Consider the following 72,089-nt stretch of genomic DNA (forward strand, 5'->3'; position numbering starts at 1 on the left):
TTGTCCAACACCTTCTGCAGTTATTTTGCTTCCATCTGCAAGATAAATGGCTTCCTTCTTATTTAAATTAAGTTCAGTAAAGAAATTTTTATTATTTGCTCCTGAGTCAATAAACCAACCCAATGATGATTTCTTATCAGTCACTTTAAATGTGCCATTCCAATTATTTTCACATGAATCAGAAATTGTGTTTTTCACCTTCTGTGTATTCTCTTTATGATGTAATTTCTGTTGTTCTGCTTTCCATATAGTACAGTCTTTCTTTAAATGTCCTTTTTTCTTACATCTGAAACATTCTCTTGTCTCTTTATTATAGGGTCTTTTTTGATTCTGTAGCTTTAAGAGCATTTCCATTATCTTTTTCAGTAGAAGAATCATTTGTTTGTTCTTTCCTTCTTTGATACTCATCTATGAGTCTGGTCTTCACAAACTCTAATGTAATGTCTGTTTCAGGTCTGGTCTCTAGTGCATTTATCAAAGCAGTATATAAACTGCACAATAATATAGCTGCTACATGGCTTTCCTTAATATCTTCACCAATTGATCTCAGCTGTGATATCACTTCCATAATAGAGAATATACGCTTCTGCATGTCATTGTCTGAACTTAGTCTCATACTGTAAAGCTTTCTTAGCAGAAATAACTTGTGATTTAAGCTGGGTCTTTCATGTAGCTTTCTTAGTGCTTCCCACATTCCCTTTGCTGTATCCTCATTCCTTATGTGGATTAATTGAGCATCATCCACTAATAGGCTGAGGGTAGCTCTTGCTTGTCTATTTTTTTATCCCATGTCTGATTATTCTCATCAGGTCTATCTGTAGTGATTACTTCCCAAAAATCATCTTTAGACAATAACATTTCTACTTTGAACTTCCATAACTGATAATTCTCATTATTCAGCTTAGCTACTCTGAGTTTTAGCTTTGTGCTACTTGTCATCTTTAACTTGTCTTACTTGTTTGGAGAGAATTGTATTGAAGAATTCTTCTGCATTCACCAGGGTCTTGTTGAGAGTTCCGGTGTCCTGGGTGTCTGGGGTCCTTGGTGCCTGGGCCCATAACCTGTTGCACAGCTTCTGGATACCCACAGTTGCGGTAGAAACTTCACAGAGCAGATTACATGGGATAACAAGCTTTTACTTCTCAGAACATGAGGTAAAGGAAAAAACGCAGTCACTCAGTACTGCACCAGGAAGTAAGAGCAAAACAGAAAGTACAAGAGAGACTTTTTTTCTTTTACAATACAGTAAACAAGGAAACTTTACACAACATCGCCATCTACTGTCAGATCTGCATAAAGTCCTCCTTCACAAAAACAAAGAAGGCCACAACTGTTGCATATACCAACACCTTTCACCTAAAAAACTTGTTGTTTTTGCATGAATAAAAAAAAAAAAAAAACGCTGACTGAACATACTCTAGGAGTTTTTCTTTTCCTGAAAAGGTTTTGAACAAGAGTGTTATCCCTGAAGTGTTCTTTGCTGCCTTTTGATTGGATAGCGCCCAGTTTGGAGAGGTTTCCTTAGCATCCTCTTCACAAAAGTGATTTGCACTTTATGTTTCGGAACTGGAAGAGTTTTCCAAAAGATTTTGATGAGGATCTTGGAGAGGCTCTGCTCTAAACAAGCTAAAACTCAGGGTGTGTACACTGCATCTTTTTCATGTGTAAATGTAGCAAGGGCTTAAAAATACTATTTATTTATTAGAACACTCTAAAATTCAGAACACCCAAAAGTGCATAGTGCATACAAAACAAAAACACACCTAAAAAAATACACAGGCGTGTATGCCATGTATTGGGGTATAGCAAGCAACCCCCAAGTTTAGGTTTAGTTCCGAAATAGGTTACTCAATCTAATAAGACCTGTATGTCCTATATAATGTGTCCTAGAATCATGTATATAGTGGCATACCATAACATATCACTAATACTGTCACCTACCTAACGCAGAGTTCACTATAGGGACAAAGGAGTATCCAATATCTATATACTTTCCCCTCACCCACACCTTGTCTTTCCCACATTCTATGTGCACTAGTGTCACTATCTGTGTTGCGGACCTGTGAGCTCGGGTCCCCCCTACTATCACATCCACCATTTCTATTAAACAATATGGTACATTATAGGTCCTCTCTTTGGCTATATGAATGATTCAGACAGTTGTTTTTAAGCTATCACTGTGACTAGGTGACTGTACATAACTCAGTGGTATATGTATAGCTGGGACCTTTGGCCCCTTTTTGATTTTGGGCTGTCTCAGGTTTATACATTGTGGATCAGATTTGCTCAATTATCTAATGTTTGCACCTCTCCCTCTATCCATGTGGATACTATCTTTGGCGATCACATTGCATATGATCTTGGCATGTTTTGCCAGGTTTTGGAAAGCGCGCATAGCGCCTTTGCGCATGAGCCCTGCGTTCCACCTTGCGGTGCATAGACCGGATGTTGGCACATATCCGGCCTTCGATGCACCTTGCACCGGAAATACGTCACACCCGGACCGGAAGTGTACCGTGCGCCGACACTGGCGTGCTGCACACATATAAAAATACGGCAGTCACAAGCAGTGACCATACAAGCCTCTCTTTACACTGCAATGGTACAGGAGTGGGAAGTTTTTGGCGATAAACTTCCCTGATGAATTAAGGGAAACGCGTCTGGAGTCTGCCTATATAGGAACACTGCCACCAATAAGGGGGAAAAGCTATGTAGTGACTATTCCCTAGTGTATGATGTTGATGTTCTTTTTCCTTTTACCTATGTTCATCATGTGGTTAATTTAATGGCTGAAAAGCATTACTCATGAAGGCATATGTTTTTTTCCTCATGCCTGAAATGGTTTTGTTCAGGTGATGTATTGCATTCCGCATGTATAATAGGACCTTGGTGATTCTAAGTAATTTCTTATGGAATCAAGTTGGTCCGCGCTGTATGAATATCCCCTTCCCAGGGTTGAATAATAGAAGTTTGCTTATGTGGATAATCCTGTGTTCCCTTGTTCTGTAAACCTAGACACATAAGGCGGCACAGTGGCGCAGTGGTTAGCACTGCAGCCTCGCAGAGCTGGGGTCTTGGGTTCAAATCCCACCAAGGACAACATCTGCAAGGAGTTTGTATGTTCTCCCTGTGTTTGCATGGGTTTCCTCCGGGTTCTCTGGGTTCCTCCCACACTCCAAAGACATACTGATAGGGAATCTAGATTGTGAGCCCCGATGGGGACAGCTATGATAATGTATGTAAAGCGCTGCGGAATATGTTAGCGCTATATAAAAAAATAAAGATTATTATTATTATAAGGTGGTTGGATACCTAAATGGATTAATTCATACTGGATAAGTTATGTTACGTCACTATATACATGATTCTAGGACACATTTGTATACTCAGGATTGAGATGTACTCCTATTTTTAGAAGGTACTTGTGTCTTTATACACAGGTGCATCTCACTAAATTAGAATATCATCAAAAAGTTAATTTATTTCAGTTCTTCAATACAAAAAGTGAAACTCATATATTATATGGAGTCATTACACACAGAGTGATCTATTTCAATTGTTTATTTCTGTTAATGTTGATGATTGTGGCTTACAGCCAATGAAAACACAAAAGTCATTATCTCAGTAAATTAGAATACTTTATAACAACAGCTTGTAAAATGTTTTTAAAATCCGAAATGTTGGCCTACTGAAATGTATGTTCAATAAATGTATGTTCACTCAATACTTGGTCGGGGCTCCTTTTGCATCAATTACTGCATTAATGCGGCGTGGCATGGAGGCGATCAGCCTGTGGCACTGCTGAGGTGTTATGGAAGCCCAGGTTGCTTTGATAGCAGCCTTCAGCTCATCTGCATTGTTGGGTCTGGTGTCTCTCATCTTCCTCTTGACAATACCCCATAGATTCTCTATGGGGTTAAGGTCAGGCGAGTTTGCTGGCCAATTAAGCACTGTGATACTGTTGTTTTTAAACCAGGTATTGGTACTTTTGACAGTGTGGACAGGTGCCAAGTCCTGCTGGAGAATGAAATATCCATCTCCAAAAAGCTTGTCGGCAGAGGGAAGCATGAAGTGCTTTAAAATTTCCTGGTAGACGGCTGCGCTGACTTTGGTCTTGATAAAACACAGTGAGCCTACCCAGCAGATGACATGGCTCCCCAAGCAGCTTGGATTGTGCCTCTCCACTCTTCCTCCAGACTCTGGGACCTTGATTTCCAAATTAAAATCGGATCTCTGGGACCTTGTGGAGTGTGACAATGACTGCCTTCTGGACATCTGTCAAGTCAGCAGTCTTCCCCATGATTGTGGAGCCTACTGAAACAGACTAATGGACCTTTTTAAACGCTTAGGAAGCCTTTGCAGGTGTTTTTTGTTAATTATTTTAATTTACTGAGATAATGACTTTTGTGTTTTCATTGGCTGTCATAATCATCAACATTAACAGAAATAAACACTTGAAATAGATCACTCTGTTTGTAATGACTCTATATAATATATGAGTTTCACTTTTTGTATTGAAGAATTGAAATAAATTAACTTTTTGATGATATTCTAATTTAATGAGATGCACCTGTAGGTCATACAGGTCTTATTAGATTAAGTAACTTATTATGGAACTTAACCTAAACTTGGGGGAGTTATGGTAAACATTTATACTTTGTTTTATTATTTAGACAATTCATATATCTTTGATAATTTTGTATATTAATATTAGCTTTATAAGTGTTATTTGTAAAAGAAAATAACATAAGGCATATCTAATATAGAGCTGTCTTTGTATGAAAGCTTTCCTTTGTTTCTGAAAGTATAGTAAACTAGATATAGCCAGTCTCTAAATAATTTAGCAGAATACATAATTTATGACTTTGTTATTCCCAACTTAGATATCTTCCTCTTTAGGTAATGAAAGGTATTAAGCCATTCCCATTTTCCTTATCTCTGTGGTTGTAATAAAAACTTGTGACCAGGCATCTGAGAGCAGACAAGTCTGGGACACAGACAGAATTGGTTGTGTTCTCTTGTCTCCAATCGATCGACTCCCCGATTTGATCAAAACTGGCAAACGTGTGAAACCTTTTGAATCTCCCCTAAAACTTTCCATATAGGTTTCTCCATCATTACATGGTGCTGAAAGGCGGGATTGTCAGAACTGGACCTCCTTTGGACCCGACTGCAAGGATATCTCTCTTGGAAAACAGAATTATCCGTGGTAAGTAACCCATTGTGTTACTAAAAATCCAGTACTACCTAGCGGGCTCCAAAACAGGTCATTGGTGGTCCGAACAAGACTATCACTGTTGAATCTTTGCTGGTATTTGAATTTTGTATGTATCATTTGTGGTCTGTCTCTGACAATTTCTATGTTTCAATGTGTCTTCAAATGTATAACTGATGATTGAATGACGCTTGAATGAACATTGAATGAAGTGACAAGTAGCCAACCTTTCCGAACGATTCTGGTCAGGTGCCTTTGCAATTCTGCCTGTATATTTCAGGAGTCAGAAGATTGTTATGTGTTGTCCTCATTGTCTATGTGATTTTAAAATCTGGAGTGACATTGTTGTAAACTATGAGGATCCTTGAATGTGGGACTGAATGATTTTTGAGTGAGCAATAAGGGACTACGGTCTCTGATTGATAAGGAATCCTGTTAGGTGTGTTCCTTCACATGTGGTGAAGAGAAAAATTGGTCCTTAACAGGATCAGGGAAGTGTGACTGTTCATAACAGAAGAATCCTTCACGGTAAGGTAGTGCTCTGAGGGTATTAATTGTCCCCTGTAAATTGATAAGGGCACTCTCTTGAAAGAGGTGCTGAATGCCGCCTTAGCCTGAATACAGCAGGAGGATTTTATACCAGCGATTGTGGAGTGTGGATTTAGTGACTGATGTATTGTAAAATTGAGTTGATGAATCAGAATCGTTGTCCTCAGTGCCTGTGCTCTGTTTTATGTGAACTAGTTCTGATGAATCATCATCCTTGGTGTCCGTGCTGTGTGAACTCAAGAAAGAAAATGCAATAATAGGAGTTGTAGTCAATCCAGCCAGTATATCCAGAGAGGGGAGACGTAACACAGACTTCACTGTCAAGCTGTGCCCCCTGCAGAATGTTGAAGGGAACTCCTTGTTCGGAGTACTTAAAACCTGCCATTATGCTTTGATCTAGGTAACCCCTCGTCTTTTGAACTAGATGTAATCTGTCTAACTCATAGGTGGTGGACAAAGGTTTTGTAGAAAAATAACTTATTTTCTCATGACATGATATTTTGACTAGTGGAAGTAATTGCAATAACTATTGGTAGTATAATTTTTGGATTGTTATTTGTTTGGTTATATATCAAAATTGCACGGGAACATAGGGCTGGTTACCTAATGTTGATATTTCCTAAAAATTCTCTTTCGAGAACAGAGGTTCTAGGAGTTGAAATCCTTCTCTTTCAAGCTAATTGGAAGCTGGGAGAAGAGTAGAGTTTTCTACGGTTAAGACTCTATGGGTACATTCAGTTCTTTGATTAACTGCGGGCATTAAAGTTGCAGTCATGAGGTGAGGCATCTGAAAGGAAGTAAGCAATCTGAGAGGTACCACCTTTGTCCATGCATGTGATATACTGAAAAGACTAAGAAGGAAAGGGAGAAGTGTTTTTGCAATTGGGAAGGATTACTGGAAGATATATAAAAGCAGACTTGAGCTGGCTAGGATTTGGTTAGAAGTAGTGATGAGCGAGTATGTTTTGTTAACCCTTTCGCCGAGTATACTCAGGCGAGCACCAAGTATTTACAGCGTGCTCGGTGATATGTTTGAATCACTCCCTTGTGCATGATTTGCGACTATTTGACAGCTTTATTACGTGTGAGGAATGTCTGCTTCTTACACATTCCTCACACGTATTAAAGCTGTCAAACAGTCGCAAATCATGCACACGGGAGTGATTCAAACATATCACCGAGCACGCTCGCCCAAGTATACTCGGAGAAAGGGTTAACAAAACATACTCGCTCATCACTAGTTAGAAGTATTCAAATAGTCTGTTAATGAATGAACATAAATCAGAGGGGAAAAAAGACATAGAACGGTGTATGTAATCTATGATGGTATGAAAACACAGAGACCCATGCAGTTTCTGTGTTTGATGCAAAACTTGCTTCCTTTGTGACACCCCTGCCTTATGCAGAAATTGCAGATATTGTGTACAGAATCCCTGTGGGGTTAATTACTGTGTCCTGTGGGTCCCCATGTCCATGGACACCCAAGGTGCCTCTGCCCCCATGAGGACCACAAATTATGTACAATTTCTATATCCTAGGATAGAAAATAACCTGCTGGTACATAATTCACCATAGGTATAGCCAATAGAATAACAATGGCCCTGGTCCCCCAGTGAGCTTATCGCTCTTTGTACTCAGCTCCTGGACCCCCTAACATTTATAATACATCTCTATGGTGTTGAGGAGTCATATCGGGCCACATGGGATGATCTAGTCTCAGTCACTTTACAGTGACCCCTTATTATTGCTGCAGTGTTTCATGAATGATGTTAGACCTATAGTCCAGGCCGTAGTACGAACTAGTCGCCCGGAGTGGCGCAATATGCAATAAGTTCATCTGAAGGAAATAGCCCGGGGTGATGAAGTAGAAAGCATGTCAAAGAAAGAGTTAATTAGGATCCTGCAGCAAGAAAGAGGGAGGGGGAGAGGGGGAAGCAATCATCAAGAAATATAGACTGCAGCAAAGTACAGGTTGGTGTTGTGGGAAAAAAAAGGACATTTTATGGCCAAATGTCCTACAAAATCAACAGCTACTAGCCTGAACTCCCATAGGAAACTGGCAATCCAGATATCTCCCTGTGCCCCGTTGTCACCCCTCAGGGACCCACTCTCACTATCCCCATTTCTCTGGGGAGGGACAGACTGTTACTTTCATGATACATACTAGAGAAGCCAGTACCAGTACAGTATTAATGCAAGAACACATCTCAGAAGACATACTGTCCACCGAATATGTCACTTGTGAAGGGGTAGGGGGACGAGCTACTGAATTACAAATGACTCAGCGCCTCTGACTGAATTTGCATGATTCAGTTTCAATTGTGACCCAGGTTTTAGTCTCCTCTGATGTATCTTTTAATTTGTTAGGGACAGAAGTGCTGAAGAAAATTAGAGTCTGAATAGAATTTGCTCCAAATAGGCCCAAGATGAATACCCCCTTATATGAAGGCACCCTGTGTAGTATCTCGTCCCTGACACTTCCTACAGCCCTGGACAGTACACGCTCTGAACCCCATTCCCTACATACTTGGTTCGAGAACATAACCAGCCAGATGTGAGCATGTTACAAACTTGATTAGGGAAAACTACCCGGTGACAGTAAAACTTAAACCAGGTGTCCATCCCCTGTATAAAGTAGTACCCTGGAGTACTGTCTAGAATGCAGCGATACATGATAATGTCTGAGAGTTCCAGAGAGGAGGTCTTATTGTCTCTATAACCTCCCCATTTAATATCCCCCATATAAACTATTAAACGCTGTAATGTTCTAAACCCAGCTACGTTATTACCAGTGGATTTAGAAAAGGGAGATGAATATTAAGAAGGGGAAGAGGGAGGGATCATGAGTCAAGATCCACCCCTGTTTTTCAAACTAGCAGATGAGGAAGCTCAGTTTGACATTGACACATGAACATGGCTGTCAGGCATTGATGGAGGCAGAAACCTATGAGGCGGTAGAGCAGCTACTCACAGCACTCACCCTTCCCCGAAGGGCAGCTGTCGGCGCACACAGGAACAAACTCCCCTTGCAGTAGGGATTGCCTTGGCCAACCAGGTGTCTAAGGAACTACCTCTGACTGGAATACTGGCCATAGCAGACACGGCCCCGCTAGGGGACTCAGTGACCGAGAGTGCGGGAAGCTACCTTTTCACAGAGGAGACTATCACCGCACCGGCCCCAGTGGCCGTTGATCGTGAAGTACTGCAGGTCTTCCAGACCCAGACTCCCCCACACGAACAGAAAGCATGGGCCAAAGCGGGTGCTGTACGGTCAGAGTCAGGGGTATGGCAGGTAAACACCAGGATTTGCCTCCCAAGCTGCCTATTCCCCATGATGGCTGACCTAGCACATCCCCCGATGCCCAACTCAAAGGGTGTTATGTGTGCAGTGGTGCTACAATACTGGTGTGCCCCAGGGTTCCCGAACACGGCTACAAAGTATGTCTTGTTTGTGCGAAACATATCCCCGGCAGACCTATTCGAGTCCCACAAAATGCACACCAAAAACCAGATTACCTGTTTCAGAAACTGCAGGAGGACTACATACAGCTACCTAAGGTGGGTACTTATGAATACGTCTTGGAATGCATTGATCTTGTCCCTTGCTTGCCTAAAGCTTGGGCCATGACCAAAGTTCAAATCAAAATTTTGATAAGTGAGGTGGTTTGTAGATATGTGGTGCCCAAAACCATAGAGGGTGACAGAGACACACACTTCACTGGAGAACTGATAAAACAGATCATGGCCACTCTGGGGATAGAACAGATTTTCCATGTTCCCTATCACTCACAAATTAGTGGGAAGGTGGAACACCTTAATGGTACTCTGAAATTAAAAATCCAGAAGTGCATGGAGGAAACACACTTGTCCTGGGTAGATTTCTTGCCCATTGCATTATATTCAGTGAGGACCGCCCCAAGGGGTAGAGAGAAGCTGCCCCAATGAAATACTCTTTGGTAGTGTCCCTAAAACAGGGTTGTATTTCCTGCAGCAGCTGCAGCCTCATACAGTTCCCTCACTGAATATTTCTTGGAGTTGCTCAAACATTTGATTGTTACTCATAACCGTGTTCTTATCTCCATCTCAGACCCCAACTGTATAAGCGGCACATACACACTGGTACCAGGAGACTAGGTCGTGGTCAAGAGACATATGAGAAGACCACTGAACCCAGATACAGTGAGCCATTTCAAGTACTACCGACCACTGCCATTTCTGTCAACCTCCAAGGCAAAGATACTTGGATTCAAGCCAGCCACTGAAAAAGGCCCTGATCCCCGGCAACAGCAAAGATGATGACCCTGCCCCTTTGGACCATTCTGATGGCTATTGCATCCCTTTGCCTAACTCTCAATGATGTACTAAATGAAGAGAGGACTGGGACAACAAACTGATAAGTATCAGCAAGTCCTGCTGTGAGACATAGTTTCTAAACACTGTCCTAAGAACTGCTGGATATGCACCCATGGCCCAATATCCTCTGATACTATGCTATATCTCGTAGTGCCCCAACGGGCAGTATCAAAAAGACTTTTGATACTGCCCGTTACAACAGAAGAAACCTCTGATGCAAGGACTTTTGACTTATATACGTTGTCTTTGGAGACTCACTGACATCATACCATGCATATTGCTAAGGATTTATATCTAGTATGTGGTCACCAGGCCTATAAATTGCTTCTCCCGGGAGTAGGGGGAACCTGCACCTTAGCACGCCTTACGCCTGCTAGTTTCATACTTCTGCATGGTGATCTAGATATGAATGCTGTCCCCAAACATTCCCTATATACATGAGCTGCAGATAATCCAACCGAATGGTAGACCTCATATAGTGGAAATTGGGATAGGGAATAAGTATATTCATTTACCCTTTCATTACATAAATGTTGGTACTACTAGTGTATGTAACCGCTAGAACTGGTATATTTGTTATGACGACACTATGTAAGGAGATGCAAAAGATCAGACATCATAGACCGTCAGTTAACACATCTGCAAAATATCATAGTGCTCCTCCAGAAAACCTATTTAACGAGATTTACAAACAAGGTATCTGTCGGTGAATGGGATTTGTCCCCTCTGTTACGCTCACGCCCGGACTATTTGGCATGAGCGTGGTTAGTGGTCTCACTGGGCCACGAACTGAGGAGTGCCTGGAGGGGCGTGACTAGGGACCTCGCCAGATCCGACCACGGACGCACGGCGGCTTAATCGAGGAGGGACGTTCAAGATGGCCCAGGTGCTACTCCAGGTCAGACCCCGGTCACAGCTGTTGACCCACACAGGGGAATGCAGGAAAGGGCAGGTTTGGCTGGTATCCAGACAGGTGGGTACCATCAGGCACGGCTGGTATGCAGACAGGTGGGTATTGGCAGGTAGGTAAACAGGCTGGATAGGGACCAGTACAGACTGGGATACCGGAACAGAGCCGCAGGTGCGGGGGGCAAGCGGAGAGGGGCAGGGCAGAGCCGCAGGTGCGGGGGGCAAGCGGAGCGGAGCAGGGCAGAGCCGCAGGTGTGGGCGGCAAGCAGAGTGGGGAAGGGCAGAGCCGCAAATGCGGGGGGCAAGTGGAGCAGGGCAGGGCAGAGCTGCAAATGCGGGGGGCAAGCGGAGAGGGGCAGAGCAGAGCCGCAGGTGCAGACAGACAGGACAGGGCTCTGTTCACATGAAACAGACAGGGACCAGGAAACACAGGAAGATAGCCAGAACACAGGAGGTAGATACAGAGGCAGGGAAATGGGACAAGCAGAGCCAGATACAAAAAAAGTACTTGCTATGAAGTAGCGAGTGGACACAAAACTCACAAACAGAAGTACAGAGACAACAGTAGGAGTTAGGTACTGGTTCAGACACTGCAGGAGAAGGGAAGGATCGGACATAGAGACAAACAGGTAACAGGCTAGGACACAGTTCAGAGAGGAACAAGCCTGGACATTAAGCCTCCAGGGTGGCAGAAATAGACTAGAAGTCACAGATACAGGTAACGGGACTGGGTGTTATGATCTGCAACATGTACTAAGGAAAGATAGGGGAAAGCTGTCCCTACAGTAAGACTAAGCTGAATCCCACCGATGTAGCGGGCTGCCTGTTCCTAGCGAACAGACCCGCCTTAGTCCTCGGCTAGTCTGAACGAAGACCTATAGCATTAAGGGAGGGGTCCCTAAAAGAACTAAGGACTGGGACAAAAATGGGACACCTCCTATACAGAGAAGTTGCTGCAGAACACAAAAAGACAAACAGACAAAATGGGACTAGTGGTCCCAGAAGGACCAAGCGAACTAACAGAGAAAGGCACCGAAGCACCAGGCTAGAGAAACAGTCAAACACTGAAGTCCAGCACAGCCAGAAGGGCGGAGCTGGAATATAAAGGCAGATGGTCACGTGACCGCAAAACACAAGATGGAAAAAACAAACAGGAGGGTTCTAACAGTACCCCCTCTTTTATGAGGATCCTCCGGATCCTCCAGGCCCAAGCCTATCCGGAAACCTCCTGTGGAAAGCTTTAACAAGCCTAGGAGCAGAGACATCATCCGTCCTTACCCAGGAGTTGTCTTCGGGACCAAAACCCTTCCAGGAGACAAGATACTATAATCTCCCTCTATGCCATCTAGAATTCAAGATACGAGAAATTTCATATTCGCCATCTTCCATCACAGGAGGAACTGTGACAGTGGCATCCCTATCAGATTCATGTTTTCTTGTTGAAAAAGGCTAATGTAACACAGGATTAATCTTCCAGGAAGTAGGGACATCTAACCTAACAGCAGACGGGTTAACAACCTGAAGCACTTTAAATGGACCCACAAACTTAGGACCCAGTTTTTTAGAGGGGGCATCCTCAACCACAGGTTCTTCGAGAACAAACAAACCATGTCACCCACAGTAAACAAAACCTCCTTACATTTCCTGTCAAAATACTTCTTGGACTTCTTGTTAGCCTCTTGAAGGTTGCAACGTACATTAGTCCAAACTCTCTCCAAATCACCGGAAAAATTCTGCTCCTACAGCACCATCGACCCGAATTTGGAGAACGAACCAAAAGACGGATGTCTCCCAGTACAACGAAAAAAAGGAGAACACCCAGCAAAGGAGGATGTATGATTGTTGAGAGCAAATTCTGCGAGAGGCAGAAACTCAGACCACACCTCTTGATTGTCCGCCACAAAACAACGCAAAAACTGTTCAACATCCTGGTTCTTTCTTTCAGTCTGTCCATTAGACTCAGGATGATAACCAGATGAAAATGACAAATGGACTACCAACCTGTCACAAAAAGCACGCCAAAAGAGAGCCACAAACTGAGGTCCTCTATCAGAAGCAATATCCATGGGAACGCCATGGAGCTTGACAATCTCCTTAACAAACAGGAAGATCAGTAATAAAATCCATTGTGAGATGCATCCAAGGCGCACTAGGAACCTCCAGAGGGCAAAGCAACCTCGCAGCAGGAGTATGTGAAGCCTTTGACCTAGCACACACAGTACACTGACGCACCCACTTGATGACTTCCTTCTGCCATCCAGGCCACCAAAAACTGCGACTGATAAGTCTCTTAGTCTCCGAAATTCCTGGATGACCTGCCAACCGAGACTCATGACACTCCACAAACAAATCTCTCCTAAAGGCTCTAGGCACGAACAACCTCCCATGGAGAGTGTTAGATGGAGCATCATCTTGAGTTTTCAGAATCCCATTCTCCAAAAAGGAGTCCAATGCTGCCACCACAACTCCTTTCTGTAAAATGCTGTCCTCCTCCTCGGCACCGACCGTAGGAGAGAAGCTGCGAGATAACATTCTTAGTACCAGGGATATAGGTAACAGAAAAATGAAACAGAGAAAAAAAAAGTGCCCACCTAGCTTGACGGGCATTCAAGCACTTGGCAGCATCCAGATAGATCAAATTCTTATGATCTGTGAAAACCTGAATAGGAAATCTAGCGCCTTCCAAAAAATGACGCCAATGTTTGAACGCGAGTTTAATAGCCAGCAACTCCCGATTTTCAACATCATAATTCAGTTCGGTTTCTGGAAAAAAATTCGAAAAGAAGGCACAAGGATGCACTCCACCCTTGTTCTCCTGAGACAAAACTGCTCCGACCCCCACCGATGAAGCATCAACCTCGACCAAAAAAGGCTTGGTCTCTTCAGGCTGCATAAGGATAGGGGCAGAACTGAACCAAAGAGAGATACTCAAACGCTTCAATGGCCTCAGTAGTCCACTGGGCCGTATTCGCACCTTTCCTGGTGAGATCGGACAGAGGCTTAACAATTATAGAAAAATTCTTAATGAATTTCCTGTAATAATTGGCAAAACCCAAAAATCTCTGTATAGATTTCAAACCAATAGGCCTAGGCCATTCCTGCACAGCCTGAACCTTCACAGGGTCCATCTCAAAGCCCTCGCTGGAGACAATGTAGCCCAAAAAACTAATTTTCTGCACAGCAAACTCACATTTCTCCAGCTTAGCAAAGAGTGAATTATCACTCAATAACTGCAAAACTTCACGTACACTCTGCCAATGGGACTCTAAATCTGGTGAATAAATCAAAATGTCATCCAAATACACAACCGCATTCTTACCAATCAAAGGTCTCAGGATGTCATTAATAAGGTTCTGAAAAAATGCAGGTGCATTGGTAAGACCAAAAGGCATCACCAGATTCTCAAAATGGCCTACGGGAGTGTTAAAAGTAGTTTTCCATTCATCACCCTCCTTCACTCGTAACAAACTGTATGCCCCCGGAGATCAATTTTAGAGAACCACTTGGCCCCCACCAACTGGTTAAACAAGTCAGGAATTAACGGCAATGGGTAGAAATTGTGTAGTATCGGCGTCTTACCGCCGCGCTCCCGCTTGGCGTCCCCTGGCGCTCCTGCTGCTGCCGGCGCGCTCAGCTTTCCGGGCACTGTGCTTAGGGCGCACGCTCCCTCCCTCTTAAAGGGGCCGCGCGCCGTCCTAAGAAGTCCCCGGCCAATGGCCGGAGGACCTCTCATATAAAAGCACCTCCTCCAAAATGAAGGTGCCCGTGCAAGGTTGTAGCTTTGTGTCCTAAACTCTGCTTCAGCCCTCAGGTCCCGCTGCCAGCCTGACTACCAGTCCAGTCCCCCAGCCTGACTACCAGTCCAGTCCGCCAGCCTGACTACCAGTCCGGTCCGCCAGCCTGACTACCAGTCCGGTCCGCCAGCCTGACTACCAGTCCAGTCCGCCAGCCTGTCTACTCTCCAGCCCGTCTACAGTCCAGTCCGCCAGTCTGTCTATGGGCTCTGCCCGCCTGCTTACCTGGAAGCACCTGCCTGTTACCTGCCGTGCCTACCAGCCAGCCTACCTGGAGGCTCCTGCTTGTTACCTGCCGTGTCTGCCAGTCCGTCTACCCGGTGGATCCTGCCAGTTACCCGTGGTGTCTGCCAGTCCGTCTACCCGGATCACCCGTCAGCCTGCCTGCCGTGCTCATCTGCTGTACCGGTCAGTCCCTGCCTTCTGACCCGTGGGAGTCACCTGCTCTCATACAAGGTCTGGCCCAGAGTAGCACCTGGTCCCTCTGCTTGGTCCTTCCCTGGTCACGGAGTCGATTGAGCCGCCGTACGACCTTGGTCAGTCCGAGTTGATACCTAGTTACGCCCCTCTGGTCCCTCTTTGCACCGCAGCACAGATGTTCCACCACCCGGATCAGTAGCAAATTGCGTACGGTAATCTTATTAATTTCACAAAAATCCAGACATGGACGTAAACCCCCGTCCTTTTTTGAACAAAGAAAAATCCAACTGCAACAGGTGACTTAGAAGGTCTAATGTGACCAGCAGCCAGGCTGGTCTGTATGTATTCCTCCAAGGCCTTTCTTTCAGGAATCGTCAGATTAAACAAGCGACTCTTGGGAAGAGTAGCTCCAGGAACAAACTCAATGGCGTAATCATAATCCCTATGAGGAGGTAAAACTTGCGACTCCTCCACTGAAAAAACCCTCCAAAAAGCTTGAATAGGTACAGGTAATTCCCTTTTTTCCACAGACACAATGCGACTATTACAACATTTATCATAGCACTTCGGACTCCAAGACTTAATCACATTAGTAGACCAGTCCAGCAAAGGATTGTGCAGTTTTAACCAAGGCAAACCTAAAACGACCGGAGAGGGTAAATTATCTAATACAACCAAGTCCAAAATTTTTTGGTGAACTCCATTGATAGTGAGGGGAAATGCAGCAACCTTGTGAGTAATACATTTCAAGGGAGTGTTATCAATTGCAATCACAGAAATAGGTGATGACAAAGGTTTGGATTTCAATTTAAGGTTTTCCAAAAACCCTTTATCAATCACATTAAGTGTTGACCCACAATCCACAAATACCTGAAATTCAATCAAATCTCCCTGAAAAGTAGTACTCCCAGAAAGAAATACTCCAGCAGAGCGTAAACAAGCAATACGGACGTAACTGACTTTTTTTTTTCCTTTACTTAAACGAAGCTCACAATACTTAATCAAATGGTCAGCTTTACCACAATAAAGACACAATCCCTCGGCGAACCTCCGGTCTCTTTCCTGAGAGTGGAGTGACATCGCCCCAACCTCCATCGGTTTTCCACCGTCTGATAAGATTTTCTGGGGACTAGGACCTGACATTACAGAAGTCTTTACCTCATTCACCCTGGACCTCAGTCTCCTGTCCACACGAACAGCTAGCTGCATGGCATCCTGCACAGTCTCAGGTGCGGGGAAAGCAATTAGCAGATCCTTAACCCTTTCACTCAGACCAGCAAGAAATAAACATTTCAGTGCAGGATCATTCCATAAGACTTCTGAAGCCCATCTCCTGAAGTGTGTGCAATAATTTTCAACATCACCTGACCCCTGATTCAAACGCCTGAGTTCTGCCTCAGCAGATGAGACTCGGTAAGGATCATCATATAATAGACCCATAGCAGAAAAAAAAAATTTCTACAGACCTTAAACACGGATCATTAGGTTGGAGAGAAAAGGTCCACCCCTGTGTTCATTGCGCAAAAGTGACATAATAAAACCAATGCGCTGTGATTCATTCCCAGAGGACCTTGGTCTTAAATGAAAATATAACAAACAAGCATTTTTAAAGGAAAAAAAATCTTGCTGCTTACCATAAAAAAACATCAGGCAGTCCTACCTTGGGTTCAACAAAATGCGCTCCAGAACAGCTACTCACGTGTTGCTGAAGCTCGGCCACCTCCAGAGACAATCCCTGCAGGCGTTGAGCCAAATCCTGGACGGAAACCATACTGATCCCCGAATTTCTTTCCTTTTTGTTTTTTGGGCTAGACTTACTGTTATGATCTGCAACATGAACTAAAGAAAGATAGGGGAAAGCTGTCCCTACAGTAAGACTAAGCTGAATCCCTACGATGTAGCGGGCTGCCTGTTGCTAGCGAACAGACCCGCCTTAGTCCTCGGCTAGTCTGAACGAAGACCTATAGCATTAGGGGAGGGGTCCCTAAAAGAACTAAGGACTGGGACAAAAATGGGACACCTCCTAAACAGAGAAGTTGTTGCAGAACACAAAAAGACAAACTGACAAAAAGGTACTAGAGGTCCCAGAAAGACCAAAAGAACTGACAGAGAAAGGCACAGAAGCATCTGGCTAGAGAAACAGTCAAACACTGAGGTCCAGCACAGCCAAAAGGGCGGAGCTGGAATATAAAGGCAGATGGTCTAGTGACCGCAAAACACAAGATGGAAAAAACAAACAGGAGGGTTCTAACAGCTTCACAGTGTAGTGTATTGTTGTGCCTTGAAGTGTTTCATGGGCCTCATTGTGCCTTACAGTGCTTTAGGCCTCTGGTCTTGTGTCTCTGGCTTTTTGGCTATGGCCTTGAGATGCCTGTTTCTTGTCTTGTACCTTGTGTTATCGGCCTTCCACTTCACACTTTTGTGTCTGGCCTCTACTCCGGCTATAAAGCCCTGGTCAAAGATCCAGCTTCCTTTGCCTCTTTTTTGCAACTGGGCTTAATCAAGGGAACAACTGTGCTCGGATTGGCCTAGTATTTTGGTATTTCTTCTGTTTGGAACAGCAGTCTCAATTCAGCTACTACCCTTAAGTGCAAAAGTGGAGACTTTTTCCTAGACTCGTGGGTGTAGGGAAACATACAGTACAGACCAAAAGTTTGGACACACCTTCTCATTTAAGGATTTTTCTGTATTTTCATGACTATGAAAATTGTACATCCACACTGAAGGCATCAAAACTATGAATTAACACATGTGGAATTATATACTTAACAAAAAAGTGTGAAAGAACTGAAAATATGTCTTATATTCTAGGTTCTTCAAAGTAGCCACCTTTTGCTTTGATGACTACTTTGCACACTCTTGGCATTCTCTTGATGAGATTCAAGAGGTAGTCAGCAGAAATGATCTTCCAATAATCTTGAAGGAGTTCCCAGAGATGCTTAGCACTTGTTGGCCCTTTTGCCTTCACTCTGCGGTCCAGCTAACCCCAAACCATCTCGATTGGGTTCAGGTCTGGTGACTGTGGAGGCCAGGTCATCTGGCGTAGCACCCCATCACTCTCCTTCTTGGTCAAATAGCACTTACACAGCCTGGAGGTGTGTTTGGGGTCATTGTCCTGTTGAAAAATAAATGATGGTCCAACTAAACGCAAACCGGATGGAATAGCATGCCACTGCAAGATGCTGTGGTAGCCATGCTGGTTCAGTATGCCTTCAATTTTGAATAAATCCCCAACAGTGTCACCAGCAAAGCCCCCCCACACCATCACACCTCCTCCTCCATGCTTCACGGTGGGAACCAGGCATGTAGAGTCCATCCGTTCACCTTTTCTGCGTCGCACAAAGAAACGGTGGTTGGAACCAAAGATCTCAAATTTGGACTCATCAGACCAAAGCACAGATTTCCACTGGTCTAATGTCCATTCCTTGTGTTCTTTATCCCAAACAAGTCTCTTCTGCATGTTGCCTGTCCTTAGCAGTGGTTTCCTAGCAGCTATTTTACCATGAAGGCCTGCTGCACAAAGTCTCCTCTTAACAGTTGTTGTAGAGATGTGTCTGCTGCTAGAACTCTGTGTGGCATTGACCTGTTCTCTAATTTGAGCTGCTGTTAACCTGCGATTTCTGAGGCTGGTGACTCGGATAATCTTATCCTTAAAAGCAGAAGTGACTCTTGGTCTTCCTTTCCTGGGGCGATACTCATGTGAGCCAGTTTCTTTGTAGCGCTTGATGGTTTTTGCAACTGCACTTGGGGACACTTTCAAAGTTTGCCCAATTTTTCGGACTGACTGACCTTCATTTCTTAAAGTAATGATGGCCACTCATTTTTCTTTACTTACAATTTGTATTATGGCAAGAAAAAAGCAGCTAACAGTCTATTCAGTAGGACTATCAGCTGTGTATCCACCTGACTTCTGCACAACACAACTGATGGTCCCAACCCCATTTATAAGGCAAGAAATCCCACTTATTAAACCTGACAGGGCACACCTGTGAAGTGAAAACCATTTCCGGTGACTACCTCTTGAAGCTCATCAAGAGAATGCCAAGAGTGTGCAAAGCAGTCATCAAAGCAAAAGGTGGCTACTTTGAAGAACCTAGAATATAAGACATATTTTCAGTTGTTTCACACTTTTTTGTTAAGTATATAATTCCACATGTGTTAATTCATAGTTTTGATGCCTTCAGTGTGAATGTACAATTTTGAAAGTCATGAAAATACAGAAAAATCTTTAAATGAGAAAGTGTGTCCAAACTTTTGGTCTGTACTGTATATCTGTTGAGTTCATCCTATAACATGACATAGTGCTGTTGAGGGAGTAGAAAATCCTATGAGGTAGATGCTATTCATGTTGGGGGAAAGAATCCTTCCCTACTCCACGTTCAACAATCTGTCTAGTTTCCTTGATCAACAGTACAGCATTATGTGCGTCCCCATAGTCCCACTGCCTCAGAGTAGAAAATCTCCCTCAGCATTGGGCAGAAGCTTTCTTTCCTCTAGCTTTAAAGGTGGGTCTCTGTCATTGTTTCAGTACGGGTGTACAGATATCACCGAGAAGATCTCATGCTGTTTCCCTAGATTATTCTATGGAAAATTCTAAGCTGAATGTGCCTGCCCTCATCAGATCACAGCGGCTACACAGCTTGACTAAGCTGAATCCCTACGATGTAGCGGGCTGCCTGTTCCTAGCGAACAGACCCGCCTTAGTCCTCGGCTAGTCTGAACGAAGACATATAGCATTAAGGGAAGGGTCCCTAAAAGAACTAAGGACTGTGACAAAAATGGGACACCTCCTAAACAGAGAAGTTGTTGCAGAACACAAAAAGACAAACTGACAAAAAGGTACTAGAGGTCCCAGAAGGACCAAGCGAACTAACAGAGAAAGGCACCGAAGCACCAGGCTAGAGAAACAGTCAAACACTGAAGTCCAGGACAGCCAGAAGGGCAGAGCTGGAATATAAAGGCAGATGGTCACGTGACTGCAAAACACAAGATGGAAAAAACAAACAGGAGGGTTCTAACACTGGGTACTCAGCCCCCAGGGTGGCATAAACAGACTAGATTCAGGACAGGACCTGGCAACTAACAGTTGCACAGAACACACTGAAGAAAGTGTCACTCAGGCACCTCCCCCTGGGTGGAGGAAGTTTAAGTATTCAGTGACTCACAGCAATAGGATGGGGACGCATTAGGACTGCGCACACTTTAACTTTAAGAATCAAGAAGTACCAGCGTCGCCGCCCTAAGCCAGCAGACAAGAGACATGCACACAGCAAGCAGAGGAGTACAGTGCACAGCCTGGACTGGTATGTAAGTTGGCGGTCTTGCATGGTGGGAGATGGTAAGCCATGCCAGCACGCCGCCAGGGATGTTACACCCTCCAGGCTCCCATAGCATGGGGAAGTAGCTGGTGGATAAATTGTCGGTAAATAATAAAAAGGTAGGAATTGTTATGGTAAATATTTATACTTTGCTTTATTATTTAGACAATTCATATAGCTTTGATCATTTTGTATTTTAATATTAGCTTTATAAGTGTTATTCGTAAAAGCAAATAGCATAAGCCATATCAAATATAGAGCTGTCTTTGTATTAAAGCCTTCCTTTGCTTCTGAAAGTATAGTAAATTAGATATAGCCAGTCTCTAAGCAATTTAGCAGAATACATAATTTACGACTTTGTTATTCCCAACTTAGATATCTTCCTCTTTAGGTAATGAAATGTATTAAGCCATTCCCACTTTCTTTATCTCTGTGGTTGTAATAAAAACTTGTGACCAGGCATCTGAGAGCAGACAAGTCTGGGACACAAACAGAATTGGTTGTGTTCTCTTGTCTCCAATCGATCGACTCCCTGATTTGATCAAAACTGGCAAACGTGTGAAACGTTTTGAGTTTCCCCTAAAACTTTCCATATAGGTATCTCCATCAGGGCAGGGCCGTCGTCAGCACCCGGCGTACCCGGGCAAGTGCCGGGGCCCTGGAAAATCAGAGGGGCCCAGCCGCCCACTCACTGTCGGGGCCCGGCCCACATACCCGCCCGCCCACTCACTCACTGTCGGGGCCGGGCCCACACACCCACCCGCCCACTCACTGTCGGGGCCGGGCTCACACACCCGCCAGCCCACTCACTGTCGGGGCCGGGCCCACACACCCACCCGCCCACTCACTGTCGGGGCCGGGCCCACACACCCACTCGCCCACTCACTGTCGGGGCCATGGCCGCATCTTCGGCACCTGTTCAGTGACGCAGGCGCTGCTTGATTGCCGGCACTCCCCCAGTCCCAGAAATGGCCGCGCGCTGTCAGGCTGTGTCTGCTAGTAATGACACGGCAGGGTCGACGGCACTGCACCTTTAATTTTGCTTGTGTGTCGCCCCTGCCGCGTCATTACTAGCAGACACAGTCGCACAGCGCGCAGCCATGTCTGGGGGAGTGCCATCAAACACCGTCGGAGCGGAGGTCCTGCACAGATGGGGGGGGGGAGCGGCCCGGACCCGACCGCAAGTGGGCCCCTCTGATGGTCCAGGGCCATGAAGTCTGTGACACGCCGGGGGCCCTGCCCTGCCCCATACCTGAGGAGCTGCTGGACAGGACACTGGACCGGGGACAGGTGAGTGAGGCTTCCCCAATCCCCATATTAAAAATACTTGTAATGGGTCTGTGTGAGTGCATGTATGTGAATGTCAGTGTGTATGACTGTGTATATATATTTGTCTGTTTTATATATGTCTTTAAGAATTTGTGTAAAAATATGTGTTTGTCTGTATGTGTACATATCTGTGTACCGTGTGTGCATGTCTGCGTACCGTGTGTGCGCGTGTGTCTGCGTACCGTGTGTGTGCGTGTGTCTGCGTACCGTGTGTGCGCGTGTGTCTGCGTACCGTGTGTGTGCGTGTCTGCCTACCGTGTGTGCGTGCGCATGTCTGCATATGTGAAGGATGAGGTGGCAGGCTGGGCCCTGTGTACTATATATATATATTTCTCCGCCGTATCTGTGCATCATGAATCGTGTATGTGTTAAAGGGCCCACTGAGACTCTTTCGCCCGGGGCCCAGAAAAACCTGGAGACGGCCCTGCATCAGGGGTTACTTGCTATACCCCAATTCATGGTATACACGCCTGTGAATTTTTTTTAGGTGTTTTTTAGTTTGCACTATGCACTTTTGGGTGTTCTGAATTTTAGTGAATTCTAAGAAATAGTATTTTTAACCCCTTGCTACATTTATACTCTATACTTGGGTTACCACTACGCTATGATTTTTATCTTTTTCATGTGGTATCGTCAAAGCGCCATCGCTGCAGACATGCTCCATCTTACGTCATTTTCAGGCAAACCAGCGAAGTTTTTCAAGCAGGAAATGCTTCAGGAAATGCCATTGTCTTTTTAAACATCTTTTTTAGCTAAGTTTTTTTTTTTTTTTCTGAGCATTTTTTTGACGTTTGTGACCACCTGCGGTATTTTAAGTGTTTTGGGGGCGTCTTTAATCACTGGTCTTTTTCTGGACTTTTTTTTAACTAAATTCAATAATGAAGAAACACTATCGGTTTTTCCAAGAAAACCGTTGGGAAAAAAAACTCAAAAAAGCTTCCGGTGAGTGTGAGGATAAATGTGTTATTAAGCAGGGCTGTGGATGATAAGATACTGCACGGTCTATGGCATAAGGCAGTGATAATGTACACACAGCAGCACACAGGCGGCAGCAGACCCTGCTCCGCTTCCGCGTCACTCCGGCCTCCCCCTGGGTATACCAATATGGCGGCGGATCAGCTGCCTCCTCGGGAGCGCGCACGGCCCCTCCCTCTCACGCTCACGTGAAGCGGACGCGCTCTGTTTGGTGTGCGTGCTCGCTCCTCGGTTCTGGTCGGTTCTGCTCCAGGTCGGTGATTCGGCGTCTGCATCGTCATGACCTCGACCGGCGGCGGAGAGTTTGGGAACCCCCTGAGAAAATTCAAGCTGGTGTTCCTGGGGGAGCAGAGCGGTGAGTGAGCGGCGGTGCGCCCGGTACACCTGGCTGTGCGGACACGGGAGTGGTTCTGTGGGGACGGCCGAGGCCTGCGGACCGGATACAGCCATGTACCGAGGCCTGCCGTGTCCGAGGAGGGAGCGAGCTCCGTGATATGGCTATAGGCAGTGCAGGCTCCTGCTCCGCGGTATATCAGGGGACGACGTCATAACCCTGGTCTGGTCGGCGCGTGACGTCACACCCCTGGTCTGGTCGGCGCGTGACGTCACACCCCTGGCCTGGTCGGCGCGTGACGTCACACCCCTGGCCTGGTCGGCGCGTGACGTCACACCCCTGGCCTGGTCGGCGCGTGACGTCACACCCCTGGCCTGGTCGGCGCGTGACGTCACACCCCTGGCCTGGTCGGCGCGTGACGTCACACCCCTGGCCTGGTCGGCGCGTGACGTCACACCCCTGGCCTGGTCGGCGCGTGACGTCACACCCCTGGCCTGGTCGGCGCGTGACGTCACACCCCTGGCCTGGTCGGCGCGTGACGTCACACCCCTGGCCTGGTCGGCGCGTGACGTCACACCCCAAGTCAGTGTACACATCCCAGCGCTCAGTATGTGTGATGTCATGAGGTGTACTGTGCACAGCTGACACCTGAGCGGCCATTGTCCTCTTTCCCAGTGATCTGTATTAGCTGTGTGTGTATCATGTGTCCGCTGTCACTATGACACAACATTAATTACTGATGCGTCATTTTATTTGGCATTCATACTCCCGAGATAATGTCAGCTGTCACTTCTGCTATATCGCCTCTATACAGATATAAAAAATTGGGAAAATGGACATTACTTGTGGACGCATCGACTGTCACACCATGCCTACTGGCATGGACCATCGGGGTTACCAACCTCCTGGAGTTTTGTACTGGACAAAATATCACAGACTTTTCTTATGAGCATACCCCCCCCCCCACCCGGCCCATATCTCACTGTCAAAACACTCTGATCATAAAATGCTTGAGACCTATAGACCACACAATTAAAGGACTTGTACAGCAAGAATAGAAAAAGGTCTTGCAGTAGTCCGAGCCTTACGGACATCATTGTTGTCACCATGTAAGTAGAGAATGGTGAGGAATGATGGCAGCATTGTTTATATTGGTGCAGCAGAGAATTTAACAGGTGAACTTTTTATATATTTTGTTTTACTTTCTGAGGAAATATTTAATGCAGACTGCTTCCTTGGACCCTAAAATGCGTCAGTGAGTGTAATGGCCTCACACTTTTTTCCCAAACTGCAACTCTTAGAGGTAGTGGGCCTGCGGGAGGAAGAGAGTAAGGTAAGGGGATTGGTTGAATGTTACCATGATAGAGAGGAGCAGAGGATCTAATAATCCCCCCTCTTATTGCGATGTGCGTTGCCCACCCTGCTTTAGTTGGCTGGTTTCTTCAGGAGTCCTATCATTTCCACAGTGCAAAGTTGAAAAAAAGACAAAATTCATGGACATGGTGTCCCTTCATTTCTGGCTAGATGGAAGCTTGTATAGGATGAGCGCCTCCTAAATTCTGGGGTGTCTGCTCACCTGCGGCTCCAACCAACCTCTCCATGTCTGCCCTGAAGTCTCTGCACCAGCAAACATTTCTGGCACAGAGGCCGCTTTCTATGACCTCTTTGCTTCTGTAGTGTATATATTGCTACAGAATCTGGTGAAAGCAGAGAAGAAAGTCTGATTTTCATCATCAGTCTGTCAGATCAATGGACAGGTGAAACTTTCTCTTCTCTTATCCCTGGAGGTATCATCTACACCTGCTCGTGAAATAATGTTGGGGGTCAGCCCTGTAATAATGTGCTATATATAGTATTCTCTCCATACACACTGGATACATGTCTGTGTGTGGGGACGGCCATCTATTCTCAGACATCTCTTAAGGGAATCTAGGATCCTCTATGTTGAATATTTTAGATGGCCTTTAATCCACCATTGAATGTGTTTTGTTAATTTTTTTCCAACTAGCATCACCAAAGGTGGAGGGGAGACTTCTAAGGCTATGTTCACACGTTGCATTTTGCTGTGGTTTTTTTTTTCCTGCAGGCAAAACCTGCTCTCTTTTTGCAGTAGAAAAGCAACCTCAAAAAAGCAGGTTTTTATGAGTTTTTGCTGCATTTTTGTCAGTGTACATTTGTCTCTTGTGCATGCTGATGAAGATTAGTACATTAAAAAATAACCTGATTCAACTTCCTTAGATTTTGGCACCAAAAACGCAGCAAAACCTGATACTTGTGGTTTTGCACTTACCCATTGCTTCAATGAGTAAAGAACGCTGAAAGAAGTGACATGCTGCATTTTGCAAAAACGCAGCTATTTGACATACGTTGGTTTTTTTTTCCTGACTGTTATGTGCATGAGATTTCTGAAATCTCATAGACTTTGCTGGTGCTGAAAATTTGCATTAAAAAACGCTGCAAAAACACAACGTGTGAACATAGCCTAAACCTGTTCTTTTGCCCCCACCCCACCCCCAGTCCTCTTCATAATGCCAAGGGGTGACGTGGTGTCCATAAAATGGGGGCAGCCTGTAACTATGTGAATATTAGCTGGTGCTGCTGATCTCTCCATCAGTGGAACTGATTGATATATAGTTTTGTTAGAAAACATTCAGTATAACCTGTGTTTTACTCCTTTGAACCTCTGCTGTTTCTGGGATCTTTGGTCCAGTGGGTGGTCCTATCAGTGACTGACAGCTTCCTTTGTATTACTGTGCATACAGCTGTCAGTCACTGATGGGACTGCCCACTGGACCAAAGATCCCAGAAACAGCAGAGGTTCAAAGGTGTAAAACACAGGTTATATTGAATGTTTTCTAACAAAACTATATATCAGTCCGCTCTGCTCCCCCTAATATATGACCTAGTCTGCAGATTGGAAGGGATTTTCATTGTGACATGTTCCCTTTAACTGTCCTGTTTATTATCCTATCACCCATGACAGCACCTACAACAAGAGAGGGGATCCGCCCTTCCAGTACAGGAAACCTACAGAATAAAAGGGTGGCGCCTCTCCACCACCTCAGTTGGTTTCCTGTCCTTGAGAGGGAACCTTGTTAATATGGCGGCAGAAGAAAGAAGAGAAGATTATTTCCAATGGGAGAACCTTAGACAGGCTTACCTGTTGAAGATCCGGATATGACTGAGCGGCGCCCTGCCTGGGGTCTGCAGCTCCAGCTCCGTGCATCAGTGGAAAAGCTGCTGTGGAACTGCGCCCCTATCTGGGGTCGACAGATCCAGCTCTGCACGTCAGTGAGAGAGCAGCTGTGGACCTACACCCCTGTCTGGGGTCGGCAGCTCCAGCTCCGTGCATCAGTGGAGAAGCTGCTGTGGAACTGCTCCCCTATCTGGGGTCGGCAGATCCAGCTCTGCACGTCAGTGAGAGAGCAGCTGAGGACCTGCGCCCCTGTCTGGGGTTGGCAGCTCCAGTTCCGTGCATCAGTGGAGAAGCCGCTGTGGACCTGCGCCCCTGTCTTGGGTCGGCAGATCCAGCTCTGCACGTCAGTGAGAGAGCAGCTGTGGACCTGCGCCCCTGTCTGGGCTCGGCAGCTCCAGTTCCGTGCATCTTTGGTCCAATCGAGCGCAGTTTTATTGCTTTTTACAGGTTGCACAGAAGTCGTAAACATTAATATTTCTGGTCTTGTCCAAGCTCTGACTAAATAGGACAGACCCTGACTACTCATATACAGTTCAGCTAACCCAGCTTGATCAAACAAAACAATATTTATCTAGGGTAACCACTGATACTTGTGGAGTCTGGCCTGTGTCTCTGATTAGCTCCAAGACACATACCATCTGCTCTGCTCTCCAGCAGTCTGACTAAGGTGAATGCCTAGCCTGCTCTGGTGCTTAGCTCTCCAGGGGCCCTAATCAAGACCTGTAAAGATATTATTTAACCCAGTCCTTCCTGGGTTTGCTACAACCCAAAGGGGCTGTAGAGATTCCTGAGTTAGATCATTTGGAATGGACTCTAGAAGAACTGCTAGTAAATCTGCAGTTCCAGATTGCGATATAGTAGTATAGACGTTTAAGGAGGTGTACACTCCGGTTCCAATTCACATGAAACGTCAAATTTCCTGAGAATAGTTCTTGGCATAAAATGAGTATTTAGGCTTTCTGTTTGTCTCCTTCCATTCAGATGTTAATAAGCCTTAAGGCTTTATGGAGGATTATAGTAGTTAGGACAACTCTCATATCGAAGGAAGAGGCATTGACAATAGTTTACCTCAACTATTTTTGGGATTATGGGCAGATCGATCGAGTGCTGCAGAACTCACTGGGCAGTGAGTAAGCGTTGTGGTCTCCCAAGGTAGAATAAGGAGTCCTGCTATATGTCAAAATTAATAAGCAGTCTAGCCACAACTCTGAACAAGGCAATATTGCTGTTAATAACTCTAATCTCTTACATTCCAGTAGTAGCATGGTCATTGGTACACACCCGAGGGCTACCTCTAAAGACCCGGTTCCTCTAACATAAAGAAGCTTTAGGCAGTATATGAGAAAGCTCCATTCATCTATACATGGTCACCATGTAAAGGTCTTGTCATACAACAGAGTAGCTTTATCTTACATAATCCATTATGGAGGAACTCTGCCAAGATCCCCAATGACACTTATGTCTAATCAGTTCAGATGGCGAAGTCTCACCTTTTATCTTTAACCCCTTCGCAACCTTGGGTTTTGTCGTTTTTGCTTTTTCGTTTTTTACTTCCCTTGTTCCCAGAGCCATAGCGTCTTTATTTTTTGGACAATATGGCCGTGTGAGGGCTTATTTTTTGCGGGACAAGTTGTACTTTTCAACGCCATTACTAGTTTTACCATATCGTGTACGGGAAAACGGGAAAAAAATTCCAAGTGCGGTAAAATTGCAAAAAAAGTGCAATACCACAGTTGGTTGTTATTTTTTTTTTTTTTACCACGTTCACTGAATGCTAAAACTGACCTGCCATTCTTATTCTCCAGGTCATTACGAGTTCGTAGACACCAAACATGTATAGGTTATTTTATATTTAAGTGGTGAAAAAAAAATCCAAAATTTGGTAAAAAAAAACAAAAAAAAAAATCGCCATTTTCCGAGACCTGTAGCGTCTCCATTTTTCGGGATCTGGGGCTGGGTGAGGGCTTATTTTTTGCACGCCGGGCTGACGTTTTTATTGATAACATTTTGGGGTAGATCCGATGTTTTGATCGCCCGTTATTGCATTTTATTGCAATTTTGCTTCGACAAAAAAAACGTAATTCTGGCGTTTAGAATTTTTTTCTCGTTACACCGTTTACCGATCAGATTAATTCTTTTTTTATATTGATAGATCGGGCGATTCTGAACGCGGCGATACCAAATATGTGTATGTGGGTTGTTTTTTTATTTTATTTTGAAAGGGGGGTGATTTAAACTTTTATATTTTTTTTATTTTTTTTATATTTTTAAAAACATTTTTTTTTCACTTACTGCATGCTTCAATAGTCTCCATAGGAGACTAGAAGCAGCAGTTGTCTGATCGTCTCTGCTACATACAGGGGATCAGCAGATCCCCTGCATATAGCAGAAATGGTCCTGTGCTATGAGCGCCGACCACTAGGTGGCGCTCACAGCGACGAGATCATGACAACCACAGGCGTCTGCTGCAGACCCTGGGTTGTCATGCACGCCCATCGGTGACCCGCGATCACGTGACGGGGTCGCCGGTGGGCGGGGCTTATGACGCGCAACCCGGAAGCGCGCGTTAAATGTCGCTGTCGGACATTGACAGCGGCGTTTAACATGTTAACAGCCGCGGGTGGATCGCGATTCCACCCGCGGCTGTTGCGGGCACATGTCAGCTGTAATAATCAGCTGACATGTGCTCGGTTCAGTGAGGGCTCAGCGCAGCAGCCCTCACTGAACCGGGGGTACGCAAATGTGCGTACTAATACGGCATGGGCTCTAAAGGGGTTAACCGCACCTCATATAAAGAGGAATAGAATTGCAAGTGGACCTTTTTAGCCGTAGACTACTGGAACAGTGTCCAACCTTCATTGAATAAGCAAGGATTGTGAAAGTGAGCTTTGGATCTAGGCCCATTTTCAGTCCAAAGATGGCACCCTGGGATGTGAATCCAGTGCTTACGGCTCTAACAAGCCTTCCCTTGAACCCATGGATTATGGGTCTTCACATTAAAGACTATTATCGCGGTGGCCCTGACTTCATGGTAAGTTAGTGACATTCAAGCTTTGTCGGTTAATCCTTTGTTTATACAGATCCTAGAAGATGGGCCGGTTCCGGAGCTACCCTATCTTCCGAAGATAGCTTCCAATTTCCATAAAAGTCAGGAAATTGTGCACCCTACTTTCTGTGCTAATCCGGGGAATCAATGGTAGAACAATAAGAAAGCGGATGTCCCCATCAAACATTATGTAAGGTTGCGATTCATTCTTCACCTTGCACCTTCTATAGACACTATATGCTTGATCTGGGATCTTCTGCTGTCCTTTCCCTTAGGAAAACTGTTCTACAGGCTGTGGTCTCACTCTAACTTTAGAATTTTTTTTCTCTGTAAATCTCTCGTTGTGGTGCTGTCATGGGCGATAGGATAACACTAAATTACTTACCGGTAATGTGATTTTCCTGAGCCCATGACAGCACCCTTATATTCCCTCCCATCACTGGTAGAAGTTGATCACTTCTTTTCCTTCATGATGTTTGATTCACGTGATGTGTAGAAGGAAAAATCATGGGATATATAACTATTAAGAAGTGTCCTCTCATGCTCTGTAAACAACTGAGGTGGTGGAGAGGTACCGCCCTTTTATTCTGTAGGTTTCCTGTCCTGGAAGGGCGGATCCCCTCTCTCGTTGTGGTGCTGTCATGGGCTCAGGAAAATCACATTACCGGTAAGTAATTTAGTGTTTTTTGATAAAAACCCTATTGGTTGCACCACCTATGGATATTGAAAGGGGTTAATCCACATGTTAACACATGGTAGATAAATCTGCAGGTACGCAGCATTAACTCAGGGTTTCACTTTAGATTTCTGCCATGGACCCCTCACATCAAGACCACGGCTAAAAAGGAGCTGAATGGAGTGGCTGGTCGTACAGGCATCCTGCTGCTACATTCACTGTCTGTTTCAGAGAGTACAGCGTTGTACTCCACTATCGGCCTCCCATAGACTCTACTAATGCAGCCACAGGAGAATTACGGACATAGATCCTCAGTTCTGGCGATTGGTGTTATAGGTATTCTGTCGGCACAGAATGTCTGTTCATACCAAGTACAGGCGCTCGGTGCTTCACGACGGGGCCAATCATTTATATTCACCTTCTCAACTCCTTGTTTTCCCTCAGTCTCCACCCCACTCCTCTATGATTGACAGCTCTGGCTTGATAGAGGCAGAGGAGGGAGGAGATAGCTGGTAACCAAGCAGGTGGGCAGGTGCAGTTAAATGATTTCGGGCTACCGATTGCTTTGTTCTTTCAGAGATAGGCTTTCAGACATGTCAGCCAGCAGGTTAGCCCAACGTTCACTGCAGCCTTCCATCTGAGCTATGTCACCATATAGACTTACCATGGGGCACGTCACCCACGCTCGTCTCCCCTTCTTTGAAGCAATGTTTGTAGAGATACAGCAGACTTATTTGCTGCAGGTATATCCGGGTGCGGGGCTGACACTAGGCTTTGTAGATTAGGTGCAGATGCCAGTTGAAGCTTTTCTTGATCTCGGACATTTACCCACGCTCTGTGTCACCTCTGATGCTGAGTTAGTGTTTGCTGACTATAGAGCGCAGACACGGGCTGCCAGACAGATTGGAGATGGAATAAATCATAGGTAGTGCTTTATAGTAGGACTACATGGAGGCCGAAAAACACAGCGTGCTACAGAGACACTCGCCTGCCGAGCGTGCATCTTATACCACAGAACATATTTACAGGCTGCCAGACATTAAAGGAAAGAGGACACTGAGACCACTGAATGGCAGTCCTCCTGCCTCATGTTGCTGGTAGGATGGCAGTGGGCTGAATGGAGGGGGCTCTGGATGTGCAATGGAGTACACGTGAGAGCAGCATGTGCAGCGAGCACACGAGGGAAGATCTGCAGTGCTACACAGCCCGGCCACTGACAAATCCCATTTCCTGATTTACCCTTTGTGTGCAGATGGTGGCCTGGACTCTGTACACATCTAAGCAGGGCAGTGATGGAGGCCATACTGTGTATAAATGTAAGCAGGGCGGTGATGGAGGCCGTACTGTGTATACATCTAACCAGGGCCGTGATGGAGGCCGTACTGTGTATACATCTAACCAGGGCGGTGATGGAGGCCGTACTGTGTATACATCTAACCAGGGCGGTGATGGAGGCTGTACTGTGTATACATCTAACCAGGGCCGTGATGGAGGCCGTACTGTGTATACATCTAAGCAGGGCGGTGATGGAGGCCGTACTGTGTATACATCTAACCAGGGCGGTGATGGAGGCTGTACTGTGTACACATCTAACCAGGGCCGTGATGGAGGCCGTACTGTGTATACATCTAACCAGGGCCGTGATGGAGGCCGTACTGTGTATACATCTAACCAGGGCCGTGATGGAGGCCGTACTGTGTATACATCTAACCAGGGCCGTGATGGAGGCCGTACTGTGTATACATCTAACCAGGGCCGTGATGGAGGCCGTACTGTGTATACATCTAACCAGGGCCGTGATGGAGGCCGTACTGTGTATACATCTAACCAGAGCCGTGATGGAGGCCGTACTGTGTATACATCTAACCAGGGCCGTGATGGAGGCCGTACTGTGTATACATCTAACCAGGGCCGTGATGGAGGCCGTACTGTGTATACATCTAACCAGGGCCGTGATGGAGGCCGTACTGTGTATACATCTAACCAGGGCCGTGATGGAGGCCGTACTGTGTATACATCTAACCAGGGCCGTGATGGAGGCCGTACTGTGTATACATCTAACCAGAGCCGTGATGGAGGCCGTACTGTGTATACATCTAACCAGGGCCGTGATGGAGGCCGTACTGTGTATACATCTAACCAGGGCCGTGATGGAGGCCGTACTGTGTATACATCTAACCAGGGCCGTGATGGAGGCCGTACTGTGTATACATCTAACCAGAGCCGTGATGGAGGCCGTACTGTGTATACATCTAACCAGAGCCGTGATGGAGGCCGTACTGTGTATACATCTAACCAGGGCCGTGATGGAGGCCGTACTGTGTATACATCTAACCAGGGCCGTACTGGAGGCCGTACTGTGTATACATCTAACCAGGGCCGTGATGGAGGCTGTTCTGTGGCATACGTCATCTGTAGACTCCTAATGTTAGAAATAAAAAAAAGTATAATTAGATAATGAGCTCTAAATGTTAATTTGTACTGGAGTTACTTTGTATGGAATAGCGCAGTCGAGTCAACTTTCATCCTGCACTCTAGTGATATACTGGTGAGACTACGAACAATAGGAGTACCGCCACAGTCATCAATCACTTCTCACACGAGAGCAGTGCTAGTCATGTACCGAAGCAGGAGTAGGTTCTCTTCTCACCAGGACCTGGTCCACTTACACATACGATGTAGGAGATAGCGAGATTTCACTTTACACAATGCTTCTGTGAGCTTTTCTCAATGACTGCTAGTGTATAGAGATAATTACCCCCTCTGTATACAAGTGCAACCATAAAAACACAAGCTACAGTATATACCAGATTTGTCAGGAGGCCAAAATGTAGTCAATGATTTTTATTACAAAGCATTAAGGAGAAGGCTAAAACGGACTTGTGCATACGCCTTCATTTTAACAATTATCTAGCGGTAAGTGCTGGGATAAGTACTAACCCCCACCACCACCAAGCAAGGCAAAATTAGACACTATTATCATAAGTAAATATCCATGTACTAGTACATAGACTAAACAACCCTAGAATAGTGCTGTAGACGTGAAGGAATGTGCCTTAATACAATGTGTATATATAACATGTTCATGTTATGGCGGTTTTATATAATGTGTGTACATAACGTCGTGGCGGCCGGTCTTATAGGACTACTATTTACACAACAATCTGTAGTTCTCCAAAGCTGTTTAGTAAAAATGTCACTTTTATTGTCAAATCCTGAGATTTTCCGTAAGCTGATTATTGTCTTTAGCAGTGCCTCTGGAGGGTCGGAGGGTGTTTGAGGCGAGAGCTCACCAGAGATCACTGTCTTAATTGAGATTCCTGTGATCAGATCAAGGTGCAGAGGATACAGTCACGTGTAGGGTCTCCAGACCACCCCACTGGTCGTCTTATTGAGATGTATGCACCTCATCTTCCACTGCCATTACTAATGGTTCAGCGTAACATTTGGCTCTTGGCACAAGTTGATATTTTACTGTATATAACAGATGTGAATGAGTCTATACAAGGACTGCATGGAGGAGAACGTGTGAGCACAATTACACAGGAGTTCATGTTGGTCGCCGCTCCTCTGTGTGTGTCCTGCATACTTTCTGCATAAACTGACACTCGTCCATGTCTTGCCAGCTCCTTTTAGGATCACTGTGGCGCTCTCCTGCTCTGGTAGACCTGGTGGACTATAGTGGAATAGTCTTTGATGCATTTAATAATTTCCATTTCTCCTGCAGTCGGGAAGACCTCGCTCATCACTCGCTTCATGTATGACAGCTTTGACAACACTTATCAGGTGAGTGTATTGGATCCTGATCTTTGCCAGAGAATACTAAAGTTAATACTCCTTTATTATTTAGAGATTACTGTAGCGGGGGGATTAGTCAAAGCAGGCAGCTCTTGTGGAGACCTAATCACCTGTCAAGACTGTAGTCTGGCTGTAATCACTGGCTCAGTGTTGTATTGTTTCTGTGCCAGCGAGGGCTGCGCTCTGTGTACCTGTGTGTACATAGGAAGAGCCAACCATCCACATCCTAAAGGAAGACTCCGCTGTTAGAACCACAGTGTTCAGCCATCTCCAACAGCCCCCAAAGTCTACCTTGTCACTGCTATGCAAGATCCACTTATATATATTATTCCATTAAAGGGGTGGTCTGAAACAAACACTGATTTTAATCCTAAATGTCTATATTTAATACAATAATCTAATTGCTTTTCTTATATACTTTAATTAAAATTTCCTTACCTTTTACCCTCTACTCCCAACTGCTTTTATTTTTTTTATCAATTCCCTGTTTGATAATGTTTTTGTTTGAGAAAACCCAGTGCATGCTGGGATACTCAAACGAGTCGTCAGTGGGCACTGCTGCGGCCTCTGCCCCCACCCTGAAACAAAGTGTCATTAGTGACCTCCTTTTCAGACACTGGATTAATATTTTTTTTTTTGGGTGGGGGGGTGGATGCTAGACTCTGCTTATTCTTTTCACTAGGTTAACACCTTACAATACACACGGACAGCGCACTGTCTTGCCAGCTTGTCGCTTCTCATTAGAGGCATTGAGGGAGCGCACTGTCACTATGCATTAAAATGTTACACAGTGATAAGATCCTACTGAGCGTACATTGGAATTGACAACCGACGCATGCTCAGTAGAGCAGGGACTAGCCCAGTCACTGATAACACTTTGCTGCAGCCTCTGCCCCCACCCTGAAGCTATGACCACAGCCCCTACCCCCAGGTTATGTCTCGTTTGAGTATCCTAGCATTCACTGGGGGTTCTCAAACGAAGCATCATCTAACTAGAAGTAGACAAAAAAAAGAGTAGAGAAGGAATGAAAGAGAATTTTTTTTTATTAAAGTATATTAGAAAATCAATTAGATTATTAAATAGCCAGTTAGGATTAAACCAGTGTTAGTTTCGGACCACCCCTTTAAATGCATGATCAGGCAGAGTATATAGCACAATAAGTCACTGGCACTATATGCAGGCCGTTATTGCTGTACTGTTGGATTCTGGCTTCTGTATAAAGTGTATTCTACTTTACAGGCTACAATCGGTATAGACTTCCTTTCCAAGACTATGTACCTAGAGGACCGCACGGTGAGTGATGAATGACTCCTGGATATATTTTTTTCATACACTTTATTATCTTCCAGTCAAATGTATACTGGCATAGCTGTTTATATTCCACATTGGCTCCACCGTATGAGGGCGATGAATAAGCTTGTGGTGACGGTGTGAACACCCTGCTCCGCCAGGAGAGTCCAGAAAGGGGCAGAATATCCAATCTGAAGCTCTGGCCCATCATTTACTTTATACAAATGTGGGAACATTACCGGGTGTTATATTCTGAAGGATTTCTGGTATATTTACTGTATTGGACGTTGGGTTCCCTGCAGGATCATTCTCCAGTGACATCTATATCTGTCACAGAAAGCTGAGCAATAGCTGAGGTCTCCTCCAGTAGTTATTCTGTACAACACATGGAAACCCCCCCATGATACAGAAAGGACATATGTAAGGTGTTAGCAGCACCATGTTAATGTGTAAGGGGACAGGGCGCAAGATTGGGTCAGCATTAAAGTCCTGTTATCTATGGCCAGTGCATTGAGATATCAGGGCACTTAGAAGAATGCCCCTTTATTTTAGCTTTTCCAATTCATGTACTTTCTATACACTTTTGAAAATCAGTGTGCCTCCTCAGTCAATATTTCCGGTATGCATGACTAATTGTGTTGTGGATGTGACGTGGTTGGACTTATTAATAAATGTATAAGGTTCTCCTGCAATTAGAGCAGTTTTCCCTCTGACTGCATAGAGCTCCTGTCCATACAATGTCTGCTGGTGGAGGAGCAGTGATCAGACCTGTCCATCAGCCCCCTCCAAATGAAAAGCGGATGTCCCATGCCCAGTGTGTTGTAGTTGGAGGAGGCTGATGAACATGTTGGGGGGGTGACGTCCTGTCTGAGGGAGGTGCAGGAGGAAAACCTGCAAGGCGATGTTCCCACACCATGTGTTTTGTTTCAGTCAGAAATTTGCAGCAAAACTGATCTCTGGCAGGAATTCAGCTGCGTCAAATCTGCGGGGGGTTTTCAGCATCTTTTTTCACTGTCCTTCTTTCTCTATTTATGCATGTATATAAAGTTCTGTGAAAAAAAATAACCCTATTCTATTTTGCCATAAAAAACGCTAAAAAAATTTACCTGCGTATTTTGGTGCTTTTTTTATTCAGCATTTTTTCCACCACCCATTACTTCCTATGAGTGAAAAACCGCTGAAGGAAGTGACATGCTTTATTCTCCAAAAACTCAACCAAGGCACAAAATACTCAACAAAAAAAACACAAGATGTGTGAGGAGAATTCTGGATTCTCATAGACTTTGCTGGTACTGCAAAAAAATCTGCATAAAAACCTGCAGCAAAAAAAACCTGAAAAACACAACATGTGTGAACATAGCCTAATACTCGTAAATATATGCTAGTGCCACCAAACAATTATCCTCAACACATTTTATATAAAGTGAACAACACCTTTAAGAGATCAGAGCTTTACTGTGTTCATTTATTTCTGTAAGTTGGAAAAGTAAGTAGTGCAGACAGTGGTTCAAAGCTGTGCAATAAATCAGTGTTTTGTGCTGCTCATGAATGTTCCCTCCTTACAATATCTGTCCCTCTGTTTCCCTCTCTGCCGTCACTGGCCTGGTACCAGCAGGTGCGGCTGCAGCTCTGGGACACCGCCGGACAGGAGCGTTTCCGCAGTCTGATCCCCAGCTATATACGGGACTCCACAATCGCTGTTGTTGTGTATGATATTACAAGTGAGTGACATTAATACAGAAAATGCAATGACTAGGCGTACACTAGCACCTATCACACACAGGGTCTCATTTTAAATGGTATTTACTATATTCCTGTGTATAGGAAGTGTAGCTGGCTGTACCCATATACAGTGAATGAAGAATTTGTTGGCACGTTCTGGACTGGAGGACATTTAAAAGGGCTTGCCTGGTACTTTTATACTGATGATCCAGCCTTAGGATAGGCTCATGATCAGAGCTGATCTGCAGTACCTGGCAGTGGCCACTGAGCAGTGTGCGGCACAACTGTGTTTCTATCCATATATTATTTTCGGCCTATATGACAATGGGCGTCGGATCCCCCACCATTTTATATTGATGACTGATGATTTTATATTGAGATCCCTCCGCGCCCTGTAGATGCCAGCTATGTTACGTAGCTGGCATCTGTCTCTAACTCCTCTTAACCATTGAGATGCTGCTGTCAATCACTAATAGCGGCATTTAAATCATGTTGCTTCTCCCATCTGGCTCCCTGTAAGGTGATCGTGGGTCAACAATGAGTTACCATAGCAGCCGGGGACATGCGGAAGACCCTTGTCACTGCCATCTTGGTACTCCTCTGAAGCTCAGCAATATGCTGAGCTTCAAGAGACCACGATTTATACTATATCCTGTGTTTAAGCAATGGCAGGTTCAAGTACCCTAAGGGAACTAATAAATTACAAAAAATTCTTCTAATTTGAATCGCCCCATTAAAAATAAAAAGGGAAAAAATTAACATCTGGTAGCGACACATCTGTAAATGTACTGTCTATCAAAATGTAAAATTAAACCAATCCTTAAACTCTGTAAAAAGAAAAACTTGAAATACATTTTTTGTTTTTTCAATTACCACTTCTCTATTGGTAATTTACTTTAAGCGCCTCCATTGATACTGGTGTAAATTAATTTTACTGCATAAATTCTCATGTTTCCGGGTTCACTATGGATTATAGGAATTAATGCAGCTATATTACAGTGGTTGTTCCCTTTTAATTAAAAATTAATTTCTGGCTACTATTATAATAGAAAGAAACTGTGTGGTACTCGCCTGCCCTGGGCCCATCGGTGAGTTTCACTGCTGCTCCTGATGTCTGGCATTGACTGTGGCACTGACACCATATCGACAGGGCGCCAGCCAATCGGTGAGCTCAGCGGCTGTGAGCAGGGCATTCTGGGAACACCTCTCAGATGTCAGCACTGGAGCCATTGACAGACACTGGGAACAAATGTAGAGACTCCCCAGCGGACCTGGGGAAGGTGAGTACAGTGTGGTTTGTTTCTTTAAAATAGTTTGCAGGTCAGGATAACTTTTAATGAAAGGGAACAACCCCTTCACTATTAGAACTCCTTCTCACTCTGAATGTGTGCCCCCGTTAAATTAAAAACACATATACTCACCTCGGGTGCTGGCGTTGTTACGGCTGTGTTGGCACTCACATTCCCGGGGCTCACCTGAGGTTACGTCACGCAAGCCCTGCGCCCAATCAGTGCTGGCGTCACTGTCCCCGCCTCTGAACGTATAAGTAATGAATAGGAGGTGAGAGCTGCGGCTGGTCAGTAACACCAGTGCTGATTGGGCTCAGGGCTCACGTGACATAACCTCACGTGAGTGCCGACACCACCATAGGTGCTTTTATTTTAATAGGGGAAACATTCATAGTGAGATGGGGTTGTCCTAGTAGTGGACAACCCCTTTAAGTCCTCTCCTTATGGGTCTTTCATGTGTCTGCTGTGCATGGATTATACACATCATGTTGAATTTGAAAAATGGAGACCTCAGTACAAAGTTTTTTTTATTTTTAATTCAGATCTAAATTCCTTCCAACAAACCTCCAAATGGATAGACGACGTTCGGACAGAGAGAGGCAGTGATGTAATAATCATGCTGGTGGGGAATAAAACGGATCTGGCAGATAAGAGGTAACTGCACCTGGCCAGGAGGGCAAGGCCACCAGCCTGCGGACTTCCAGGAGGATTATATTACTGCTTTATTGGATTGTATGCCCAGTCTTTTGGCATTGGGTGTGGTATGGTTTTTGAAATGCAGGTTTTAAACTTTCATGCAGCAATCTATCTTGGCCAGCAGAGGGAGGGAGTGCTTTCTGGAAATGTCCCTCTACATACAGCAGTGGGGCATGTGAATTATGCCTCCAGCATGAGCCGCTGGGATCATTTTGCTGCATCTTCACAATGTCTAGTCTGCAGATTAGACCAAATGTCTCTATTGTTTTAAAGCACAAATTCTAATTGTAAAGGCTCCATCAGTGGCTCCGTGTTCATGAGTGCTTGGGTGCGCTGCAGAGGTGTCTGATCACCTGTAGAAGCTGTAGGCAGGTAAGGTATATCACTTGTGAGGCTTTGTTCCCATGGTAGGGTTTTGGTGAGTTTTAGACACTGCAGAATTTCTGCACCTTTTATTTAAATTGGGTTACTTGCGGTTTTTCATTGTGTATTATTACATGTGTTTTTATCACATTTTTGATATGTCATGCTCTAAATAATGCTGCTTTGTTTTTGATACTTCCTGGTATTTGCCTTTAACAAAACTTTGCTGCCGTGGATATGCGTTTTTTTTACCTGTGGATTTTCCGCATCTAATGCAAGTCTGTGGGTAAAATCCGCACAGAGAACGCGGCATACCCACCAGAGAAATTGACATGTTGCGGATCTGAAATACGGACCGCATCTCCGTTTACGCTGTGTAAAAATTTCTATAAATCCCATCCACTTTGCTGCAACTTTGACACAGCAAAAATACACAGCGTCAAAAACTCACCAAAAGCTCATCATGGGTACACAGCTTAAGAGACGGAGATGTGTTATATGCACTATGAATTCAATGACAAGGTATTCACACATGTAAGCTGGACACAAGGCAATCTTCTATGGTAAACTGCAGAACAAATTGCAAATTATTTTTGCTTTTTCTGATTTAATGCCTTCTCTTTGTCACAAAACCTATATATGAAGGGTGTTTACATCCATTTGCATGGCTTTTTCTAATGTATTACTTTTTCTAACACGCTTTCTGCATGGGTAGACTCTTCCTGGTGTGTTTGCTCTTTGGTGTTTTTACCTTGCTACTAACTAACAGATCCTATAGTGCTATATGGGCAGCAATGGCAGTCATATATCATCCCATTTCCACTGCTCCACTCCACCAGCCACCTCGGGGAGAGAGTCTGCAAGCAGTGATAAGACCACATTCCCCATTAAACCTGTATTACAAATGTTATGTACAAGTACTTGGAACTAAATCAGCTGTTTAGTAATAGATGACTTTCATCTTAGATCTCCATTTACTTTTAATTATCGTGTACGTAGTTTTATTTCTCATGCTAGCCTTTTATTTTACTGTGCTTTTTTTTTTCTTCTTTAATTGTTAATTTATTTCCTAATTGCAAAATTAAGTAACTTTCTAAAAAATATTACCATTGAGTGTCCTACCATTTTGATGCTGCAGAATGTAAGACACTCACTTTACTATTACAAAACTTTGCCTCTAGGCAGTGATGGCTCTCTGCTCTCTCCCTCACTTCTTCCAGCATAAGGCCTCATTCAGTTCACAATTAATTTTTGTTTAAGGAAAAAAGGACCAATTTTCATCCATTGTTGGTCAGTCTGTCCATTCTTACCATCTGTCAGTCATCTGTTTTTTTTTCTCATATGCCAAAGGAAAAAAAAGTCTTAAGGCACTGTTTCATTAAGCATACGCCAGCATAATGAAGGGCTCAGTGGAATAAGATGGGCTGACTTCATTAAGAGGAGTACGCTATTTACCGATGTCTGCACATCTTCTCAGCAGATTGTGCCTTGCCAGAAATGCTACTCCAGTCAGTGAATGAATGAAGTAGCATTTCTGGCATAAAAAAAGCAAAAAAAACTCACCTTCACTTTTGCTTTTTTTTAACGGGTCGGCATGGCCACATCCCATCCAGTTCTTCCAATTTTTGCAGGGCAGCTTCAGACTGATATGAAAACGCAAAGAGTTGCTGCATTTTTGCACATCTCCGGTTTGCAAAAAAAATTGCATTTTATTTTTTCAAAGCCTTTTACACCAGTATTCTGGCGTAAAAGCTTTGATAAATTGCCCTCAAAGTTTCTTCTACTCATTAAACAGTAAAAAATTGACAATATTCAGATTACATCTGCGTGCCGTTAGTTCTTTTTCATGGACCCGTTTACTTGAATGGGCGAGTTTGAGCTGCATGTCGGATCAAGCATGGAAGTGCTGATAGTCTATAATTGTTTTTCACGGACAGAATGCAAACCCGACATGTGAATGAGGCCTTTGAGATGAGGCAGTGCAGATCTGTATGCGGTTAGGGAGCAAAGTATCCATTTTCTCAGGGAAGGCTGAAATGACAGGTTGTAGCCAGGGAGGCAGCATATGAACAGGAGCAGCATCCTGCATACACAGACCTCAAATCCAGCATGTATTATGGGAAGAGACACAACTACAAGAGAAAAATCCTAAACTTGGAACAGACTGCATATCAGGGGGTCAGGAAATGAATGAGGATTGTGGATGAAGCACTCCTCCTCCTCCCATCAAAGTTTTTATTCTCTTAATATATTGCAGTCATAATATTATACAGCACTGTGTACTTACAATTGCTCATTTTGCCTTTCTACCCAGATAATCTCTTTTCTCTGCTCTATGTAGAAACAGGAAGTCTTGTCCCTGCAGAAATCATTCCCCTCTTCACCTCCTGACCCAGCTGTTTCCTCCCTCCCATGCCAGGGACTTTTGCAGTGACTTATGACTCATGCAGGGTAAATTGACCTCCTGTTTCTACATAAAACTTAGAAGGATTCAGCTAGTCTGTTTTTAATCATGTGATGTCACAAACCTTATGGAAAAGAGAAGAATTATCTGGGTAGAAAGGTAAAATAAGAAATTATAAGTACACAGTGCTATATAATATGATGACTGCAATATATTACGAGGATAAAAATTTTGATGGGAGGAGGGCTTCTTTAAGTCAAACTAAGTTCAACTTTTTCTTTCGCTAACAGTAACCACTAACATATCTAAAAATATTTTTTTGCATGTTCTAGGTGTCCATAGCCTTTTATATAGCAGGGCTGGCGTTGTCTTGTAGATATATTTATGCACTGCCCATTTTTCCTTTTTTCATTTGCTCACTTTCTCAGTTTGTGTATTACTTTTATTGGTTCTTATTTCTCCATTCTTCATTTTGATTTGCTCTGATTTTTATTTCCGTTCATCTGGTTTTGTTCCATTGCTGTAGACAGGCTTCTGTTCAGAGGGCAAGAGACATCTCGGGGACTGAATGTCTTGTATATTGAAACAAGTACTAAAGCAAGATGTTTTGGCACACAGGTACGTGTCTTGCTGCTGGGGGCCATGAGTAGCACTCCTTACTACGGGCACTCTCTTCTGCCGCCATTAAAGTACATTGTCAAGGAGTGTGATTCTTGGAGCAGGCGTGCTGCAGTCTGGCAAACATCTGATTTCACAATCTTATGTATGCTGAGCCGCTAGGTCTACTGCAGTCATCTGTGTTGTGACAAGTGCTGTGTAATAAATACTTCTCCACTATGTGACTGTCCTGTGCCCCCTTTCTTTATCTTGTGCAGTAAATGGAGATTCCCTCAATTTATTTTACAATCTTTGTGTTTGCTACATTACAAATAGGCAAATTACCACCGAGGAGGGAGAGCAGAGAGCCAAGGAGCTCAGTGTCATGTTCATCGAAACTAGTGCCAAAACGGGCTACAATGTCAAGCAGGTACGTTCTGCCTTTCTATAAGGTCTTTCACCTTCTGGCTGTGAGCACTTTCATCTAGAGTAGGGGTGGGCCACATGAGAGACCGTGATGGATGTGACTGAAGCTGCAGATGGCGGTGAAATTGTGGCGCAGGCAAGGGGGCAGCCACATGTTGTAGGCCACTGGTTTCAGATCTTAGACTGTCTGCCCACAGGCCGCACCGGAACAGCTGGATGTGGCCCCGATCAGTACTTTCCCCTGGTCTGATCTAGAGCATGAGGTTACATTCACACGCTCAGTATTTGGTCAGTATTTTACATCAGTATTTGTAAGCAAAAATCAGGAGTTAGTGAAAAATGCAGAAGTGGTGACGTGTTTCTATTATACTTTTTCTCTGATTCTTCCTCTGTTGATCTTGGCTTACAAATACCAATGTAAAATACTGAACATGTGAATCTAAATCTTGACTACTGATGTGGACTTATCCCGGAGGTGCTGTGTGTTTGGTTTATAAGCACAAGGGATCTGGTTATTAAATGCAAATTATAGACTGTTCAAAGCTGGTACAGTACAAGCCTAAAATACCAAATTTATCAGCTCCCTCTACATGCAGACAGCTGGCTGACCTGTGATTTGACACACACCAACCATCCAAGTAGCTATATAAATACACTGCTCAAAAAAATATAGGGTACAGTAAAACACCACATCCTAGATATCACTGAGTGAAATATTCCAGTTGCAAATCTTCATTCCATAGTGGAATGAGTTGAGAACAATAAAACATAAAAATGATCAATGAAAATTAATATCCCATGGAGGTTTGGATTTGGAATGATACTCAAAATCAAAGTGTAAAATCAAATTACAGGCTGATCCAACTTCAGTGGAAATGCCTCAAGACAAGGAAATGATGTTCAGTATTGTGTGTGGCCTCCACGTGCCTGTATGACCTCCCTACAACGTCTGGGCATGCTCCTGATGAGACGACTGATGGTCTCCTGAGGGATCTCCTCCCAGGACTGGATTAAAGCATCAGTCAACTCCTGGAAAGTCTGTGGTGCAACATGGAGTTGGTAGATGGAGCGAGACATGATGTCCCAGATGTGCTCGGTTTGGATTCAGGTCTGGGGAACGGGCGGGCCAGTCCATAGCTTCAATGCCTTCATCTTGCAGGAACTGCTGACACACTTCAGCCACATGAGGTCTGACATTGTCCTGCATTAGGAAGAACCCAGGGCCAACCGCACCAGCATATGGTCTCACAAGGGGTCTGAGGATCTCATCTCGTGAACCTAATGGCAGTCAGGCTACCTCTGGCTAGCACATGGAGGGCTGTGCAGCCCTCCAAAGGAATGCCATTACTGACCCACTGCCAAACTGGAGTCTGTTTCTGACAGTTTTAGCAGACACATGGATGTTAGTGGCCTGCTGGAGGTCATTTTGCAGGCCTCTGGCACTGCTCCTCCTGTTTCTCCTTGCACAAAGGAGGAGGTAGCGGTCCTGATGCTGGGTTGTTGCCCTCCTACGGCCCCCTCCACGTCTCCTGGTGTACTGGCCTGTCTCCTGTACAGTATCTGCTCCATGCTCTGGACACTACGCTGACAGACATGGCTACCCTTCTTGCCACAGCTCGCATTGATGTGCCATCCTGGATGAGCTGCACTACCTGAGCAACTTCTCTGGGTTGTAGACAACGCCTCATGGTTCTGTGCCTCTAGGGGTGAGAGCAATGACAAAATGCAAAAGTGACCAAAACAGCCAAAAAGGATGAGAACAGAGAAATGGTCTGTGGTCACCACCTGCAGAACCATAGAATCATAGAATGGTAGAGTTGGAAGGGACCTCCTGGGTCATCTGGTCCAACCCCCTGCTCAAAGCAGGATTCACTAAATCATCTCAGACAGATGTCTGTCCAGCCTCTGTTTGAAGACGTCCATTGAAGGAGAACTCACCACCTCTCGTGGCAGCCTGTTCCACTCATTAATCACCCTAACTGTCAAAAAGTTTTTTCTAATATCTAATCTGTGTCTCCTCCCATTTAGTTTCATCCCATTGCTTCTAGTCTTTCCTTGTGCAAATGAGAATAAAGATGATCCTTCTACAATGTGACAGCCCTTGACATATTTGTAGACAGCTATTAAGTCTCCTCTCAGTCTTCTTTTTTGCAAGCTAAACATTCCCAAATCCTGCAACCGTTCCTCATAGGACATGGTTTGCAGACCAGTCACCATTCTGGTCGCTCTTCTCTGAACTTGCTCCAGTTTGTCTATGTCTTTTTTAAAATGTGGTGCCCAAAACTGTACACAGTATTCCAGATGAGGTCTGACCAAAGAGGAGTAAAGACCGATAATGACTTCACGTGATCTAGACTGTATGCTTCTGTTAATACATCCCAGAATTGTATTTGCCTTTTTTGCTGCTGCATCACACTGTTGACTCATGTTCAGTCTATGATCTATTAGTATACCTAAGTCTTTTTCACATGTACTGTTGCTTAGCTCTATTCCTCCCATTCTGTATATGCTTTTTTCATTTTTATTGCCCAGATGTAGTACTTTGCATTTTTCCCTGTTAAAAAACATTCTGTTGGTTGCTGCCCACTGCTCCAGTTTATACTCTCCTTTATAGGGGGTATCTTGCTAATTGCCCATCATTTCTACCTGTTGTCTGTTCCATTTGCCCAGCAGCAGGAGAAATTGATTCACAATCAGTGTTGCTTCATAGCTGGACAGGTTTGGTTTCACAGAAGTGTGATCGACTTGGAGTTACATTGTGTTGTTTAAGTGTTCCTTTTGTTTTTTTGAGCAGTATATATGGGTTTAGGCCTATAGACTCAAGCAGGGCAGGTATACCCCTTATATATGGGTGTGCATGTATATCAAGACTCCAGACAACCAACAAAGCTAAAGTTAGAGATTTTTATCAATTCATTACAATGTAAAATTATAACTTGACAGTCCATATAAAAGTTGGGGGGAGTTAAACTAAGAATTCAGCATGCAAGACAAATACTCAAACTAACGAATATAGACACAATCGGGATCCATCATCTGCATCTTTACTTGTTTCACATTGGGTTCCCTTGCTTCTACTGAAGCTATCTCATTGTACAAGTGGGGACAGATTCCATATACCTTAACATGTATTCACATAAACCCCCGCTGATTCTGGGCCTTGCTCTCCAGTAGGCGGTGCCACTCACTGATTGACAGCTATCTCTATGCACGCTCAGATGGGATAGGCTGTTGGAGCAGGAATTTAGGAGATATATTGAATTGAATCTTTTTGTCCACAAAATTACGTATCAATCTGCTCTAGACCATGATGCACATAGATCAGACTGTACGACATCAAATGCACAACAGGAAACCATTGAAATATTTGTGGAAAGCACAAAATGAGTTCTTGGAAGAAAAGTCACTGTATTCATTTGCTAAATGTGTTGCCTAGGATATTCAGAACTATCACAATATAAAGGTTTTTCTTTAAGTAAGGACCAGCAAGTATACAGTGCCTTGAAAAAGTACTCAGAACCTGTGAACTTTTCTAGATTTTTTGTTACATCCACAAACTTTCAATGTATTTTATTTGGATTTTATGTGGTATACCCACAAAGTAGCAAGTATTTGTGAAGTGTAAAGGAAATGATAGATTGTTTTCTAATTAATAAATCTGAAATTTGTGATGTGCATTTGTATTAAGCCCCCCTGAGTCAATACTTTTGTAGGAACACTTTTCGCTGCAATTACTGCTGAAAAGTCTTTTGGGGTCTGTGTCTACCAGCTTTGCACATCTAGAGGTGACATTTTTGCCCATTCTAATTTGCTCACTCGCTCTAGCTCAGATTAGATGGAGAAATGTGTGAACAGTAATTTTTAAGTCTTATCATAGATTCTCAGTGTGATTTAGGTCTGGACTGTGACTGGGCCATTCACACACATGAATATGCTTTGATCTAAACCATTGCATTGTAGCTCTGGCAGTATGTTTAGAGTGGTCGTCATGCTGGAAGGTGAACCTACGCCCCAGTCTCAAGTCTTTTGCAGCTTCTAACAGCTTTTCCTCCAGGATTGCCCTGTATTTAGCTCCATCCATCTTTCCATCAACTCTGACCTGCTTCCCTGTCCCTGCTGAAGAAAAGCGACCCCCACAGCATGATGCTGCCACCATAATGTCGGACGTTGAGGATGGTGTTTTCAGGGTGATGGGCAATGTTAGATTTCCGCCACACATAGCTTTTTGCATTTAGCCCAAAAAGTTCTACCTTGGTCTCATCTGACCAGAGCATCTTCTTCCACATGCTCGCGGTCTCCCCTACATGGCTTTTTTTGCAAACTGGACTAGTGGCTTGCTTTCAAAAAATGGCTTTCTTGTTGCCACTCTTCCATAAAGGTCAGATTTGTGGAGTATATGCTTAATAGTTCTTCTGTGGACAGATTCTCCCATCTGAGCTGTGGATCTCTGCTGCTCCTCCAAAGTGACCATGGGTTGCTTCTCTAAGTAGGGCTCTCCTTGCTTGGGATGTCAATTTAGGTATACTGCCATGTCTTGGTAGGTTTGCAGTTTTTCCATACTCCCTTTATTTTTGGATGATGGGTTGAGCAGTGATTCGTGAGACGTTCAGAGCTTGGGCTGTGTTTATTTTTTATTAATAACTTAAAGGGGTTTTCCCACGAGCAAAGTTCATTTTAAAGTTGATTTTAATCAATAGTTCTTGGAATAATAATATGTTCCACAATTGGATGTGTTTAAATAAAATGTTCCTGTGCTGAGATAATCTTATAAATGTGCCCCTGCTGTGTACTGTGTAATGGCTGTGTCTGACCATGCAGGAACATGGTCTGATCATACCACATCTCCTGGACAGGGGAGGAAGCAAAAGAGCATACAGACAGGACAGCAGGGGTTCACAGCTGATTCTTTTTGTGAGGTAAAACATTTCCTTGCCTGTTTTTTTTTTGTTTGTTTGTTTTTTTTAAATGTTTTACCTCAAAGAATCATTTGTGATCCCCTGCTGTCCTGTCTGTATACTCTTTTTGCGTCCTCCCTGCCCAGGAGATGTGGTATGATCAGACCATGTTCCTGTACAGTCAAACACAGCCATTACACAGTACACAGCAGGGGCACATTTATAAGATTATCTCAGCACGGGAATATTTTATTTAAACACATCCAATTGTGGAAATTATTATTATTCCAAGATCTATTGATTAAAATCAACTTTGTTCATGGGAAAACCCCTTTAACTCTGCTTTTCTCTTCTTCACAACTTTATCCCTGACCTGTCTGGTGTGCTCCTTGATTTTTATGATGCTGTTTTATCCTTAATGTCCTCACACAAGCCTCTGAGGCCTTCACGGAACAGCTGTAGTTATACTGAGAATAAATTACACACAGGTGGACTCACTTTACTAATTGTGACTTCTGGAGGCAATTGGTCACTCAGGATTTTATATAGGGGTATCAGACTGCAGGGGGCTAAATACAAAGGCACATCACAATTTTCAGATTTATATTTTTAAAATTAGAAAACCATGTATAATTTCCTTTAGACTTCACAAATACTTGCTGCTTTCACATAAAATTCAAATAAAAATACATTTAAGTTTGTGGGTGTAATGTAAAACAGGGGAAAAGTTCATGGGGTGTGAATACTTTTTCAAGGCACTGCAGAACTCGCTTGTGTCAGCCTTCTAACAATGTTAAATGTTGTGCTGCTGTTAAAGATTTGTCGGTAAAACATGTTTCCTTTATTCTGATGTTCCAGCTTTTCCGCCGTGTGGCTGCAGCTTTGCCGGGTATGGACAGCACACCAGAGAAGAGTAAAGAAGACAGTATCCTTTTGTAAAACCATCCATGGACTGAATACCAGCTCTCCCAGTATAGTTATCCCCAGTGACTTCATTAGTGCTTTGCAATAATAGTGAAAGGTAGTGCCAACAGTCTGTAAGCGTTAAAAAGAAGAGGGAAACTGCAGCACACGCCAGTCATTAAATTCCACAACTTTATTTTTTTTTTAAAAATGAAACTGCAGTAAGGCACGTGTAACACTACAAATCACAGACTACAGCCATTTTGCTCAATTTCCTTTTACAGGTTAGAATTGTTCACCATTGCATGTAGTCATCATGGTGGCAAGTGACATCCCTGCCCTGAGGGTCAGCTTGCTGCTGAGGTCACATTGTGTGTTATCAGTGTGGCATTGAGAGATTTTTTTTATTTTTCAACCATAGGAGAACCACTTGGCCAACACAAACGTCAAGACTTGGTTTTGTTCCAAGTGTTGGTGTGTACGGAGGCGACACAATGTTTTATAAACTGCTGTTTTGTACAGTGATTACTATGTCATTGATAAGAGAGTCAGTATACAGATTTCCCAGCTGAGAGCTAAGTCCACTGGTCACGAGACCCGACAGGGCAATAATTGCCAGCTTCTCTGCTGTCTGATCTAAGGTTAATAGCTAATTAATGCTCGTCACAAATGATTAGATATGATACATTAGGCAGATGTTCTGCTGACTTTATTTCAGTTGCTTACCATGGTAACTATCAATAGTAGGACATAGCACAAAGTAAATTGGGCTGGGAACATAGTCTGCTGACGAAGTTCCCCCTCAAATTATTGTAGTATTAAAGGTGATGTACTCCCTTAAAGGTAGACATGCAGAAAGAAAGAATGGAGTAAACTATTCTCACAAAGGAGATAAAAAGTAGTGTATAAAACCAGAATACTTTTTATGTGATAATAAACAGGAATAATATACCATGAGGTCAATCAAAAATAATACAAATGGACATCCAAAGCCAATATAGATAGTGCAACAAAATAAACAGAGAGAGATCTCAATTCTGTATATAGAAAAAAGTGCAAGTTCAGAGAAACATTATCATAAGGCATACAATTCAGCCCATTTGATGTGTAGGCATATACAAATCTTCCAAAACCAATGATGGAGAAAGTGACAAATGCAGTAGGATTATACAGCCAAAAAGTATGTCTATGAGGAAGTCGAATAAATATCAACGATTTAGTGATCAAAGAATTAGGCAAATAGATGTATAATTGATGCTCATAATGCCAAAAAGAGTAAAGTGGCAAGTGCAAATTTGGAATGAGTCAGTAGAAAATAATCACAGAGCACCAATGTGTGTAGAGAATTCCCAGAGGATACCTACAGGGTTCAGAAAGCAGCCTGAAGCAACTTCAGAAATGTGAACAGCATTGCTTACCCATGTAGGAGGTGAGATAAGGGGGGGATCGCCTGCCCGTGCCCTGACGCGCGTTTCGCCTGCTGCTTTTACGTGGGGTTGCATTGAGTGTAATTAGATCTAATAGTGAATCATTAGTGGTAAGTTCTAATTTTTCTCTTATCTGGTAATTCTAGTATTCATCGGTACATTCCCAAACTGTATTGCTAATAACTGTATCACCTGCAGAGCAAGTAGTATTCCTTAACCTGTGTCCTCTAGTGATTGACATCAAGCTGGAGAAGCCTCCTGAGCAGCCAGTGACTGAGAGCGGCTGTTCCTGCTAACAGATGTCACCGTCATCATCGGAGCGTCCGCTGCTGTCTAAATGCATTAAAAGAAAAAGCAAAGCGTCTATTTATCTCTTAGATTCCCAGTGTGTGGATGCAGTGTGTGTTTCATCATCTTTAAGGGGATGTTGGGTACCTGGGGAATCGCCACATCTCACTCAAACTGCATGGTGTCGTGTAAGACTGGAGAATGAGAATTTTATGTATAGTTTTTATTTCTTGCACTTTTGGGCACCCAGTTGGTGTCTACTTAACTCTATCAATGTGATAAACTTAAATGGAACTTTGTGCTGACATGTTCTTGTCTGTTGCGGTGGCTGAACCAGGATGCAGACATTATACAAGTAGCAGGGTGCACGTAGTTAATGAAAAGCTCGGTAAAGAAAACTGAGGTTGCTTTACAAGAAAAAGGGGCTAACAGTGCACCATGGCCTATTCTTACCCCCGGTTGCCGTTCTTTCTTATAGTGCCCTGCGCTCCTCACAAATGCTAGCTTTCTTTTTTCTTATGTATACTTTTTATATTGTTACGGTTGACGACTGTTTATTCTGCTTACTGATTCTACATCTGTCCCTGTTGGCACTTTGACCAGATTGACTTTACCCTCAAAGCGGTCTATTTCTTATGTCTTTCTTGCACACTACATGCACATCAGTTATTAAAGGGGTTCTCTGGGAAATAGAGAAAATTAAAAAACACATTATTTTAAAGTGATACTGATAGGAGGGAATGTGTGCATTATATCTCAGCTGAAGCGCAGGCAGCTAGGTCAGAAGTTATGAGGAGGGACGGGACAAGACGCAGACTGTGGGTGATGGTTTCTACCAGTATAAGTGCTGCTTGTATACACGGTTAGAACATCTCTTCCACAGGCTCTCTCATCTTGTCCCTCTTGCTCTTTCCTCACAGCTTCTGATCTAGCTGCCTGTGCTTCAGCTGAGATGTCATCTCTGCTTTGCGCACACACTCCCTCCTGCCTTTCCTCATAGGGAATGACCAGAGAAGGCAGTAGAGCTCTGTTCGCACAACCTGTCCTGCTGTGTGTTTAGAACAGGTTTTGTGTTAGGTAATGTGATGGCATACATTTGTAAAGATCCTTATAATTGCCCCCTAGACAATAAGAGTATTTTTTTTCTTATTTCCTGGAGAACACCATTAAGCTTAATAGCTATTTCTACAGCGAGACATGTAATATCCAAGTGTTAGAAAACTTTATGGACTGAATAAATCCGTAGTCTTTTTTTTTTTGTCAATTCTGCATAGATTTTCAGTTGCTTCTTTTAGCAGCAGATTGTGCCAATTTGTACTTACTAACAAGTGGGAGCTTGTGCCCTGGTGCTGTGGAGCAACTTTAGAAAGTGACTTGCAGTAAAAGAGGCTTCATACCTGTCTACTGAAGCTGTACCTGAGAATGCCTTTTTTATATAAATAATGGCTCTGATTTCTTAAAAAAACAAAACGTCAGCATTGCCCATAGCTAGTAAGGCGAATGTGATGTAGGAAGTGGCTCTGGCTCACACTGGCGCCATTTTTCTCAGATCAGTGCTTGTGTGGTCCATAGTTTGTACATATCTTGTTCTAGTGTCACCCCCCCAACCACCACTCCCTTCCCCCCTAGCATCCCAATCCTTCGCACCCCGGGCGATGCCCTGATGGCTCCTTTCTATGTTTTCTCCTTTGTGCACTGCCTGTGCTGCATCCTGGTCGTGTCGCTTTGCCGTTTCTTTGTGTACAGGGTTCTCCCAGCACTCTGGGTTAGAGCCTTTGATCTGTCAGTTGTATTGTTATTGCAGATATCTGGATTGTACAAAATAAAAGCTTAAAAAATAAAATAAAAATCAGATAATGGATAAATTATATAGTGAAAACGTTCTCTCCACTTGAATACTCTTTTGGATGTCTTCTATTGCGTATCTGCCCCATATTACTTCTCCATAGCTGTAATACAAGTAGGTGTGACTATTACTGAGTAACTACTATATGAACACAGCTGTGTCACTGAATAAAATCTACACCTATTAACTCACGTTTTTCTTGTGCTTTGTTCAGATCCAAAGCAGTTATAACTCCAAAACTTGCTTATGGCTTTTTATTTCTTTGCCAGAGTTATGCAATGCTTAACACTCATGCACCCTGTGACGAACCCACACCTCGCCTGACATCACTAGTACGTCAGAAGGATCACGTGCTACAGTCTCCCCACTTGCACCAATGTGACTTTGCGTACCCCCACATAAGATCAGCTTGGCACAGTTTTACACAGACACCCCCTGTCCACACGGGCCCAGGGAGGCACTGGGAGTGAGAGGATGTGGCCCACGCAGTTAAAGACATGGCACCACACTCACCCACAACCATGACAGGCTGAGAGGCCATCTTCACTAGCACTAGTGAAACAGCACTGCCCGCTTGGAAAGTAGCATGGAAAGTTAAGCTGAAATCATGGACGTGTGGATTTGTGGATCAAGATAAGAGAGCAGCCCAAGGTTATGTGATATTGATATACACTGCTCAAAAAAATAAAGGGAACACTTAAACAACAGAATATAACTCCCATGTAAATCAAACTTCTGTGAAATCAAACAGTCCACTTAGGAAGCAACACTGATTGACAATCAATTTCACATGCTGTTGTGCAAATGGAATAGACAATAGATGGAAATTATTGGCAATTATCAAGACACCCTCAATAAAGTAGTGGTTCTGCAGGTGGGGACCACAGACCACATCTCAGTACCAATGCTTTCTGGCTGATGTTTTGGTCACTTTTGAATGTTATTTGTGCTTTCACACTCGTGGTAGCATGAGATGGACTTTACAACCCACAGAAGTTGCTCAGGTAGTGCATCTCATCCAGGATGGCACATCAATGCGAGCTGTGGCAAGAAGATTTGCTGTGTCTGTCAGCGTAGTGTCCAGAGGCTGGAGGCACTACCAGGAGACAGGCCAGTACACCAGGAGATGTGGAGGGGGCCGTAGGAGGGCAACAACTCAGCAGCAGGACCGCTACCTCCGCCTTTGTGCAAGGATGAACAGGAAGAGCTCTGCAAAATGACCTCCAGCAGGCCACAAATGTGCATGTGTCTGCACAAACTGTTAGAAACCGACTCCATGAGGGTGGTATGAGGGCCCGACGTCCACAGATGGGGGTCGTGCTCACTACCCAACACCGTGGCGGACGCTTGGCATTTGCCACAGAACACCAGGATTGACAAAGTCGCCACTGGCGCCCTGTGCTCTTCACAGATGAAAGCAGGTTCACACTGAGCACATGTGACAAGTCTGGAGACTCCATGGAGAGTGATCTGCTGCCTGCAACATCCTTCAGCATGACCGGTTTGGCAGTGGGTCAGTAATGGTGTAGGGCGGCATTTCTTTGGAGGGCCGCACAGCCCTCCATGTGCTTGCCAGAGGTAGCCTGACTGCCATTAGGTACCAAGATGAGATCCTCAGACCCCTTGTGAGACCATATGCTGGTGCGGGTGGCCCTGGGTTCCTCTTAATGCAGGACAATGCCAGACCTCGTGGCTGGAGTGTGTCAGCAGTTCCTGCAAGATGAAGGCATTGAAGCTATGGACTGGTCCGCCCGTTCCCCAGACCTGAATCCGATTGAGCACATCTGGGACATCATGTCTCTCTCCATCCACCAACGTTGCACCACAAACTGTACAGGAGTTGGATGCTTTAGTTCAGGTCTGGGAGGAGATCCCACAGGAGACCATCCGCAACCTCATCAGGAGCATGCCCAGGTGTTGTAGGGAGGTCATACACAATACTGAGCCTCATTTTGACTTGTTTTAACCCCTTTACCCCCGAGGGTGGTTTGCACATTAATGACCAGGCCAATTTTTACAATTCTGACCACTGTCACTTTATGAGTTAATTACTCTGGAACACTTCAACGGATCCCCCTGATTCTGAGATTATTTTTTTGTGACATATTGACTTCATGATTGTGGTAAAATTTCTTCGATATCACTTGCGTTTATTTGTGAAAAAAATGGAAATTTGGTGAAAATTTTGCAATTTTCAAAATTTGAATTTTTATGCCCTTTAAATCAGAGAGATATGTCACCCAAAATACTTAATAAATAACATTTCCCACATGTCTACTTCACATCAGCACAATTTTGCAGCCAAATTTTTTTTTTGTTAGGTAGCTAAAAGGGTTAAAAGTTGACCAGCGATTTCTCATTTTTCCAACAAAATTTACAAAGCCATTTTTTTAGGGACCACATCACATTTGAAGTCACTTTGAGAGGTCTTTATGACAGAAAATACCCAAAACTGACACCATTCTAAAAACTGCACCCCTCAAGGTGCTCAAAACCACATTCAAGAACTTTATTAACCCTTCAGGTGCTTCACAGGAATTTTTTGAATGTGGAAGAAAAAAATGAACATTTAACTTTTTTCACAAAAATGTTACTTTAGACCCATTTTTTTTATTTTCACAGGGGTAACAAGAAAAAATGGACCCCAAAATTTGTTGTGCAATTTCCCCTGGGCACGCAGATACCCCATATGTGGGGAAAAACACTGTTTGGGCGCACAGCAGGGCTCGGAAGGGAAGGAGCGCCATTTGACTTTTTGATTGTAAAATTTGCTTGAATAATTAGCGGACGCCATGTTGCGTTTGGAGAGCCCCTGATGTGCCTAAACATTGGAGCTCCCCCACAAGTGACCCCATTTTGGAAACTAGACCCCCCAAGGCACCTATCTAGATGCATAGTGAGCACTTGGAACCCCCAGGTCCTTCACAAATTGATTCGTAAAAATGAAAAAGTATTTTTTTTTTTCCACTTTTTAATTTTTACGAATCAATTTGTGAAGCACCTGGGGTTTCCAAGTGCTCACTATGCATCTAGATAGGTGCCTTGGGGGGTCTAGTTTCCAAAATGGGGTCACTTGTGGGGGAGCTCCAATGTTTGGGCACACAGGGACTCTCCAAATGCAACATGGTGTCCGCTAACAAATTGAATGGAAAATCGGCTCAAATTGTTAGCGGACACCATGTTGCGTTTGGAGAGCCCCTGTGTGCCTAAACATTGGAGCTCCCCCACAAGTGACCCCATTTTGGAAACTAGACCCCCCAAGGCACCTATCTAGATGCATAGTGAGCACTTGGAACCCCCAGGTGCTTCACAAATTGATTCGTAAAAATTAAAAAGTGGAAAAAAAAACACTTTTTCATTTTTACGAATCAATTTGTGAAGCACCTGGGGGTTCCAAGTGCTCACTATGCATCTAGATAGGTGCTTTGGGTGGTCTAGTTTCCAAAATGGGGTCACTTGTGGGGGAGCTCCAATGTTTAGGCACACAGGGGCTCTCCAAACGCGACATGTGACCCCATTTTGGAAACTATACCCCTCAAGGATTTTATTAAGCCGTATAGTGAACATTTTGAACCCAGAGGTACGACTCAGAATTTGATAACATTAGGTCATCATATTGAATAAGTTGTCATTAGTCTTGAGCGCAAGTGCTCGTTACTTGAGTTTGCATCGGGTACTAAGGTATGCACCATGTACTGCGTGTGCTCGAGTGACATGCTCGAGTCCCTGCCCCGCATGTTTCACGGTTATTAGACACCCAAAAAAAAAACATGCGGGGATCGCTCGTGCATGGCAGGCAATCCCCGCAAAGTTTTTTTTGGCCGCGAAGCATATGGGGCGGAGACTCGAGCATGTCACTCAAATACCCACGATACTCAATGCATACCAGAGCACCCGATGCAAACTCAAGTAGCGAGCACTTGCGCTCAACACTAGTCGCCATATCGTCATCTTTTTTTCTTACTTTTGAAAAAAATTACAACCCTAACCCCAAACCCAGCCCTTACCCTAGCCCTAACCCTAGCACAACCCTAACCCGAGAGCTTATTTTTTACGCCGTTCCTCGTGCGGTATAAGTGATTAGACGACCCTATTCTTCGGGTCGGTGAGACTACAGCGATACCAGAATCATATGGGGTTTTTATGATTGACAGCTGTCACACACTAAAAGATGCATTTTTTGTAAAATCTAGTTTTTGCATCGCCATATTTTGAGAGCTACAATTTTTCCAGATTTTGGCAGACAGTCATGTGACGGCTTGTTTTTTGCGGGATGAGTTGACGTTGTTATTGGTGCCATTTTCAGGCACGTGACATTTTTTGATCGCTTTCTATTCCGATTTTTGGGAGGCAGAATAAACAAAAACCAACAATTCAGGAACTGTTTTTTTTTTTTTTTTTTATTCTGTTCCGCTTGTGGTAAAATTGATAAGGTAGCTTTATTCTTCGGGTCAGTACGTTTACAGCGGTACCTCATTTATATAGTTTTTCTATGTTTTGCACTTTTACATAATAAAAGCAATTTTATAGAAAAATATAACTTTTTTATTTTTCTGCTGATGGAGCTGTATGGTGGCTTGTTTTTTGCGGGACGAGATGACGTTTTCAGCGGTACCATTTTTATTTATATTCGTCTTTTTGATCGCGTGTTATTCCATTTTTTGTTTTGCGGTATGGTGATAAAGCATTGTTTTTTGCTTCGTTTTTTATTTTTTTTACCGTGTTCACTGAAGGGGTTAACTAGTGGGACAGTTTTATAGGTCAGGTCGTTCCGGACGCGGCGATACTAAATATGTGTACTTATATTGTTTGTTTGTTTGTTTTTTTTATAATAATATTTATTGATGGGTACATTATATTTTTATTTTTGGTGGATTATTTTTTTTATTTTTTTTTTTATATTTTTACAATTTATTTATTTATTTTATTTTTTTTTCACTTTCTGACAGTTTTTATACTTTTTTACTTTGTCCCACTATGGGACTTTCACTTTTTGTTATTCTGATCGCCTGCATGGCATTGGAATGGAGCACCATCCCTGTGCCATGCTGGCTGTCAGCGCTGGACAGGGAGAAGATAGTTTGGAGATGCACTGCGCATGTCCAAAAAATTTTCCTGCTGTCTGGTGACCCGGATGTTGTCATGACGACATCGGGTCGTCATGGCAACATCCTGGAAGCCACGGCAGACAGCGCTGGAGGCCGGAAGAGGAGGTGAGTATCGGCGATCACCTCCCCTTGCCACCGCAATGCTGTGATCGACTTCGATCGCAGCATTGCGGGGGTTAATGTGCCGGGAGCGGTGAGGGACCGCTCCCTGCACATAGCACCGGGTGTCAGCTGTGACAATCAGCTGACACCCGGCGGCGATCGCGCCCGCACAGCCTGTGTGCGGGCGAAATCGCCAGGGCGTATAAATACGTATCTGGTCCATAAGTCGCAGGGCACAGATACGTACTAATATGCCCTATGTCATGAAGGGGTTAAGGACATTACATCAAAGTTGGATCAGCCTGTAGTGTGTTTTTCCACTTTAATTTTGGGGGTGACTCCAAATCCAGGCCTCCATTGGCTAATAAATTAAATTTCCATTGATGATTTTTGTGTGATTTTGTTGTCAGCACATTCAACTTTGTACAGAACAAAGTATTCAATGAGAATATTTCATTCATTCATTCAGATCTAGGATGTGTTATTTCAGTGTTCCCTTTATTTTTTTGAGCAGTGTATTTAATTGCCTTAAGGGCACACTGGACAAAACACTATATACACAATGGTTATACATATGCAATGGTCAGATATGCAAATACAATAATAATAGGACAAAGTATGCAGAATATGAGTCAGTTACCAGACAGATGAAAGGTCTGGCTTGCAGGGAAGTGCTACCACATGGGAGGCTTGTGGTCCCCTCTGCCTTGACTTCTCTCCACACGATATTTCGTTGCGACCTCCCCAGAGAAAAAGCCATAGGCCATGCTTTAAACAAGCATTTAACCTCTCTGGGTCATTCCTCTCCTTCCCCCTGGGCTGAACTGAACCTCAATCCCCTCCCCTTTCCTTTAGCAGCTAAAAACTCCAAAACCTAAGATGGGTCATAACTCCTTAATGGACGGTCCTAGGGAGGCGGTTTTGGCGCCGGCGGGGCCACTGCTACTCGTTGAGACCAAACACACCTTTGCTACCTGGCTCCTACTAGCCATTCTACGCATCTCCTGGGGTGCTAGAACGAATCGAGACCCTGGAAGGCGTTCGGTCCATTCCAGAGATCTCAAAAATGTAACCGGTGTGTGATGTATGATAAGTCGATATTTTCCTTATGAAATCCTAGCTGTCTGAACAAAGCAGTTAGACCCAGGGCTGTGGAGTCGGTAAGCCAAACCTCCAACTCAGACTCCTCAATTTCCATGACCACGACTCCCGAGTTCCTCATACATGGCTCATGTTTAAGTGATAAATTTACTGTAGCACAGATTAATCTCAGCTAAATGTCTAGACCCTTAGATCAGGAATAGGACAGACATTTATAGGAAATTTCATAACTTTCCAAAATTCTTATGAAAAAAATATTCTTCACCAACTGCATTGGACTACTATACTCAATTTATTATATATTTTAGGAATTGGAGTCAGTCCATTTTATTCTGATTCCACCAAAATGGACACCGACTCCACAGCACTGGTTAGACTGCATGGTTTGGATCCACAGGGAGGGTCTTCCTCTAGGAGTTTGGATACTAGCTAGCTAGTGGGGATGTGAATTTCTTCCTTAAGGCTGGGCCCCCTGCTGAGTCAGGCGACCTGTTACAGCTGCCCATGCTGAAGGAGGATTGAAGTTGCCATCAAATACCCCCACACTTTACACCTCCTCCTTTAGAGAGAGCTAGGGGACAGCACTTTCCAGTCTTCCCCTGTGCGCCTGTCCGCAACCTCCCCTTGTTGGGATAACCTGTTAGCGTTACAGTGGTCAGGGCCCCCTTTGTGGCAAATGGCGAAGTTGTACTGCTAGAGCGCAAGGCTTCAGCGTAGGAAGTCCCCATTCCTTCTGGATACAGTGTGTAACCAGCTGAGGGGGGGATTTGGTCCGTTTCCATGGTAAATTGGCCTCTGTACAAGTATGGCCACAGACGCTGCAGGGTCGGTACAATTGCCAGACATTGCTTCTACATCGTGGAGTAGGCCGTGGGAGTCAACCAACATCTTAAGCATCTGCTTCAGGGTGCAATTGAACCGATCATGGTCGCCGCAGAGAGCTTGGTTTACGTGATAGCCGAGCCCCAGAAGTTACAGCCAGGAGTGGTGCCCACACCGCCCGCTGCTGTTGTACCCCCTAAATGTTGCAATCAATATCGATCACAGTATTTGGGAGGCTAAGACAGGGAGGGGGCTCCCTCTCCTTTCCAATCAGAACCCCCCGCAACGTCATCGTGAGGACCCAGTCATTGTCATTGTGGCGCCCCTGAGGGTTCGACCGCCACAGGGATGCTGCACCTCTTCAATGGGGTGTTGTGTTCCTCCTTCGAGGTAAGAACGGTGCAATGATCAGGACCCCACCTCCACATCCAACACCACACTTCTTCCACCAGAGGGGGCTAGTAGGCACTAGAGTGCTGCCCCTACTGGAAAAAGGGAGACTGGGGAACCAAGAGATAGGGGGAATCATGTAGAAGGTGAGCGTGGAGGACTCACATTTTAGTAGCACTTAATATTTCATACTTAATAAACAGCCATCTTGGGCTCATGGTTCTTTGATTGTGATCTCCATCCCTGAATGTGGCTTCTGGGTGAACCTGCAGCGGATGGAGACACGGCCCTCGTACCCTGGCCTTGAGTCGAGGGGCAGGTTGGAGTAAACGAATGTCTCAAACCTGGTCAAGGACCATGACCAAGAAGGCCTGGAGCTTAGGAGTGTGGCTCCACCGCAAAATCATCCCAGGGGGATGCAGACAGAGCAGTATACGCCACCTGTCCTTGCTATTCTGGCCTAGTCAGAGCGATTCCGGTTGCAAGAGGGGTACCGGCCCCCGACACCTGACTTTGCTACTCCACGTCCTAGTCAGGGAAGCCCGGCAGGCCCTGAGGATCCCACCGGGTAACGGAAGGAGCGGAACTGCCACCCGTACCCTTTTTCTGAGCGTAGTCCAGAGGGAGACCCGGCCTATCTACACACAGACAGGAAAGGACTCGGTCTGAAGTCTAGGAACACTCTGGTGCAGGGTCCTGATTAAGCACTTGAATTACTCGGAGGTTGTCGGATCCCCGTCCTTGGTGACCGCAGAACTCCGTGAGGAGCAGGGAGAAGCCTTGCAGCTGTACTCTCCACCGTGAGTAAAAACCCTGGAAGTCAACCCCTATGGCCTCCGGACTCTTTATTTCTGCACTGCACCGCACCACGTAGCACCAGACCTCCTACACTACGACTCTCTCCATCCTTGTCTCTGCCCTGAGGCCCTGCTCCGCCTGTGGGGAGTAGTATCAACGACGGCTGCTACAACATCCCGCCTCAGAGGACTGCAGCAGCGCTGGTGGCCTTCACCAGGTACCACAGGTGGTGTAGTCAATAGCAACCACTCAACCCTGTAAGCCCATTACTTTTATGTGAATGCCCTGGGCACGGAACGGGTCCAGGCCACGACTGCTTCCCCCAACATCTGACCCGGCTCCGAGTACCCCATCTCCCAGGGAGGGCTGTGAGCGTCACATCATGACGACCTCTGGGTCTGCCAGCTACGGTGGCCTGTTTAGACCATGCCCGGATTCTGTCAGAGCAGCAGCAATAAGTATAATACATTCCAATGTATTATACTAGCAATCAGAGTAATGAAAGTTAAAGTCCCATAGAGGGACGAAGTAAACAAAAGTTTTTAAAAAATTTAAGAATATTAAAAACACATCACAAAAAAAATAAAACATGAAAAAAATATTATACCAATAAATATAGATTTATTTATGTAAAAACCAAAAAGTACACATTTTTGTTATCACCCCATCTGAAACGGCTCAACCTATAAAAATGTCACACTAGTTAACCCTTTCATTGAACACCATAAAATAAGTGGCAAAAAAAATTATGCTGTTTTCTATAAAATAATTTGTGTAAAAGCAGCAAAACAAAATTATATAAATGTGGTATCGCTGTAATCGTACTGACGTTAAGAATAAAGCTGCTTTATCAATTATACCACACGTGGAACAGCATAAAATAAAAAAACTAAAAAGGAATTCCTGGATTGCTGTTTTTTGTTTATTCTGCCTCCCAAAATTCGGAATAGAAATCGATTATGTGCCCGAAAATGGTACAAATAAAAACATCAACTCGTCCAGCAAAAAAACAAGCCCTCACATGACTGTCGGCAGAAATATGGAAAAATTATAGCGCTCAAATTATGGAGATGCAAAAAGCATCTTTTAGTGTGTGACAGCAGTAAACAAAAAAGAACTATATATAAACTATATAAATCTGATATCACTGCAATCGTACCGACCCGAGCAATAAAGTCTAATCACTTATACCACAAGATAAACGGCGTAAAAGATAAATAAAATCAATTCTTCATCTGCGGTTGATTTTTGAATTCTGTCTCACAAACATCGCAGTAACGCTCCACTCACATTTATCCTGCGCTCTGCACTGAGCTCTTGCACCGGAGTTTCCGTGTAAATCTCGGAAATATATGATTCAGACGGAACCCCCGGCGGAAGATTCCCTGTAATGAAGCAGATGGAGACACTGTGGATGCCGTCTGACCTGTGATCCGGCGGCGTCCGTTTTTTTTAAGCGTGGTCGACCACATTTTGTGAACCTCTGAAAAGGATACTGCTCAACAGAGTCCAGAGTAAACCTGCTGCCTCATTATAGTGAATGAATCCCTCAGGGGTTTCATCTCAATCACGACATTCAGAGATTTAGATGGAAACCTCGATGAAAGTGCTCAGCGTAGAGCGGAGGATAAATGTGATCCAAAATGTTATGTAAAATGTTCTCAATAAAAACTTTAACTCAATCCACAAAAAAAGCAAATCTCCACTCACGTCCGTCATCTGCCAATGGAAATATAGGGGGCTTCCATGTCAATGGTAGTACAAAGGCTTTGGAAAAGCGAAATGGCTCCTCATACCCCAAAAGAAATCCAGCGAGTTCTGCTCTCCCAAATCCCGCCCCTCCCTTCTGAGCCACACAATGTGCCATATCTCCAGAAGCACGAGCTGGGCACAATGTACTGGGCATTACAGTCAATGTAGAAAAAAGAACTGGGCACTACAATGGCAGATTTGCAATTTTCACTCAGGAACATCCGCTGCGGATTGTTTCTGGAAAACACCCATGGAGCCAAAATCATCACAACACCGGTAGATAAATTCCTAGAGGGTGTAATTTCCAAAATTGGGTCACTAGACAGAGGATTCTGCTCTTCTGGCACTTAGGGGCTGTGTATATGGAGTCTGCAAACTTTTGTACAATAATTTGTCCTGCGAGAGTCAAATAGCTCTCCTTCCCTCCTTAGTCTCGCCGTGTGGCTAAGCAGTACTGTACAATCACATATGGGGTATTTCCACGTTCAGCAGAAATTGTGACACATTTTGGTGCCATTTTTACCCATTTCCCCATGTGAAAATGTAAAACCTGTGGCTAAAACAAAATTTTTGTGGTAAAAATTTAATTATTTTTTCTTCACTGCTCAATGATAGAAAATTCTGTGGCACACTTGTGGTGTCAATATGATCACTGCACCCTTAGATTAATTCAATGAGAGGTGTAATTTGTAAAATGGGGTCACTTATGTGGGTTCTGATGTTCTGGCACCTCAGGAGCTCTCCTAGTGGGTTATGACACCCGCAAAATCTGCACTATAATGTGGCACTCCTTCCCCTCTGAGATTTCCACTGTGCGTGAAAAGTATTTCCCGATATACATATAGGGTATTGGCATACTCAGGAGCAATTGCACAACAAATGTAGAGGTCCATTTTTTCCTATTAGCCTTTATAAAAATTAAAAACTTGGGGTTGAAACAATATTTTAGTGGTAAAAATGTAATTGTTTCTTCACCGCCCAATGGTATAAATTTCTGAGAGGCACATGTGGTAACATGCTCACTGCACCCCTGGATGAATTCATTGGGAGGGGGTGTAGTTTGTAAAATGATGTCACTTAATGGGGGTGTTTCTGCTATTTTGGCACCTCAGTGGCTCTGCCAATGTGACATGGCACCCTCAAACTATTCCAGCAAAATCTGAACTCCGATATGGTGCTTCTTCCCTTCTGAGCTTTGCACTGTGCCTCAAAAGTAGTTTTCTACCACATATGGGGTATCAGCGCACTCAGGAGAAATTGCGTAGCAAAATCTACAGTCCATTTTCTCCTATTATCTTTTTTGAAAATTGAAAACTTGGGGCCAAAGCAATATTTAGTGGAAAAAATTGTTGGTTTTTATTGACTCAGCCCAATGTTATTCAATTCTGTTAATCGCCTGAGGGTTAAAAATGTTCACTACACCACTATTTGACTTCATTAAGAGGTCTAGTTTCCAAATTATGGTCACTTGCGGGAGTTTCTGCTGTTTTGGCATGTCAGGGGCTTTTCAAATTAGACATGGCATTCACAATCTATTCCAGCCAAAATTGGACTCCTGAATTCAATTGGCACTACTTCTGTTCCGAGCCCTGCTGTGTGCCCTAACAATAGTTTTCCACCACATATGAGGTATCTGCGTTCTCAGGAAGAACCGCACAACAGATTTTGGGGTGAAAAGGGGGCTAAAGCAACATTTTTATGGGAAAATTTATTTTTTCATTTTCACTGCTCAACGTTATAAACTTGAACCTATGGGTTTAAGGTGCTCACCACACCTCTAGAGAAGTTCCTTGAGGGGTGCAGTCTCCAAAATTAGGTCACTTGTGGAGGTTTTTCACTGTTTAGGCACATCATGGGCTCTGCAAATGTGACAGGCATCCACTGTCGATTCCAGTCAATTGTGCGCTCCAAAAGTCAATTGGTGCTCCTTCCCGTCTGAGCCCTGCTGTGCTCCCAAACAGTAGTTTTCCACCACATGTGGGGTATCAAGAAAAATTGCTAAACACATTTTGGGTTCCATTTTCTCCTTTTACCCTTTCAAAAATGCAAAATTTGGAGCTAAAGCAATATTTTAGTAGAGAAAAAGTAAAATGTTTATTTTTTCCTTACACATTGCTTTATTTCCGCTGAAGCACGTAAATGGTTAATAAACTTCTTGAATTTGATTTTGAGCACCTTCAGGGGTGCAGTTTTTAGAATGGTGTCATTGTAATATAGACCCCTTTGTAATATAGACCCCCTCAAAACCACTTCAAATGTGATGTGGTCCCTAAAAATATAAATAAGTTGATTTTGTTGGAAAAATTAGATATTACTGATCAACTTTTAATCCTTATAACTTCCTTAGAAAAAAAATTGTTTCAGAAGTTGTGCTGATGTAGAGTAGACATGTGGGAAATATTATTTATTAATTATTTTGTGTGGCATAACTAACTGGTTTAAGGGCATAAAAATTAAGTTTGAAAATTGTAAAGTTTTAAACATTTTTGTCAAATTTTCAATATTTTCATAAATCATCGCAAATTATATCAACTTAATTTACAACTAACGTGAAGTACAAGTCACAAAAAAGCAGTCTCAGGATCCCTGGGATACATTGAAGCTTTCCAGAGTTATTACCACATAAAGTGACACTGGTCAGAATTGAAAAAAATGGCCTGGTAAGGAAGATGAAAACAGGCTGGGTGGTGAAGTGGTTAAGAGTAGGGGGAAAAAAGTAACGAGTGGTGGACAACTCCCTTTTAATAAAAATTTTAGTTAGCCTGTAGGGTTGAGCGAGTATATTCTGTCCGAGTACGCTCGGGCCGAGCTCCGAGTATTTACAGCTGCTCGGTGATATGGTTAAATCACTCCCGTGTGCATGATTTGCAACTGTTTGACAGCTTTATTACATGTGAGGAATGTGTAAGAAATAGACATTCCTCACATGTAATAAAGCTGTCAAACAGTCGCAAATCATGCACACGGGAGCGATTCAACCATATCACCGAGCAGCTATAAATACTCGGAGCTCGGCCCGAGCATACTCACCGAAAGGGTTAATAGAACATACTCACTCAACACTATTAGCCTGCAGCCTCCAATTTCTTTAATTGCTGGCTGGATGCACAAATGTGTAAATTGTATGTACTTCCCCTTGTGGTGATGTCAGGAAATCTGTTGTAAGAGGGGATTCCACATAAAATTTATTTTTTGCAGGGAAAAATAATTACGCACTGGGAGCTTCCCGTGCTCTCACTTGTGCAGGGTTACAGCTGCTGTTGAGAAATTACATCACAGTTCCAGTCAGTCCATTGATGGAAACTGCTAAACCTTATCATGTTTGGAAAGCCCCTTTAACACCTTCATGACTTGCGATTTCCCGTTTTTGCGGTTTCGTTTTTGCTCCCCTTCTTCCCAGAGCCATAATATTTTGCATTTTTCCGTCAATATGGCCATATGAGGGCTTGTTTTTTGCGGGACGAATTGTACTTTTGAAAGACACCATTGATCTTACTATACAGTGTACTGGAAAATGGGTAAAAAATTCCAAGTGTGGTGAAAATTGCAATTCCATAATTGTTTTTTGTTTATTTACCATGTTCATTAAATGCTAAAACTGACATGGCAATATGATTCTCCAGGTCATTACGAGTTGGCAGATACCAAACATGTACAGGTTCTTTTTTATTTAAGTGATGAAAAAAAAATCCAAAGTTTGTAAGAAAGAAAAAAAAAATGGCGCCATTTTCTGAGACCCTTAGCGTCTCCATTTTTCGGGATCTGGGGCCGGATGAGGGCTTATTTCTTGCACTCCGAGCTGACGTTTTTATTGATACAATTTTGGGGTAGATGCGATGTTTTGGTCAATAAGTCCCCTTAGGAGACTTGAAGCTGCGATCATCCGACCACCGTTGCTATACATAGCAGTGCTTCAGCCCTGCTATGTGCAGCAGAAATGATCATCTCCTATGAGATCTGCAAAGACAAACACAGGGGTCTGCTGCAGTCCCTCAGCTGTCATGACAACCAATCAACACTCCGTAATTACTTGACAGGGGCGCCGATGGCCGCGACTTATGACGCGCATCCAGTTTGTGCAAGTTACTATATTTTCGGACTATAAGAGGCACTTTTTTCCGCCAAAATTTTGGAGGAAAGTGGGGGGTGCGTCTTATAGTCCGAATGTATACTTGTTGCTGTGGCTGTGGATGGGCGGAGAGTAGCAGCGGCGGAGGAGTGGGGCACAGGAGGCTGGAGCCGGCGGCTGCAGCTCTTGCGTGTGCCTGCTGTTTAAAGAAAATGAAGAGTGGGGAGTAGTGAATATTCATTCTTCTTAGTAGCGCACACAGTGTCAGCCCAGCCGCCGGCTTCCTGCCGCGGCTCGGCGGTCACGTATGCCCACTATTAAAGTGCATGTATATTCTCTACTCCCCACTCCCATGGGCAACACTGTGCGCGCTAAATCCCGGCGTGGGGAGCAGTGACTATTCCAGCAGCTGATCTCGGCGTCTGATCGCGCATGGTAGTGACGTCATGCGCGGCTCACACGCTGAGATCAGCTGGTGGCAGAAGAACAGGATGCAGCGATGGAGCAGAGGGAGGGAAGGAAGGTGAGTAGAATCCTTTTTATTCTTTTTGTGTGCACGGTGATGGGGATGTGGGGACCATGCATATCAGGCTGGGGGGGCCATGCATACCAGGATGGGGATGAGGGGTACCATGCATACCAGAATGGGGGTGCCATGTATACCAGGATGGGGATGAGGGTGCAATGCACACCAGGATGGGGGACAAGGTATCCCCGGATGGGAATGGGGGCCACGTATAACAGCCAAGGGGGGCCATATATACCAGGATAGGGGCATTTATATACCAGGATGGAGGATATAGATACAGAATTGGGGGACTTTCCCCTATAACAGTGTCAGCAGCGGACCCCCTCCCCCCTCCCCCATAACAGTGAAGTATGACCACATTTTTTGCTTTAATTTTTTATTTTTTTTCCTACTCTAAAACCTAGGTGCGTCTTATAGTCCGAAAAATACGGTAAATGCTGCTGTCAGAGATTGACAGCGGCACTTAACATGTTAACTGCCGCAGGTGGATCGTGATTCCACCCGCGGTTGTTAGAGGCACATGAGAGCTGATCAAGTCAGCTGTCATGTGCCGGGAAAGATGCAGGGACATGACCTATGACCTACCTATAGGTCGAGAAGGGGTTAAAGAGTACCCAGGGGAAACACTATCCATTTAAATATAACTATCTGTTGCAATATTCCTTTAATACAATGTCTAAAAACAAAACAAAAAATAATTTGTTGATTTTCCTACTGCTCCTAGGGATGGACTGCAGTTAGCTGATGTGAACAGCTGTATAAGGGAATATGCAATACCAGGCCTTTTTCAGGCAGGTCTATCCCGAAAACGGTCTGAAAAAGATCTCAGGAAACACTCAAAAGATAGAAAGAAAGATTGAACATATATGCATTTCTTTCTATGTAAAAACAACTTGCTGTTCAGATGTTCTGACTTTGAGGGTCTTTTTACCTCTTCAGGTTAGAAAAGATGCCAAGTGGCTACAAAAACTAAGCTGACCATTCTTCAAAAATTTTTTGCTTCATCCATGATCCATGCTTTACGATACTGGGCATCTTTTGAGTGTTTTTGTACCAGTTTAGCTTCATTATTGAATGTGGAAAAAAAATGACTGGAAAACGCCAGTAAGAAGAAAGACCCAAAAACGATGGAAAATTACTAAAAAATAACCCACTGATAATCCAAAAGTAACAAGCGCTCAGTAAACTGCTAAAAAGACGTTTCAGGACAAAAAAAAAACGCTGTCGTGACTTCCTCTTGGAAACTCGGTGGGTTCAACTGAGCTCAAAAGATGTCAAGTGTACATACCCTGGTATTGTCCTGGATCACACAGACACTGACAAGGATATATCCAGAAGGAGGAGGATGATGTCATTATATTGAGGAGCTTATCTGCAGTTGAAAGGTTCTTGGAAATGACAAGAATGACAAATGCCGTTGATAACAAGACAACGCCTTGTTAGAGCTCAGTGCTGATAGACCTGAGTGACGTGGTGTTTAGACTTCACTAGAAGTTGACATGGAGGACACTACCTTTTGCCGTTCAGCACTCTTCTGGTTTATAGGGTGTCCTGCCATCACAGGCCCCTATTCATTTGTCCCCTCTTTAATTATTGGGTATCCTATTGTTATAGGACCCCTTTTATTGTTCCCATCATTACTGAGTCCCCTGGTATCGGGAAACAAAATGCGTTGGGAGAGAAAATTAGGGACATACAGTTATATGAAAAAGTTTGGGCACCCCTATTAATCTTAAGCTTAATGTTTTATAAAAATTGGTGTTTTTGCAACAGCTATTTCAGTTTGATATATGTAATAACTGTTGGACACAGTAATGTTTCTGCCTTGAAATGAGGTTTATTGTACTAACAGAAAATGTGCAATCTGCATTCAAACAAAATTTGACAGGTGCATAAGTATGGGCACCTCACCAGAAAAGTGACATTAATATTTAGTAGTTCCTCCTTTTGCAAAAATAACAGCCTCTAGTCGCTTCCTGTAGCTTTTAATGAGTTCCTGGATCCTGGATGAAGGTATTTTTGACCATTCCTCTTTACAAAACAATTCCAGTTCAGTAAAGTTTGATGGTCGCCGAGCATGGACAGCCCTCTTCAAATGATCCCACAGATGTTCAATGATATTCAGGTCTGGGGACTGGGATGGCCATTCCAGAACATTATAATTGTTCCTCTGCATGAATGCCTGAGTAGATTTGGAGCGGTGTTTTGGATCATTGTCTTGCTGAAAGATCCATCGCCTGCATAACTTCAACTTTATCACTGATTCTTGAACATTATTGTCAAGAATCTGCTGATACTGAGTGGAATCCATGCGAGCCTCAACTTTAACAAGATTCCCGGTGCCGGCATTGGCCACACAGCCCCAAAGCATGATGGAACCTCCACCAAATTTTACTGTGGGTAGCAAGTGTTTTTCTTGGAATGCTGTGTTTTTTTGCCGCCATGCATAACGCCTTTTTGTATGACCAAACAACTCAATCTTGGTTTCATCAGTCCACAGGACCTTCTTCCAAAAAGAAATTGGCTTCTCCAAATGTGCTTTTGCATACCTCAGCCGACTCTGTTTGTGGCGTGCTTGCAGAAACGGCTTCTTTCGCATCACTCTCCCATACAGCTTCTCCTTGTGCAAAGTGCGTTGTATAGTTGACCGATGCACAGAGACACCATCTGCAGCAAGTTGATGCTGCAGCTCTCTGGAGGTGGTCTGAGGATTGTCCTTGACTGATCTCACCATTCTTCTTCTCTGCCTTTCTGATGTTTTTCTTGGCCTGCCACTTCTGGCCTTAACAAGAACTGGCCCTGTGTTCTTCCATTTCCTTACTTTGTTCCTCACAGTGGAAACTGACAGGTTAAATCTCTGAGACAGCTTTTTGTATCCTTCCCCTGAACAACTATGTTGAATAATCTTTGTTTTCAGATCATTTGACAGTTGTTTTGAGGAGCCCATGATGCCACTCTTCAGAGGAGATTCAAACAGGAGAACAACTTGCAAGTGGCCACTTTAAGTAGCTTTTCTCATGATTGCATACACCTGGCTATGAAGTTCAAAGCTCAATGAGGTTACAAAACCAAAAAAAGTGCTTTAGTACGTCAGTAAAAAGTAGGTAGGAGTATTTAAAACAAGAAAATGATAAGGGTGCCCATACTTATGCACCTGTCAAATTTTGTTTGAATGCAGATTGCACATTTTCTGTTAGTACAATAAACCTCATTTCAAGGCAGAAACATTACTGTGTCCCACAGTTATTACATATATCAAACTGAAATAGCTGTTGCAAAAACACCAATTTTTATAAAACATTAAGCTTAAGATTAATAGGGGTGCCCAAACTTTTTCATATAACTGTAAGTAGTGGGATAGGACCACACTTGGGTACCTGCTTCATCATTGTCCTCTCCTGAATTCACGGACAGCTTTCTAGTCACAAAAAGGGGTGAGACCGAACCATTTCTATTGGGCACCTTGATCTGTGTGATTTTTGATTCTCACTGTATGTATTTTAGACGTCTTTGTATATATAGGCTAAACCTCCATATTTCATTATAATTACCAATAAAAGTTAGGCTAAAACCTATTGCATATACATCTACTCCTTGCTGACTACCTATCTATTGAGTGGCCTCATTTATGGTTAGGGGATTTGCTTTCGTGCAGTTCTCAATCAACAAAAAACTCATATCACAGAGGTCTAGTAATTGTAAGAGGCGCCCAGGATGTCAGCGCTCAGGTATTGGACAAGGAAGTTTGCACTGCCCTGGTCCACCTGTTACTGAGTACACAAAGAGACGCTGTACCAGGGTAGAGCAAATACGTTCGCTCATCGCTAATTGAAACTCTTAACAGGTATAAATTGTGGAATCACGTATCAGCTGTCAATGAAAACCAAAATCATCAAGTAAATGAGGGCTGGATTCCTAATTACCCCAAAAATCAAAGTAAAAAATGTAGCTCATGGATCCAATATGCTTTAATTTCATCATGGACTAATCATAATGCAACCCAGTAGTGTGTATGGCCCCCACATGCCTGTTAAGGTCTGGTCATGCTCCTTATGAGGGGTAGATGGTGCACTGGGGGATCTCATCCCAGACTTAGGTCAGGGAATCGGTAAGCTCCTGAACGGTCTCTAGTGCTACTTAATAGCTTAAGATGATGTTGAAGGTAGCAGATCATTCACCACGTTGTGTCCAGCGCGTGCCTGCTGTTATCTGTGAAGAAAATGGGGTGCCAATGGCGCACCTGCTAATTCTGGTGTTTTTTGGCGATTGTCAATTGAATGTCAGTGCTGGGCTGTGAGCACAGATCCAGCTACAAGATGTCAGGGCCTTATGCCACGGCTGCGCTCATACAGTTAGCTTCTGACAGTTTGTTCAAAAACATTCACACTAGTACTCGGCTCGAGGTCATTTTGTAAGTTGCTGGCAGTGCTTCTCCTTGCTAGATTCTCTTGATACCCTTTTTTTCCGATGGCAAGTATGGATGTGCCTTCCTGGAAGGGATGCAGTATCTGTGTAACCTCAACGGGCTGCCTCATGCTACCAATAGTGACAAAGACACCGGCAAAACTAGGAAAGAATCAGTCATGAAAGATGAGTAATGGTGGCCACTACCTGCCAAACAATTCTGTTTTTGAGGGTTGTTCTGCTGTTGCTTCCCCAGTGCACCTCTTGTCACTTTCATTTGCACAGAAGCAGGTGTATTTGATTCTCAATTGCGTATGCTTCCTAAGTGGCCAGATTAATCTCTTAATTGACTTGTGGTTATGGTGGTCTTGCGCATCTGTGAAATGTAGAAGGTAACTGGAACACCCAGCCAGACCATCGGGTCTCCTGATCTGAGCTAACTGCCTCATAGACATATACAAGGTAGTTCACTCGTGTCAGGAGACGTGGCAGTTGGGCTGAGTATTACGATCCGAGCATGGTCTACACTAGTGGCCAAAATTGAGGCAACACCTGCAGTTTTTCACCATCACCAATATTTAATGAAAGTTTTCACTGACATACTTACTTGAACACACGCCCTCTTCTGCGATATGTATTCTATGTTTGTTTATAGTGACCTGGGTGTGATTTAAGACCGATATTGTGCCAGCAGTATTAGACTGGAATGGTCACCTGTTACTTTAAGAGAAGAAGGGTACAGTTACCGGGAAATTGCAGCACGAATTGGAAAAGGGATCTCACCGGCCAGCGTTCTCAAAGTGTGTAAGCAATTTCAAGAGACTGGTTCGATAAAGAATAAACCAGGTAGAGGAAGGAAGAAGGCTACAACTCCTCAGACTGATAGAAGAATTGTTAGAATCGCCCTAAATAACAGGAAATCAACTGCTGTTGACATCAACAAGGAGCTTGTCAA

At 44.0% G+C, this 72,089-nt stretch overlaps 1 protein-coding gene across 2 annotated transcripts; it reads left to right on the forward strand.

The window, feature by feature from the left end:
* Positions 1 to 23,022: 23,022 nt before the first annotated feature.
* On the forward strand, positions 23,023 to 52,250 carry RAB41 (RAB41, member RAS oncogene family). 2 transcript variants are annotated; one of them, XM_073640936.1, is made up of 8 exons: positions 23,023 to 23,217; positions 33,842 to 33,900; positions 35,153 to 35,206; positions 36,816 to 36,924; positions 38,757 to 38,868; positions 42,611 to 42,704; positions 48,454 to 48,520; positions 50,157 to 52,250. In XM_073640936.1, the coding sequence occupies exons 1-8, from the start codon at positions 23,142 to 23,144 to the stop codon at positions 50,219 to 50,221; spliced, it is 636 nt and encodes a 211-aa protein (XP_073497037.1). In that variant the 5' UTR covers positions 23,023 to 23,141; the 3' UTR covers positions 50,222 to 52,250. The 2 variants fall into 2 exon arrangements, with proteins under 2 accessions (XP_073497037.1, XP_073497038.1); XM_073640937.1 differs by having other exon boundaries at positions 23,024 to 23,217; positions 36,819 to 36,924.
* The last annotated feature ends 19,839 nt before the right edge of the window (positions 52,251 to 72,089 follow it).

The sequence above is a fragment of the Phyllobates terribilis genome, unplaced genomic scaffold, assembly GCF_046119375.1.
Source record: "Phyllobates terribilis strain yellow unplaced genomic scaffold, ASM4611937v1 Scaffold_7__3_contigs__length_470593459, whole genome shotgun sequence".
Lineage (NCBI taxonomy): Eukaryota > Metazoa > Chordata > Amphibia > Anura > Dendrobatidae > Phyllobates > Phyllobates terribilis.

Excerpts from the sequence above, each read along its gene's own strand:
- RAB41 (XM_073640936.1), top strand. The coding sequence starts at position 23,142 with ATGACCTCGACCGGCGGCGGAGAGTTTGGGAACCCCCTGAGAAAATTC. Across the intron at positions 36,925-38,756 it reads TGTTGTGTATGATATTACAA|ATCTAAATTCCTTCCAACAA; the intron begins GTGAGTGACATT and ends TTTTTAATTCAG. Across the intron at positions 38,869-42,610 it reads ACGGATCTGGCAGATAAGAG|GCAAATTACCACCGAGGAGG; the intron begins GTAACTGCACCT and ends CATTACAAATAG.